This window comes from Thermobia domestica, chromosome 12 (assembly GCF_964235325.1).
Source record: "Thermobia domestica chromosome 12, izTheDome1.hap1.1, whole genome shotgun sequence".
In the NCBI taxonomy this organism is placed as follows: Eukaryota; Metazoa; Arthropoda; class Insecta; order Zygentoma; family Lepismatidae; genus Thermobia; species Thermobia domestica.
In genome coordinates, this window is record NC_137465.1 from 86,301,018 (window position 1) to 86,373,106 (window position 72,089).

Sequence of the window (72,089 nt, forward strand, 5' to 3'; positions counted from 1 at the left end):
AGATGTTGATGTGATGACAACATCAGGAGTAGTATTGCTGACGGGGCGTGTAGGTTTCGGTAGAACATGGAACTCAGCAACTGTTTCAGTGTGAAGAAAGTCTAAAAAGTTAGTTTTGTCCCTCTGTGACCGACTATGAATGTTTAGATCCGCCATGATAATGTAGTGCCGAAAGGTAGAATCGATGTATCGAAAAAAGTCGTAGTTGATTGGTTTGCCTGGTCGAAAATATATGGTAGCGAAGGTAACAGTGCGGCCTCGAAAATAAATAGTCGTGACATTATCTAAGAGCGACCAAGCTCTAATCTATAACCTTAACTTTCAAACATTTGATTTACGGTTATTTGTGATTTCACGTTTATAACAAAGACAAATGTTTTTAAAAGAGTGTACTTTAAATAAATTACTTAAATAAATATTTTTCACAAAGTTTATCCTTTTAAATTATTGTTCAAAGGCCTTTGATTTTAATAAGCCTTCTGCGAAATAAATGCAAATGAATTGCGCTGCCATCTTTGGAGCTCTTTTTAAATGCATTTATATGTTCATGTCCAATCCTTTCTACAGTGAGATCTCGGAAACTACAGGCTCTAGAAAGATGACTTTTTCACTGATCGATTGCAAATTTCATGTAGATTGTCCAGTTCTAATTGAATATTTAAAAAACATGGGCACTATTTCTTTATTACATTTTTACGGATACATTGGAAGTGTTGAAATTAAAAAAAGGTAAAGCATCATATCCTATGCGTTACACATTCCAACAGCACATAATTGTATATAGGGGTTGTATATCTCCCAGGCGTTTGTTTCAAAGCCCAATGATAATGAAAAATGAAGGATAACCATTTCTCCAGTCTAAGATGAATTTTTATTTTGGGAGTTTTGCCCCATGAACACCATATATAACTGACATTATAATTAATTAATACGTAATATAGTTGCTTATTAAACACTACAAGCAAGAAGAAAGAAAACACTGTTCATGCATGAAATTAGAAACTTCAATCGGAAGTAGGTTCAAATCTTACAAACGGTTCGAGATTACGGACGGATTTAGGGGTTGCACCGGTGCACGCGCCCCCCTCCTTCGTTGTAAATATACACTATCTACAATGAGAATCTAGGTGTGGAAATAGCAACATTTTCCGAAACTTCTCGCCATTATGTTTCCGTTTGGGGCTTAAAAGAAAGCAGAACTTTCAAAAGCAGTAGTTTCAGGGGACATTTGCCATTTTGAGATTTACTAATATTAATGCATTACTCATGTTCTGTCTGCATGAAAACACGATTACATTGACTATATGTATGATTAAAAGTGATTTTATACAAAATTAGATAATTAATTGCTGCATAATTAATTATTAATTATGTATTTTTATTACATGTCTTTCTCTGTTATCAATTGTCAGAAACATTTTTTTAAAAAGTATATGATTCTTTACACATTTCTCATTGACATAAAATAATAATACACGTAAATATCGTGACAGGTGTTAAATTATTATTAACTGAAAATGGAAAAGTGCATTGCTGATACTACTGAATTCCGTATGAAGAACAAACTTTCAGTTTTGAGCACTATTTTTGTGAAAAATACTTTATTTATTCCTATATATTGCATATCAGGCAAATCCCTACCCAGACAACACGTACGTGTACGACACATGTGCACTATCCATGCATAAGCCGTACATTTGCACATGTGCATTTGTGTGGATGATGAACACATACATAACCCGTACACGTGAATTTGCGTGGATGAAGTACACATTTACATAACCCGTGCCTAAGCCGTTACATACACATGTGCATTTGCGTGGATGAAGCACAAGTACAGAACCCGTGCTTAAAGTCGCTTTTTGCACATGTGCATTTGCATGGATGAAGTACACATTTATATAACCCGTGCTGTAGCCGTTATATAAACATGTGCATTTGTGTGGATGCAGCGCACGCACGTAACCCGTGCTTAAGCCGTTATGTACGTATGTGCATTTGCGGGGATTCAGCGCACGTACGGAACCCGTACTTCAGCCGTTATGTGTACATGTGCATTTGCATGGATGAAGTACACATTTATATAACCCGTACTGTAGCTGTTATATACACATGTGCATTTGTGTGTATGCAGCGCACGCACGTAACCCGTGCTTAAGCCGTTATGTACACATGTGCATTTGCGGGGATGCAGCGCACGTATGGAAACCGTACTTCAGCCGTTATGTGCACATGTGCATTTACATGGATCAAGCACATATTTATATAACCCGTGCTTAAGCCGTTATGTACGCATGTGCATTTGCATGGATGTAGCGCACGTACGTAACCCGTGCTTAAGCCGTTATGTGCACATGTGCATTTGCATGGATGAAGCACACATTTATATAACCCGTGCTGTAGCCGTTATGTACACATGTGCATTTGCGTGGATGCAGCGCACGTACGGAACCCGTACTTAAGCCGTTATGTGCACATGTGGATTTGCATGGATGAAGCACATATTTATATAACCCGTGCTTAAGCCGTTATGTACGCATGTGCATTTGCATGGATGCAGCGCATGTACGTAACCCATGCTTGAGCAGTGGATGTGCACATGTGCATTTGCATGGATGCAAGGCACGTACGTAACCCGTGCTTAAGCCGTTATATGCACATGTGCATTTGCATGGATGAAGCACACATTTATATAACCCGTGCTGTAGCCGTTATGTACACATGTGCTTTTGCGCGGATGCAGCGCATGTGCATAACCCATGCTTGAGCAGTGCATGTGCACATGTGCATTTGCGTGGATGAAGCACATTTAAATTACCGGTGCTTAAGCCGTTGTGTGCACATGGGTATTTGCACGGCTACTGCACGTGTGTATGAGACGTCCATAATACCGTGCAAGTGTATACTTTTACTTTCATTCTTTTACTCTCATTCTCATCAACAGAAAGTAACCTCCATTTTTGGTAGGTGTCGTTTTTCCTCCAGGCGGTGTTATAGAGACTTTTCGACGAATAACAGCTAAATGATTGTAAAAACTCCATAACGTCCACTGAGCTAGGATACAATATCAACAGGTGGCAGCATTGTACTGCTGTAACTACTGTCAGACAGCTCATAGGTTTACAAAATTATTTTCGTGACCGATTACAGTAGAATATGTTGCGTTATTTATTGCTTGGCAAACATGTCAAAGATACTACCTAAAGCTTTGCTCGTTGCAAATAATAAACTCCAAAACTAAAATTCTCACTGACAATTATTAGTTACTTGTTATATACTCTGAAGGTGATGTCTTTGCAGTTATAGATTGTGTTACTACATAAGACACCAAATATATAAACTTCTTTTTTTTTGTTGCATCTCGAATTTGCGTTTACATCACCTCTGTACTACGAGGAAATCACCTGTGCACTACATGTAAGTCATCTGGGTACTGTTTAAAATACCTCTATTTTACATGTAAATCATCTGGGTTCTTCGTGTAAATCACCTCTGTCCTACATGTAAATCACCTGTGTGTTACGTGTAAATCATTTCTGTCCTACATGTAAATCATCTGGGTACTGCGTGTAAATCATCTCTGTCCTACATGTAAATCACCTGTGTGTTACGTGTAAATCATCTCTGTCCTACATGTAAATCACCTGGGAACTGCGTGTAAACCACCTGTGTGTTACGTGTAAATCATCTCTGTCCTACATGTAAATCACCTGGTTACTACGTGTAAATCACCTGTGTGCTACATGTAAATCACCTGTGTGCTACGTGTAAATCACCGCTGTTCTACATGTAAATTACCTGTGAACTACATGTAAATCGAATACGTGCTACTTGTAAATCACCTGCGCGGTAGGTGTAAATCACTTGTGCAGGACATGTACGTTGCACATGTTCTGTGCACGTGAAGATGTTGAATAGGACCTGGCATGTATATGTGCATCACATGTACAGGCGTGCATTTATACAGATAATGCACATGTTGCATCCGTGCAATTGTACATGTACTATACGGATACTGTACGTGCATTGTGCTGTCTGGGTATATATTTGTCTTTTGATTGGTACCACAGTTTTGGATATAGACATATGCATTTCAAAGTAAGACATGAAACAATTTCGTAATATGTAAAATGCACTCTCTTGGTTTGTAAGGTGGCGCCTCCCACTTTAGGCGACTTTTTTTCGGAACTTCTTGCAGTCTGGATAAGTCTTGACAGAGTTACCAACGCACAATTTTATTCAGCTAGTGTTTTAGAAATGGAACGCAACGATGTCCTTCCAGAAGTAGGAAGAGAAATAAGCTTTCTAAGGCTATTCGTTTATCTTGGATAAAAAGGCGTTAAATAGAAGATAGCTCAAAGTGTGACACTTCTGTTTGTGTATCTTTGGAAGAAACAAGCGAAAGTTCTATGGAGGTTCCAATTGCAAGGGATGAATCAGATGATAAAGAAAGATGAGATTTATTTTACTTTCCATTCTGATTATTAATTACTTTGAACCAACATAAAATGATTCTTTTATAAAATTGTTATCATTCTATCTAAATGTATACAGGGAAAGAACATTGTAAATCCAGTTTTGTGGATTTTACTCCAAAACTATTTTTGTAGTCTGACTGAGCGTGTTCTTTACGCAAATAGCTGCTTTTAACATCCAATTTACAGAGGAATGATCAAAACTTTTTTACTACTTTGAGTAGTCCAAAACATCGTGTGCAATGCATACTTTTACGGTTGGGTGCAATCTCAAAATTGAAGAAAAAAATGTACTTGCCATGTTCTTTCCCTGTACCCTTCACATGTTTCACTAATCTTTTAGTGGACTTTTATAATATTGCTAGGTGTATTATTTTTTTAAAATACAATTTCTGAAACATTTGCGTGTTTAATTTTATACAGCGATACATATAATAATAGTATTATGCACAATGTTATATATGAAGGGCTTGGAACAATATGCCACATTAAACAAAAAGTCACTATTTTTACGATCCTTGCATATCTTACGACCTGCAGTAGTCGATTTGGCTTTAAAGAAGTGAGAGAACACTCTCTAGGTATTAATATAAAATGCTCTAATAGATTGAATAACAAAATTATTATCTAAGATTTCGGGATAACGCGTCCGAGAACGAAATAAAGTAGGGGAACGGATATTCGATTTTCTGGTAAATGGAGAACGACGTTCTCCGTATTCCCTCCAAATCGACCACTGATAACCCGTTGATCTTGACAAGTTTGCAAAAATCGAAATTTGGGTCAGTAGATATCATAAGTATTCTTGTTTAAATTACTTTTTTATGAAGCAATGGCAAATTTCACTTTTCTCTCCGATCATAAATATATATTAGTTCAGCGTCCCTTGTCAGCAGCGAGGCTACATGAAACATGGTCCTACTGGTTAACATGGAATCCGAACCACAATCGTTCTATGCTCCCCCTTCGGGACTCGAACCCAGGACCCCTTGCACAGAAGCGCACGTACTAGCCACTAGACCAGCTACATATATATACACGTTGTTCACTAACTTATACTTAAAAGTCTTTTTTTTTTTCGTGCGATTTATTTCTCTTATTTAATTTCAACAATAAATATTTTCTTTATGTATCGAAATGTTACTTTAAAAAAAAAAAAGGTCTGAAATTCAAACTTTAAATCTATACGTAATTTATTAGTGGAAAGCATTAAAAAAATCATACTTAATTTACAGATTATTCCTACTAAGTAATTTTTAGAAATACTTGGTCAACTCACACACTTGAAGGGGACTCAGCCTCCTACAACAACATTCAGTTGTTTGTTTACATCAAAGCTTCCGGCAGCATGATTTTCGCCCGCAACGTGGAGTTTTTTCGTCGTGGCTTTTGCTCCACATGATTTTCTAATCTTGGTTATTCCCCGAAAAGTCATGAAACCGAGTCTAAAATTGAACTGTTTTAATCTATCTGAATTGCAAACGAAAGAACAAAACCAGTTTCACATTTGAACTTCAAGTAAAAGTTACTTTTTTGGTTTAATTTTCGAGCGACAATAAGAGATAATATAATAGTCATAGAGAAGAAAATCTAATTCGATTTTTTAAAAAGATAAACACATTTCGTAGTCCTACATACAGGAAAAAAGTAATTTTTCACCATCTGTCCTTCAATTATTCACCCTATTCACGCTCTCGTGGATGCCATACCGTTCAACATATAAGCACCAAATTTCTATAAATTTCATTCTCATTTCTATAAATTCTTTATATTATTATTATTATTATTATTATTATTATTTTATGTCATTTCAGCTCTGACAGTGAGTCTCTACCATCTCTTGTAGTGGAGCCCGAAACAGAGATTGTTAGTCGCAATGACTTTCCAAATGGCTATCGAATTGTAAATTTGGGACACATTCTTAAGTGGTCCGTAAAGCTCCAAGAAAACAACAGAAAGATATGTGTCTTAGGAAAAATGGATTTTCATAGAGAGAGACGTTCAGGACTAGTGTCTTACCTCTATTTCAAGTGCCGCGTGTGCAAACGCGAAGTATGTCACTCTACGGAGGAGGAACAACAGTCTAAAAGATCTGTAATAAATACTGCAGCTGTTTGGGGCACTGTTTCTATTGGAAGTGGGTATTCTCATCTAGAAGAATTCCTCAGTATTATGGATATCCCATGTATGAACTTCAATCTATTCAACAAGATTGAACAAGATCTGGAACCTGTAAGTAATAATTGACAAATCCGTTTGATCTTTCCAGGAAAAAAAACTGAAAAATAGACTTTCCTACTTATCAACAATATCACAAGTGGCTAATATAATAGTTGCATTGATATAATTCTGTATAGAAGATTTTATCACAATAGAACTTGCGCGATGAAAGTAATCTTAGTTACAAGCAGGCCCGCAACCAGCCATAGAATTCTGGGGGTGCCATAAACATGTTAGGGGGGCCCAAGTCATAAAATAATTGTTACAAATATATAAATTCATGTTTTTTTGTGTTAATATAGTATATGATGCATTGAGATCTGCGATCCATGAAAAATTCAGTGAGGTCTGGCCCCTTGCCCCCTTCTAGTTGCTGACCTGGTTACAAGGGCAACGTAATAGTTTCAATTGCCAAAAATGTGGAAAATTCGAAAAACTTAAGAACATAAATCGGTGATTTCAGCTTCGATAGCGATCAAATATGACGGATTTATAATAAATTACTTTTGCTTTTGAGAAAATCTTTTTTTTTTTTTTCTTATGCACCGCGACTAAGGAAGGCTGTAATGATGAAATAAGCGATAATGGTGGAATGAAGGAAGTGGAAGGAAATTAGAGACATCTAAGGGAAACACTTACGCGGTGTTTGTCCACCATAAAGTCAACATTGGTGGGACCGAGATCAAAGCAGGGACGCCCCCCGCTATAGGTGAGCGCTCCACCACTGAACTACCGCGATCTCATAAGAAGAAATATATTGATGGGTCTCCGAAACGGCTAATTTTGAATTGTAAATAAATTAATGACAAGTAAATTCATTACTACTTCATATTGAACGGGGAAGTGTGAACGAAAGCATGAATTCGCCGCCTAACTGCGAATATTTGAGTCGTGGTGGATGGTAGAGCTTTCACCTGGTACGTGGGTTTCCTGATTTGATCCCATCTCGCGCCAAACGGACAGGTATCATTGTGTGCGTTTACTTGGGGGTTCTTTCCTCCACTTTCTTCATTCAACCATTTCATTCATTATCATCAACATCTCCTTCAGAATCGGTGCATAAATTTCATATCTAAATGCGAATGCGGGATAAATTTGGGTTAAACAAAATGGGGTCAACATGAGCAGCTGTTGAAGGGTGGGGTGTAGTGAGATTTTTGAACTCAGCATACTTTTAATTTTGCAATTTCAACTGAAAATAATGGAAAAAATATGTTATAAATCAGAGCTGTCCAAATGGCGGCCCGCCAAACCATTTTCTGCGACCCACAAAGCTCTCACGATTTACAATTGTTATTACTGATAATATTTTCATTTATATTTATTCATTCTTTTAATGTTTCCACACTTCTTTCTGAATAAGGCATCCATTTAGCGCTTCTGTACAACAAAAAGGCGCGGGCATCCACAGCAACACTGCAGTTGGTAATGTAACTACAGGGAAAATATCGTTGATGAAAGGGATGATTACTTCAATAACCAATACATCTGGTCTAGCTTCGAAAAGGAGACCCTTTCTTCCTCGAACTCTGCCTAGAAGCCATAAGGAGCGAGAAATACACCACTTCCTTTCACAAACACATAATAATAATAATAATAATAATAATAATAATTTTAATAATAATAATAATAATAATAATAATAATAATAATAATAATAATAATAATAATAATAATAATAATAATAATAATAATAATGATAATAGTTGCGGCCCTCCACCTTACTAGTAAAGACGGCTACGGCCCACAGGCTCATTATAATTGGACACCACTGTTATAAATGGTTAAATAATATATTAACAAGCAAATTTTATTACAATTAACGTACATAGTTAAACTCTACTTATTTTCAGTCGCTTACTCCATTGGAGAAAATGATAAAATAACTTTAATCACAAGGAAATTGAGCGAGCGAGACCTTGATGTGAGGAGTTCGGCGCTTAGATAATATATATATATATATATATATATATATATATATATATATATATATATATATATATATATATATAGCCAGTATATGCATCTGACCCCAGTGGTACCCCCCTTATGTCCATGACGCACCCCCCCTTAATTTTCTATCTATAGGTGTTCTTCCATGAAAAAGAATATTTTCGATTAATTTTTATACCCCTCAAACATACTTATATAGACTTTTAACCCCCCCAAATATTTCAATGACGCAGTTTGCGTCATAGCCCCCCCTTGTGAGCACCCCTGTCTGACCCACAAAACCGGGTTCCTAATGGTTAAAATACTAATCTAACCCATCTATTTGGAGACGTATCAAAGTTGAAACTTCGATTTAGGGGTTTTTGATTACGTTTTCGGAGTTTGCACCACTCTGCGACCCAAGCATAGTCTCGTTATGATCCTCAACCTTCGTAAACCGCCATATAACGAATTGTGGATCACACTCGTTTTGCTGCTCTAGTGGAATTTTCATATTGATGTTGTCAAGAATACTTTATGGTGTGTGTGATGAGATGGTTGCGCACCGGAGCCATACGGGACTTTAATCTAAATTAACGTGAAATATAAACCATTGATCTTTCACGAAATATTACCCGAATCTCCCACACAGCAAGCGAGAACGCTATTTGGCCACAAGGAAATAGTTTTAGAAACCGTTCTGCAACAAATCCTCCGGTATTTCGACTGTAATTCAGCACTCTTGCAGGGGCATAAGGTGCGGGGCCGTAGGCTAACCAAACATTGATGATTTTATGTTTATTAGATGCGAGGTCGTAGAGTGAGCATATGTGGGAGTCAATAGGTGAAGCCTCAGTCGCTATCTACATTTTATACAAAGTAAAATTCAAACTGATATTTTCTGAACGTTGCTAGTCTTTACAATACATACCAGACAAAGCATACAGAGACAAAAAATAACTATTTATCCGTATAGTTTCTGCACAATCATAGAGAAACTGAGTCACATTCTTGATGACTAGGGAAATTTATCTTGTTCGTTATTGACATCACTCAAAGCAGAAAGTAAATGGGTAATGAGATTTGTAATGAATCAAAATTAGAACAAAATAACGATATGTCATGTTATCTAAACTAATGTATATCTTTTGTAGGTGTGGACAGATTCTCTTTGGAGTCAGATGAAAAAAGCTGGAGAGGAAGAAAGAAGATTAGCGATTGGAAAGGGCCATGTAGATCCAGATGCTATACCATGGATAACTGTATACGTGGACGGAGGGTAGAGCAAAAGAAGTTATGGGCATGGATACAATGCAGCTTCTGGAGTGGTGAACAAATTGAGTGACTTATATAGGAAGGAAATAAAAACTAAACCATACAGAAGTCAAAATAAAAAAAATTAGGACAATACATAGGATTTGTAACGTAGAGTACCACTAAGGAATGATTTTTTGGAAGTGTGACAGGGAAAGAGGGGAAATGGTGTTGGAAATATTTTAATAAAATGGAAATATTACCGAATCTCGTGACGTTAGATACTTTAAATTTGATATTTGCATTTCTCATTGAAAATCATTTGACATGTTTTTAGCGTTTTGTGATGTTTAGATGGGGCGGAGAGGAGGGAAGAAAAGGAAAATGGCGGAAGGGAAAGGAAAATAGGAAGGGGAGAAAAGGAAAATCGAATGGGAGCTTCAATTCGTATCTTGCCAATATCTCGGAAACTCTGAGGGTTAGAAACATAGAATTTTTTTTAAATCGATGCGAATAAGTGACAATCGAGATATCATCTTGACTGTATATATTTTAGTTTAACGTCCTACGATTATGGACCGATACTAACAAGATGGTGATGTTTAGATGGATGATAGCTTGGAGAAAAGAATGGGGGAAGAAATGGAAGAACCACAAGAAAACTCACGCACAATGTGTTCGTCTACCACAAAACTTACGGAAAAATCACTTCATTTCTTTTGATACATCTCTATTAACGTTGTACGATTTCACTTCCCACTTAATAATTGTTTTCTTCTGTGTGCTTTCAGAGAAATTTAAAACTTCCGTATCTTGAGTTTGAATCTGTGTGTGCATTCGTAGTAGAAGTACGATGAAGATTCTAATTTCTTTCCTACTGCCCTTCATTATTGTAAGTACAGGAGACATAATTTCTATCACATACTTATATAACTACTGTTTAATACTTCTAATAGTCAAAAAGAAAATAGCCAATAGTTATGGCAAGACGAAGGAAAAGGACATTAACAGGTAAAAAGGAGGCAGTAAAGCGAAAAGAAACTTACAAGAAAAGTAAAGGTGTGCACATAGAACTTCAGACAATAGAATTAGGAAGGAACATTTATGAAATTATCCCAATGATAGGTTACGGTAATTGTTTATTTAGGTCTTTATCCCTACTGCTATTGGGGTCCGTTAAAAGTTTCATGGAAACTCGAAGGGTAGCAGTAGATACAGTTTTGAGAAATTGGGACGATTATGTACTCTTTTTAGAAGCATACAATTTTGTATCCGAAAGTGTGTCGAAGGACGCTTACAGTAGTTACATGAACCGTAATGGTGTATATGGTGGCGAAGTAGAAATTGGAGCTATTGCCGTCAAATATAATGTAACTATAAGAGTTTTCCTCAAAAATCTTCCTGAACAAAGTCCAAGAGTGTATGGGAACAATTTACAAAAATGTATAAATGTTTTATTCAGTGGACACTATGACAGGGGTCATTATGACGTGTTACATTGCTTGGAAAAATTGGAACTATTGTATGAGACTGAAAATAATAACGCGGATTCGTTGCCTACGGCCGTCACAAAGCGACGGAAGAAAACAGAACAGGAGCGTAAGAGGAGAGATAATGAAACCGAATCAAAAAGATTCGACCGCCTAAGTAAAGTGTCGCAGAAAATGAGTCAAGAGAGAGAAAAGGAGACAGATATCGAGAAAATGCAGCGACTTACAAGGCAAAAAAGAAAAATTGAAAACGAGAGTGAATTTGATAGGTGGTGTAGAATATCGAGGATAAATAATGCCAATAAAAAGAGAAGATTCAAAAGTAGAGGTAAACGCTCAAAACTTAAGACAATAACATTAGGAAGTAACATTTATGAAATTATTCCAATGATAGGTGACGGTAATTGTTTATTTAGGTCTTTATCCCTACTGCTATTGGGTTCCGTCGAAAGTTTCATGGAAATTCGAAGGGAAGCCGTAGATACAGTTTTGAGAAATTGGGACGAGTATGTACTCTTTTTAGAAGCATACAATTTTGTATCCGAAAGTGTGTCGAAGGACGCTTACAGTAGTTATATGAACCGTAATGGTGTATATGTTGGCGAAGTAGAAATTCGAGCTATTGCCGTCTTAATATAATGTAACTATAAGAGTTTTCCTCAAAAATCTTCCTGAACAAAGTCCAAGAGTGTATGAGAACAATTTACAAAAGTGTATAAATGTTTTATTCAGTGGACACTATGACAGGGGTCATTATGACGTGTTACATTGCTTGGAAAAATCGGAACTATTGTATGAGACTGAAAATAATAACGCGGATTCGTTGCCTACGGCCGTCACATAGCTACGAAAAAAAAAACAGAACAGGAGCGTAAGAGGAGAGATAATAAAACCGATTCAAAAAGACTCGACTGCGTAAGTAAAATGTCGGAGAAAATGAGTCAAAAGAGAGAAAAGGAGACAGATATCGAAAAAATGCAGCGACTTACAAGGCAAAAAATAAAAATTGAAAATGAAAGTGAATTTGATAGACGGTGTAGAATATCCAGTATCAGTAACTCAAAAAAAAAAAAAAAAAAAAAAAAAACACCCCAAATATTGTGCTGCGTATATACAATTATATATGACTGTGGTAATCTAGATAGGAAATGCAAGCACTGTCATTCTTTAAACTTCTCTGCAGAGTATCCAAAGCATATGTCTGTTTTCTCAAAATGTTGTCACAATGGAAAAGTATCACTCGATCCATTAGTTCCATATCCTGTCTATCTACAAGATTTATTAAGTGAGTGTAATCATACATGTGAATTTAGAAAAAATATTAGGTCATACAATAGTGCTTTCGCGTTTGCTTCTCTTGGTGCATCTATTGAAACGTTGACTGGTAAAGGCCCATATTGCTTTAAAATTCACGGTCAAATTTATCATAACACATTATCATTGTTCCCTGCAGAAAATAAAACCTCAAAGTATGCCCAATTATATTTTCTTGTTTCAGAACAGGCTTTGAATGAACGATTTAAAAACAATGAAGGTAAAGGTCTAGATAAGCGTATTCTGAGAAATTTGGATAAGCTCATACGGTCCGTAAATGTTTATGCTCAGTCTCTAAAAATGTTGAAAGATGTTTATGAAAGACAAAGAGAAAACATGGTAGGAAATTATCCAAAACTGACTTTGTGGATTACAGGAAACCGTGATACATTTCAAACAAGACGGTATAATGTACCAAGTGCAAATGAAGTTCCTGTAATTTTTTGTGGATATGATGGTGAACCACCTCCTAATAGAGATATTTGTATACACACAGAACCTGGGAAGCTTGAACGTATTAATCCATTGAGTGAAAATGTCGATCCTATGACATACCCTCTACTCTTTCCTCATGGAGAGAAGGGTTGGGACACAGATATAAATCATTGCGTTGGTAATAGAAATGTGACTCTGCTACAGTACTATTCCTATTGATTATCAGTTAGAGGAGGTTTTAATCAGGTGTTGTGTGCCGGAAAATTAACACAACAATATATTGTTGATGCGTATGTGAAAGTTGAAGATAACCAATTGGAGTTCATCAGAAAGAATCAGGAGAAGCTTCGTGTTGAATTATACAGTGGCTTGATGGATTACATTAGTAATGAATATAACATGAGGGGTGTACCTCCAGGACGAATTTTCATTCTACCTTCTACATTCCAAGGAAGCAAACGCTCATACCAAGCTTGATATCAGGATGCCATAGCTGCTGTGCGAAAGTTTGGAAAACCAGATCTTTTCATTACCATGACATGTAACCCATTGTGGGATGTTATTCAAAGGAACATAGATAAATTTCAAAAAGCTCATGATCGTCCTGATATGGTTGCACGAGTCTTTCACATGAAAGTTAAAGAATTATTGGATGATCTTCTGAATAAACACTTTCTTGGTACTATTATAACAATGGTAATGGTTATCAAATTTCAGAAAAGAGGACTACCACATGCACACATACTATTGACATTGGCAGATGAGGACAAACTTCATGATGGAGATGATATTGATAAAGTTGTTCGTGCAGAAATACCAGACCCTGTAAATCAACCCAGATTACATAGAATAGTAAAATCAAATATGATTCATGGACCGTGTGGTACATTGAATGAAGCACCCCCATGTATGACTAAGGGACATTGCGAATATGAGTATCCCAAACAGTTCAGTAATGACAGTGTAGTTAATGTTGATGGTTATCCATTGTATAGGAGGAGAGATGATAATAGATACATAGATATTCTAAAGAAAGATGGTTCTTTGAAATACAGAGTGGACAATAGATGGGTAGTTCCTTACAATCCTTATTTACTTCTGAAATACAATGCCATATCAACGTTGAGATTTGTTCAACAGTGAAATGTGTGTAGTATTTGTACAAATATGTATACAAGGGGTATGATTGTCGAAACGTAGAAATTACACGAGAGGGAAATAGAGTCATGGATTGGGATGAAATTAAAATGTTTCTTGACACTAGATATGTTAGTGCTCCTGAGGCTGTTTGGAGGATTTTTCAATTTAAAATGCACGATCAATCTCACCATGTCATCACGTTAGCTGTTCATCTTCCAGAAATTCAATCTGTGTATTTTCAAGCTGGCAATGAAGAAGTAACACTTGAAAGAGCCGCTCGAAGATATACTACTCTGACCGCTTTCTTTAAATTGAATGTAAGAGATGAAAATGCAAGGAAGTACTTTTATACAGAGATTCCTGAATATTCCTGAATATATCCTGAATTATACAGAACAAAGACAAAGAGGTGAAAATAGAATTGTGACTCGTATGTACACTGTGAGTCCAATGGAAAGTGAAAAATTTCACCTACGGCTTTTGCTGCTGCATGTGAAAGGACCTCGTAATTTCAATGATCTGAAGACTGTGGATGGAGTTGTTTGCGAAACATTTAAAGAAGCAGCAAGGAAACGAAATCTCTTAAAAGACGATGAAGAATTTGACAGATGTATGACAAAAGCAGTGTCGTTTAGGATGCCAAAGCAGTTACGACAATTGTTAGCATTGATATTTGTATTCTTCAATCCAGTATATCCAGAGAATTTATCTAATAAGTAAAAAAGTGAACTGTTGGAAGACTTTTTGAAAACCTATGTAGGTGAGGAAGTAGAAAATTTTGCTCTACTCGATATTCAGGACACATTGAGTTTGTATGGCAAATCATGTGCTGAATTTGGTCTAAGATGTCCACGTTCTGAAGAGTGTACTTTCAATAAATTAACGAAAATAGTGGACGAAGAGCAAAATAGATGTAGAATTGCTACATTAAATTATGAGCAGAGGCATCTTTTTGAAACCATTATGAATGCTGTGGAAAATGAATCGGAGTCAAAGCGATATATCTATATTGATGGGTTGGGAAGCAGTGGTAAATCATATTTGTTTTCCACACTCATTTCTCATTTAAGGTGTATTGGTAAATCAGTTATAGCTACTGCATGGACTGGAATTGCTGCTGCATTATTAGAAGGAGGTCGCACTGTTCATTCTACTTTCAAGTTACTAGTTCCAATTGAACCATGGTCAACGCCTGATCTGCGACTTTCGAGTCCACAAGCACAGCGAATTAAGGAAGCAGCTCTTATTATTTGGGACGAAGTAACTATAGCATCAAGGTTCGCTCTAGATGTAGTTGATAGATTTCTTAAAGATTTAATGAACTCACAAAGTCCCTTTGGTGGAAAGGTAATGATCCTTGGAGGTGATTTTCGACAATGTTTGCCTGTAGTGAATCATGGTTCGAAATTACAAATTATTGAATAGTATATTAAGAGAAGTACTTTGTGGTCTTCTTTTATATGCATGAAGTTGAATGTAAACCAGAGATTGTCCTCAGAGGAATATGCATTTTCAGAATGGCTTCTTAGGTTAGGTAATAGTGAACTCAATGAGACCACTATATTTGGAAATGAAAGTGTTAATATTCCTGAAGATTTCATTTCTCATTCTAACATTATTGATGACATTTTCGGAACTTCAATCTCGTTACAAGATTTCAAAAAATGAGATCTCGAGTGATTTTGGCAGCAACTAATGAAAATGTTGATGCTGTGAATGAACAAATTGTAAAACGAATTGAAGGACATGAATGTGTAAATTTGAACGTGGATAGTATTGAATGTGACGACCCACAGGAGCAATTAAACTATCCACTAGAATTTATCAACACTTTAACTCCACCAGGATTGCCGCCTCATCGCCTTATTCTGAAAGTAGGAACAATAGTTATGCTTCTGAGAAATTTGAATACATCTCGAGGTCTTTGCAACGGCACAAGACTAGTGATAGAAAAGTTGGAAAAAAATGTTTTATTAGCTAGAATTATTACTGGCAAAAATACAGGAGACGTAGCTATTATACCAAGAATAACACTCACATCTTCATCAGCAGATTTGCCATTTGTATTTAGCAGACATCAGTTTCCTGTGAAAATAGCCTTTGCACTTACCATAAATAAAGCACAGGGACAGACGTTAGATCGCGTGGGAATTTTGTTGGCAAGACCTGTATTCACTCATGGTCAATTATATGTAGCTTTCTCTAGATGTAAGAAGAAAGAGAATATCAGGGTCTACATTTCAAGTACAAAAAATCAAGGTTTCTTAGAAACAGGATGTTATACAAAAAATGTTGCCTACAGAGAAGTTTTGTTATAACAAAGAAATTTCCACAGTGAATGTTATTAATATCGGAGAATGAATCTCAAATTTATGTGTCAAATTTACCTTTCAAGGAACTACATGAGGAACATACCAAGGATCTTTGTCGAACACATGTATACAACACTGAGCAGAAAGTCACTGACAGATAAGTGCATTTTTGGGGAGATTGAGAGCTTCATAATAGAAATCCAGGATCAAGTCATACGAATTAAAAATTGTAAGTACACATTAACGGTCAGGACGTCTTTGCCCATGGATTGTTGTATATGACAATGTGATGTTCTTAAAACTAAATTGTATCCGAGTAATTGTGATAGCAGAAGCGCAAAACATTAGTCATTCGGGATATTTTTGTAATATTTCTATATTTTGGGTTTCATTGAGATCGCCTTATTCATCAACAACACCCGAGTTTCACATTTACCCAACTGTGAGTGATTGTTTTGTTTATTATGTGAGGAAAAGTGCATTGTATTAAATATCATAATTCTTTAAGGTAAATAAATTTTTATTAATCTTGCATTTCTTTGTTTTTGGCATCTTTGAAAACCTTTCCCAAAAGTGTGTTTGCTTCCAGTTATATGGTGTCTATAATAATGTTAATACTTTACATAAGTTTGTGAAATAAGTGTTTGATTGTTTCATAACATATTTTGGTTTTAAATCAATACTTCAATGGAAGGTCAATTTTCAAATACTGACAAAAAAATAATAATGACATAGTACATGTATGTGTTGAGAAAGGTATATGAAAGGAACAAGTATATTTGTAATGGTTCTTTGATTTGAAAAGTGATGGCAATAATAATTTTATAGTGTTATGATAAAAATCCTCTATGGGAATATTCATTTTGTAAGTCCATTCGTCCTTCACTTCTTTCTGTAAAGGGACATGTACCGGTGTTTTAGGGAATGACAAGGAGATTCATGCCGAGATGTGAATGATGCGCTGTGTAGACAGCGCAGGTTGAGGCAGTAAATAATGAAAATGTAAGGAGGAACTACTTCCATCTGCCCCTGGGCGTGAATCAACAGCTATTCCATGCTAATAGTAAAAAACCCATTTAAGAATGCAAATGGAAGTAGCAATTCGTGCAATAGATTTTAAATTGTCGATTCAAAATTTATTACGTGTTTTGAATCTGGTTTTCAAATGTTATGCTTTTTATATGTCAAACCAATGGCAGCAGAGGTGTTGACCTCACCTAATCTGTACGTAAGATGCTTGAGGGCATTTTTTGGATTGGCAAGTCCGCATGACATAAGTATTGGTGCTTACGAGACACTGCACCAAATGATAACATTCTCAAGAATACGTTCTCTTCGGCCATTGCGTTCTACCAAATGATTGCATTTTCAGCTTGGATTTGTAAAATATTACTCATAATAACAAACGTGATTTTCAGATAGTCAATTACTGAATAGAATACTGAACTACCAAACTGAACTCCACAGAAATGTATACTGAATTTACGTTTATAGCTACCCTTTTTGATTGGCCCTCAAGGTCAAATGAGTGGTAATTCAGTTCCGTGGGTATTCTTAAGCCGAGTCTATATTGCTTCGAACAGTTATGACGTAATTGTTTGAAAAAGTACATTTACAAACGATCATAATGGAAAGAATGCCTCGTAATATAACAGATTTCTGTCGCGAAACAAATCGAAATTCAATCGGTCAGAGCAACTAGTCTGTGCGAGGAAGGTTGTTGGTTTGAGCCCACTAAAAGTAAAGTTTTTACCATTATTGTTTTCTTTTTTCTTTTTTGTCATGAAGACCCAATTGTGACATCGCGATATCAAATGTATTTTTTAGGTAACTTTGTCTTAGCTAAATTTTAAATATCAGTATCCGTCCAACTTATTTCATTGAGATAATAGAGGATTAAATCTACAAACAGAACTTATAACGAAATAACGACGTATGTGTTAACTACTCCAGGTCCATATTTCTCTGGTGTTTACTTTGGTTACCTCACTCATTCTGCTCCCAACATTTCTCATGCTCATAAACGAAACTATATTGCAAACTCTTTAACTATATTACCTTAAGTGTATATTGCTTGTCCCACTATCCAAAATGTATATTTGTCTTCTTTACTATTTGTTTTTTCTTACGCATGTCCTATTTTGAACTACTCCATCCCTGAATAATTGATTTCCAAATAAAGAGCTTCAAGACAATTAGAGTCGTGGGAAGTGGGTTCGAGTCGTGTAAAAGTGAGATGTTCATTTTTAGTGGTTCACTAGTTAACAATAAATGCTTTCCAGTAAATTGTAATTGTAAATTTAAAAAATTTATAATACATTTTAACAGCGCTTACCATTAAATTCTCCTCAACCTATTTGTTTCGACAGTTTGGTAACAGGTTTCCCTATTAAATTGTTATTTATCTCTGTTTTGTCATTCTCTTACGGGATTGCCCCAAAAGTGAGAATTGCCGATAAGTGGGCATTCCTTAAAAGTGAGAATTCCCCCAAAAGTACGGACTTCTAGTAAGGTGGAATTCCCATAAATTGGTGATTCCCTCAACAAGTGGAAATTCCCAGGTGAGAATTTCCCAAATGGTAGGGACTCTCCAGGAAGTGAGGGTTCCTCAGAAAGTGCAGATTACCTAGAAACTGAGAAGGGATTCTCAGAAAGTGAAGATTTATCAAAAAGTTGGAATTCCCTAGAAAGTGAACATACTGCAAAGTGCGAGGTTCCCCAATATGTAGGAACTCCATAAGAAGTTGGAATTCCCCTAAAGTGCGGATCTCCCAGAAAGTGGAGACTCTTAGAAAGTAGGAATTCCCAGAGAGACGAGAGTCCTCAGAAAATAGGGATTTTCCGATTTTCAAATAAGTGGAATTCCCCAAAGTGATATTCTCCCAAAAAGTTTTTACGCCTCGGGAAAACGGGATTTCCCCAATAATAAAAATACGGACTCCCTAGGAAGTGTTATTCCCACAAAACAAGGACTCCCTAATAAGTGTGATTTCCCCTACAAAGTTGAAATCCCCAGAAAGTGGGGATTCCCCTTAAAGTAGTGATTCACAGAAAGTGGGGATTTTAAGAAGCGGGTATTGCCCAGGAAAATAGATTTCCCCAAAGTTGAGTTTATCCAAAAAAGTGCTTATTCACATTAAAATATGATTCCTTAAAGAACGGAATTTCCCTTAACATGGAGGTTCCCCGTAAAAATGGGATTTACCATAAAAAGGGGATTTCCGAGAATAACGAGGTTTCCCAGGAAAGCGAGATTCTTTAAGAAAGCGGCATTGCCTTAAAAAGTAAACCGGGTATTTCCCTTAGTAGGATTTCCCAGGTAAGCCTGATTTCCCCAAAACGGAATAGAAGAGAAGGGAGCGAATGGAAACGGCCGGGACGCCAGAGCGCCTCTCGTGGCAGTTAATTTGATTTATAAACTGTTTTTACGGGGAAGTTTTGCTATATTTTTAGTTATCTAACTTTGTCTTAGCTAAACTTTAAATATCAGTAACCGTACAAGAAGTTTGACTAGCTTATCAATAAGTGAACATATCAAGCACTTTCTCACTGAATTCACTGTTTCGATAACTGTACTTTTAACGTGGAGACGAGAGCGCTAACTACTCACCCACCGTGCCATTTAAACTTCCACCCAAACTAATAGTCAAATATAACAGAAACAAACAAATATAAAGAAAATATAAATAAAAATATAAACAAGAAAATATAAGCAATTTGTGTGTCTTAATGACTTACTCGAGATTTCCTTGTTTAACTCAAAAACAAGGCATATAGACGTTGCTCAATGAGGAAAATATCACGAAACGTTCTTTAAGTTGAGGCTACGCCATCGGCAGATCCATAACTTATGGAGGGCAGGGAGCACCTGCCCCCCACCCACCCAGAGAACCTCCGCGCCGTTCGTGAGGTCTCATTTTCAGACGAAATTTTCTTACTCCATATACGATAGGAACATGAAATTCCAAATGAAGCACCAAATAGGGTCTCTACATTACATTAACAAAACAGCACACAAAAAGTAAGGAGAACAAAAATGAGTCGTGGACACATTACAGTAAAAAATGCCCACTATTAGTGGCTCTAGAAATAATATTTATTGGCATGGCTATGAGATTTATCAATATTGTCTCCTTAATAATTTTGTCATGTTCGGAATGTGCCCAGGGAACTAACGGAACCGCAGACCTTCCCGTGCGGGAGGGACCGCAGGCTCATGGGCCCCCATCAAGATTAAGAGAAAATTGGAAAGAGGGGGCCCAAGAATTAGAAGAACAACTTTTCCTAGGAGGCCTAAATAAGCTTTTTAATGCTTGAGCCCTAGAAAAAAATCTGTTTCGGCTCTGGTCATCGGTTGCAGGGATTGTCCCGATTTATTTACATTTCGCCTTTACCAGAACTTCCAATTTCCAAAAAAGGAAAGACGACAAAATTATTTTCACATTCTTTAACTTGTATCAACACGTGTAGAAATAGACAATTGTATGTCTATGTTCCATAACTACTAGTTTATTTTTCTTATGTTCATATCAGGAACTTGGGGCAAATTGAGGCCACATGATCATGAGGCTGCTGATCATTAGGCGCAATCCACTAGAGATTCGAATTCCTCTGAAGAGCAAAATCTTAATTTTAATTGTCTTCTGTATTTCTGTGTTCGTGTTCCTGTAGTGTTTGGAATACGTCCAAAGGACATGAGGTGCCAGTGGCGAAGAATACTCTGGTTGGAGCGATTTGTTTAAAAAAGATTGTGAAAATGTGAAATTCTCAATTGAAGCTACCTTTGCTCAAATCCCGTCGTAGCAGTTATTGATTTTTCTGAATGGAAAGATAATGTTTATGTAATTGCTGTAATTATGACATTCCTTGATGATGATGATGATGATGATTATTATTATTATTATTATTATTATTATTATTATTATTATTATTATTACCACAGAAGGAAAGAATAAGTAACATAGTCGAAGGCATTCATAGGAACGGAAAGGATATAGTGTGTGTCAGATGTTCCTTAGGTTTACCCATGATCCCAATAATATAATTACGTTTATAGATTTACAGATAGAATTATTATTTTATGACAACAAAAAATGGAATATAATGATTTGTTAGCTGATAACAGTAGTGCATTTTGTTTCGCCCTTTTTCTAAATAGAAAGGTGAGTTGACTTCTTAAATAGGATCATTCCCGTGACTAGCGTTGTAAGTTCGATCACAATTTGCAGTTTGTGCACAGCTACGAACAATTCGTTGGAACTCATTTTTGGCCCATACTACAGCAGTAAGGACAAGTTTCCCCTTATGTTTTCATCCTTTATTGTCCACACATATTACTTGCCAGACGGTTACGAATGAAGTTGATAAGGATGACGTAATTTTATATTGTTGGGATTTCACCTGTGAAGGAGGTCGTGTCAACTCAGACCCAGAGATATTCAATATTTTTGATGCTAGTAAACGTCAGTGGTATCACTTTTGTAGATTGTAAAAATGTACTGAACAGTCACACCCGGAATCGAACTCGCGTCCCCAATATTATGAATCTAACCCTGAACCCACTAGTCTAAGACAACACTGTTGTGGGAAAAGGGAAAATGGAGCTACAGTGAATTCAGTAATTACACACTTTTACGATTCCAATGTATTAATGCTGAAATTTTCTGTTTTCAGGCATGATAAAATAGTAAAGTATTATGCAGAAAGAATAGTCCAGAGAAGTCAACTTTAAATAGACAACTCATATGTACGGAGGCGCTGGCATATGCTCTCGCCTCGGGCTCTGATGTTTCATGGGACGCATTGGACAGATACTTATATTGATTGGAATCTGGTGTTTCAGGGCACTGGCTTATTTTTTGTTAATTAATTTAACGATTCTTACTCTCTTATAATCATCAAAACCTTGAGGGTACTTCCCGTAGATATAGAAAGGTGAAATGTAGTATTCAGGCTTCGTGTAACATTCAAGTAAACAAATAAAAGGGAACAGGATGATAGAGGATGGGGGACTTGGTGTATTTCCATCCACCATGAATGATTGTGTTGTCTATTCAACAAAAGCACGTGATATCCAATCATAAAATTCATAAAATATAACATATGTATCAAGTCTCGACTTTGCAATAATAATAATAATAATAATAATAATAATAATAATAATAATAATAATAATAATAATAATAATAATAATAATAATAATAAATGAATAACAGAATTACAATATCAATTACGTAAACAATACCTTCCAATGAAGAGAAAATAATAAATGCCACACCGGGATTCGAACCCGGGTGAGTGTAATGGCATTTCTCTACTCTCACACTGTCATCATTCCTCAGACAAAGACAAGAAAATAAACTAATTGTTATGTTAGATAATCATAGCACACACTATTTCAAGACGTGTTGATATAATTCAAAGAATGTGAAAATAATCTCTATCGTCTTTTCTTCTTTGGAAACTAGAAGGTAAAGAAGAATTGTAGGGATGGGGACGAGCGAGTTCTAGCGAGTTTTCACTCAAACTAGACTCGACTCACAAAACACATCTTTGTGCTCGATTCGAGAATTCAACTTCAAACATTTCCACCAATCTGACTCCAATTTGACTCTAGTTTCGATTCGATTCGTAAAAACGAAGAAAATGGAGCCAAATGCTGTGTGTAGTTTCAAGTACTTTCTTCAAGTATCCTATGAATGATGCTACTACTACTACCACTAATATTTCTAATATTTTACTATTATTACTATTATTATTATTATTATTATTATTATTATTATTATTATTATTATTATTATTATTATTATTATTATTATTATTATTATTATTACTTTTACTATGGATCCGTATACTAAAACTTCAGGCATATTTTAATGAAAAAAGTGTTATGAAAATTTAAAAAATCCTTTGGCGAGGTTTGAACTTATGCCAAAAATTATTTTCATTACTAGAACGTTACCCTAGAACACTCGGCCTCAGGGCCGATAGTAGTTTTCCTTAACTTCCGCTATATGTAGGTCAAGACCTATTTGTATCGGCCAATAAGATGAGAGAATATCTGAAATTCTTGTAATCTCCCACACAGCAAGATCTGCGGGGTCGTTAGTTACGCCTCTGGGCCCGTTCTATACACGACAAATTCATTGAGGGGACAATATTGACAAATCTGACAATAATATACGATTATATATTATTTCTAGTGCTCCTAATAGTAGACATCTTTTTTTGCTGAAATGTGTCTACAACATTTATTGTTTTATTTACCTTTAGTGTGCTGTTCTGTTTATGTAATGTAGTGAACCTGTTTGATGCTTCACTTATAATTTCATTTTCGTATCGTATATGGAGTAAGACAACTTTGTCTTAAAATGGGAACCACTTGAACGGTGGGGAGCTTCCTTGTGGGGGGCAGTCCCCATTGCCCCCAAAAGTTTCGGCCCGTCGTCGTGGCAATAATTTTTTCTTAATTTTCAAGTATTGTTTACATGAATGATTTTGTAATTCTATTACTTCTTTAATATTATTATTATTTATATTATTATTATTTATATTATTATTATTAGTAGTAGTAGTATTATTATTACTATTGCAAAGTCGAGACTTGGCTACATATTTTATAATTATAATAATAATTTTATAATAATATTTAATAATAATAATAATAATAATAATAATAATAATAATAATAATAATAATAATAATAATAATAATAATAATAATAATAATAATAATAATCAAGGAATAACATAATTACAATACCAATTACATAAACATTATCACCCCCTTCAGAAAAATTAATAATTACCACTACTGGCTTTGAAGCCAAGTAGCTACAATGGGAGTTCCTCCTTCAACAATTTCTTTTAAACAAATCGCCCCAACCGGAGTATTGTTTGCCACTGTCACCTCATGTCCTTTGGACGTATTCCAAACAATACAGAAACACGTACACAGAAATACTGAGGACAATTGAAATTCCGACCTTGCAGTTCAGAGGAATTCGAACCGTAGTGGATTGTGTATCATGATCAGCAGCCTCATGATCATGTGGATTCAATTTGCCACAAACTCCTCAAATTAATACAAGAAAATAAACTAGTTGTTATGGAATATAAACATAGGTCTATTTCTACACGTGTTGATACAACTTAAAGAATGTGAAAATAATATCTGTTGTCCATTCTTCTTTGGAAATTAGGAGTTGAATTAAAGACGAAATGTAATGTAAGTCGGGACCATCCCTGCTACTGATGACCAGCACCGTAACTTAGATTCTTTTCTGGGGGTGGGACTTTTGGCGCGGGAGACCCGGGTTCAATTCCCGGCGGTAGCTCATGTGGCTAATCAGTAGTTTCACGTATCATATAGCCTCGCTGCTGAACGGGACGTTAAACTCAAAATCAACTCAAGCATTAATAAGCTTATTTAGGCCCCAAGAAAAAGTGGATTACTAATTATTAGGTCCCCTCTCTCCAACTTTCTCTTAATCTTATTGGCCCTCCCGTATGGCAAGATCTGCGGTTCCGTTAGTTACTCCCTGGGCCCATTAGATACATGCATCGTCGGAAATCTGTCTTCAACATTGGGAGGGGGAGACGGGTAAGACCGTTCCCATATTATATATATATATATATATTTACAGCGGTCGAAGTGAGATGGTATGCAGTGGTATGCCGTACCGCCTCTGGTTTTTCAGTAATGAGGACATACCGTCTCTGGTGTTTCAGTGATCAAGACATTTAAATAGCCGGTATGTGAGTCAAAATCATAATGAAACATACCGCCTCTGCTTTTTTTTCCAATTCGAACAATGCATATATATATGTAAGCGATGTTCAAAATATGTATGAAGCTGAAAAACAATGCTGTGAAGAATCAGGGGACAGAATTCTTTTCAGTGGCGTGTTTAGGAGGCTATCGGGGTAAAGATCCCCCTGAAATTAATTTGTTAGTTTTTAATGAAATACATTCATTGAGACTTATTTTATGAGATCAAACATAAGCTTATTTAGGCCCCAAGAAAAAGTTGATTACTAATTATTAGGTCCCCTCTCTCCAACTTTCTCTTAATCTTATTGGCCCTCCCGTATGGCAAGATCTGCGGTTCCGTTAGTTACTCCCTTGGCCCATTAGATACATGCATCGTCGGAAATCTGTCTTCAACATTGGGAGGGGGGACGGGTAAGACCGTTCCCATATTATATATATATGTGTTTTATATATATACAGCGGTCGAAGTGAGACGGTATGCAGTGGTATGCCGTACCGCCTCTGGTTTTTCAGTAATGAGGACATACCGTCTCTGGTGTTTCAGTGATCAAGACATTTAAATAGCCGGTATATGAATCAAAATCATAATGAAACATACCGCCTCTGCTTTTTTTCCAATTCGAACAATGCATATATATATATGTAAGCGATGTTCAAAATATGTATGAAGCTGAAAAACAATGCTGTGAAGAATCAGGGGACAGAATTGTTTTCAGTGGCGTATTTAGGAGGCTATCGGGGTAAAGATCCCCCTGAAATTAATTTGTTAGTTTTTAATGAAATACATTCATTGAGACTTATTTTATGAGATCAATCACTGAGATTATCATTGTTATCTCGTTCATCTTCATGGTCTTCGTCTTTGGTTGTGCATTCATACATGCAATTCCTCGACACTAACGGCATAAATTAGAGCACACAATTCCTGCTTTCTGACTACCACACCTACGATCACAGTCATTTCACCGTTACAGGCGTGGCAATTACATGGAGAGAGTTGCTTGATCATTCTTGCTGGTACAATATCTCCTAATATTGTCTATTCATATTCAGTCGCTAACGTATCGTTGAGCTATACCTTGGCTCAAAGAACGTACACTGTCAAAGAATGAACGCAAGATACCAGTTTTAACGTACACACGAAAAAGTTATGGCCTTTCGGGTTTAGTCATTGAAGATATAAGACACCTTTATGTTCTCCATGCCTAAAGTGAAGCGCACCTTCTGTACGATGTGACACGGATGATACTCATGTGGTTGAAGACACCAATATGCCCGAGTTGGAATAGATTCATGCGGCTGATGACAAGCAATAGCAGTATCTACTAAGCATCTCAAGTAGTGATTCTACCTTTCATCAACTTTCAGTAACATGCGTAGATGTTATGTACTCGGAGCTTATGTGTATCAGCAAAGAAGTGCAGGAAACAAGCAAGAAACATGAGTAGTCAAGTTCAATCAACTTTTGTACATTAAAGCATGTGACATTGTGTAGAAATCCGGGTGAATTACCGGCGGTGGTTGTTAGACTTGGGGTTTTCGACACATTAATGTCATTTATGGGAGCAGTTACATTTACAATGAAAAGTAGTGGCATTGAAGAACTTTGGTGTTGTGTCTATGCTAGTAACACCATTTCACAGATGATGTCAGCATATTCTTATGTTTGTGCCTTGTGAGCTTATTTTTTTTAAACAAAATTAGCAATTGCATTATATATATTTAATGAATTAGATCACGCTGAGGAGTTTGTACGTCAATTGTGAGATGTTTGTGTTCCTCTAATGACTAAAGACGATATCGATGCTCATATAGTTGTTCAATGGACGCCGCTGCAGAAAAAAGCCGTACCTCTAACTTATTTGCGCCGGAGTTTCAGCTAGTAGAAATAATCCGTCTTTTCATTTGTGCCGAAAGAACTGGAGACTGGAATCTCCATCTTCACTGCACACGAGAAACGCTACCACATTTCCATGCAACTGAGCATCTTTTATGTGCCAAATGCAGTTATGTACTTATTGCAGATGTAGTTGGAGTTGCAGTTGGGGGATGAAATGGATCATTAGTTCCAGCTATTTACACGAGACGGTTATTTCACTTTTCATAGGAAATATGTACTTTGGAGTGGTATATGATTGATGACGATTGAGCAGATTTTAATGAGAGTAATGAATAGCACTAATGGACTCACGCATGGGAAAGGCATGACTGAAAAGGTAATATAGGTAGGTCTATTATGCCAGCAGCATGCCACTTACGAAAATGTCTTGAAAAATGATTAAGCAAAGATAGGCACCGAATTCACACTGGTCGCTATGTGGAACTGCACCAAAGCAATGAATCGCATGATATATTACATGTAGAGAAATTCTTGCGATAATTTTGCCAGCATTCGCCATGGCCTTCATATTCGGAGCTCGTGTCCCTTAGCACGGTAATGAATTTTTCAACTTTCATAAAACTAAGGAAAAAGGATCGGCTGCTCGGGGAGGAATGTTTAAACAGATTTTTGTAAATGTATACAAAAAGATAAAGTCATCCCATTATTCGCAATGCACAATGCACTGCGCATGCGTGATCAGGTACTGGCTATAAACATTATGCTAGTCTTAAACCAAGTCAAATACATAGTGCAGTCCGAAGAAGAATTCCGACCAGTGGCGGCTAATGTTAGTGTTGCAGCGTTGCGCAACGACCAAAGTATTTCAAGAAAAAAAAATTATCATCAATAGTAGTAAAGAACAGAAAAAAATATTTTTTAATATTTGCATATGTACACTTTAAATAACATATTTTTTACTTCTGTAATTCTCCGTTCCGTTAATCCGTTTTAAAAAGCGAAAAATAATCCGTCACAGAGTCTCTAATTTACATTGTGTTGCAGCGAGCATGCAACGACCAGATTCCTTCAGCGCGGCAATTGGAGCAAATGTTAAGTCTCCTTTCCCCTATCTCAGAAGTTAAAGGGACTGGTCGTTGCAGTGCTTCTGCAACACAGCACGGTTTCCAGTGAACGAGAAGGTTTTTCACGCTAAATAAGATTTCTGAATTTTCTTTCACTAGCAATTAACAAATGGAATTTGTTTTTATGCATTCATATTTTTAAATTACGGGACCATACTGAAGCAAATCAATATAATGACAATTGAAAAAAGTGATTGCAAAATTACAAAATAAGAAAGAAAATATCTAGTAGAGAAGAAAACAAATGAAAGTAGACCCGCATTTACAAGTTAATTCTTAGCTTATATTGATAATTAAGGCTTCTTCCACAGTAATTTGTGAATCAAATATTAATAAGTCAGTATGTAGAATCGCTCCCCTCCCCCCTCTGTGGATAGTTTTTTAGTATAAACATATTTATTTTATAAAATAAGTATGTTTTATACTATTGATAATTTCCACATAAAACTGTATGATGGGGTACGCCACATTGAATTTGGGACTAGTTAGCAATGCTCAGGAGCGTAGCCATGAGGGGGTCCACCGGGTCTGGACCTCCCAAAAATTTCGAAACTTGACTAACATTTGTAGACTTTCTTAATAAAATATACTTTTTTAACACAGAAACGATTGATGTATGCTAAATATTTTACTTTGGAACCTCATCATGTACTCTTCTTTTCTTATAAAAATAATCGTTCTATCATTTTTTTTCTAAAAATATAGATGGCAGTAAGTAAGAATTACTTATCGTCTTTTCGGGTGCAGTATAGGACAGGTTCCATATTATGTAGACGTATTGGACCTCTTCTCAAATAATTTGGACTCCTCCCAGTTAACATTTCTGGGTGTAGAACTGGCAGTGCTGTTTGTTTTGATGTTCTTTGATTTTTTTGGCTTCTGTTACATGCTGATCCTTCAACTGACGGGTTTCGAGGTTTCCTTTCCAGAACATATCACATTGGTAAGCGTTGTTTCGACTCATGTGGAAGTAAATTGTGTTCATCGTGCATTGCGTAACAAGCAAGACGGATGATTTGGAATGTAGTTTTTTTTCTTTTACGCACATGTGTGTGCGTTGATGTATGAATATGTGACATTCAGAATGCATATACCAGTACCTATTTTGTATCAGCTGGTTTCGTTTTTAATTATTAGGTTTAATTTTATTGTGTGTGCTTTAATTCTGTAAATAACCTACTCATTCTGAATGAATTGTATACCATGACTTCTGTAAATAACTTACAAAAAACATTGACCAGCTTTCAACTGAGGAAAAATTTGCGATTAAGGCTTAGACAAAATAAGCAAAGGGCGATTCAGGAGAGTGTTTAAAAAATTCAAGTTTAAATTCACAGGATATCTTATGCAGTAGTGTTGTTTGCACCAGATACATTTCCTCAATTTATTTTAAATTTTTCTGGATGAACTGTGAATAAAGTGTATTCAATGTACATTTTTTTATAACACTAATCTCTGCTACGAACTCTCTTCAGTCAACACTGAAGAGGAATTCGGATCACTGTCAATGACTGAGTTTGCTAGAATGAATCGTTCGCAATAATTTAGAAAAAAAATATTTAGTAAATCTACAAAGCTTTGAAACTAATATTAACAGTACCTATGGCGTCAGCAAAAGACGAAAAGTTTTTTTTTCCACATGAGAAAGAATTGACACTTTCAAGGAATTGAATGTCCCAAGAAAGGTTATCACCATTGGTTATGCTTTCCATCGAAAAAGATCTGACAATAAGAATATCAGAGTTCAACCAGCACACATTTGCTCCAATCAAAGAGAGGAGAATGAACTTACTAATTAATTAAGGTGATTAATCGGATAAAATGTTCTGCATTTTTTTATTTTTTAAAAACAGAATTTTATTTAGTTTAACATGTCACATAGCATTTGCATCTAAAGTTATGTTGATTAGTCAATGAGTCAACTTTATATCTTCTGTCTCTTATCGTTTGTACTGCAACACCCGAAATCAGAATCCACCGGCCGCCACTGATTCCGACAATATTTTACTTACGAGCTTGCACCTTATCCACTTTCTCTCCTCACAGAAATATCAATGAGGAAAACGAAAAAGTCTGCTTTGTGTGATATATTTGAATGTCGGACAGATTCTAAAACTCAAATTGAAAACACTGTGTACGTTATAGATGGAGGTTGGCTTCTACATCATGTTGTTTGGCCACAACATGGAACATATCTTGACGTGAACAACTCATATGTATCCTATGAACTCACAAACTTTGTAACGAAAGCAACAGTTATTTATGATAAGTATTGTACTGAAAACTGTACAGAAGCCGCCGATCGGGAACGAAGTAAGGGAAACGTTCACTCAGCTTTGGTGTTATTCAAAATAAAACAGTATTATCAACTACAAAAAATAAATTTTTTGGTAATTCCAAAAATAAAGGTTGTTTCACCCGTAAGTTGATTGTTCATGTGACACAAGCTAGAATTCAAACCCAGCAAGCAAGAACTGATGCTGACGCACTTACAGCTAAAAGAGCTATAGCCAAGCACTTGTAGAAACGTCGTAGTAATTGGCGAGGATGTTGACATTTTAATTATTTTGCTTGCACAAGGTAATTGTCAATACGACATCACATTTTGAAAGGTAGGACATGAACAAGTAGTGACCACACATTTCGAAGGCTAGGACGTGGACAAGAAGTGACAAAAGAATTAAGTACTAAGAAGTTTCAAGATACATGGTCAAATGTGCGAATTGTTTTGCTCAGTTACCATGCTTTCACTGGATGCGACATGATGTGGTTTGTATAAACAGAGAAAGAAAATGCATTATAGTTATCTCAAAAACAGAAAGTTTTATGCCGATCACCTGAAGTTTCCAACCACGATAATGCTAGTGTATGGTCTCTGATTGAAGCTTCACATCATTACTATTAATTCTCTAAGATTGTCCAGCAGCAGCAACCTCATCCGATGAATTCCTGTTGGTTTTGTTCTGTTGATGTGCATCAACAACGAAAATGTAAATTGAACAAAATTAGCTAATTCTTATTGGTTTTGTAGTGCTGATCACGAATTTGAAAGTTATTTTCGAATATTAGCTCTACTTTTCGTTTTACAGGCATGTCTAATAATAATGCTTTAAAAATAAATATATTCGCTTCGTTTGGGGTAAAATGTTACACTGATCCGGCAACACTGGAGAAAATATATGAACGCTTGGTTTCATTGTGTTCCTTATCTCAGTAGTGTTCTGCTATTGTTAGAAAAGACAGGTTTAGTGCAGTTATCAGCGTTTTGGATGTGACGTTTGTGTAGTGCAGGACATAAAAATACAACTACAAGTACGCAAAAATACTGGTATTTCGAATGTATATTTTTAAATAGTTGTCGGAACTATTTCAAGTGACATTTTGAGGATTTCAATAAACAAAAATGCCGCGAAATTGTGTAAACAGTGCGGATAGCTTCTGCTACGTGTGTGGGGAAGTGACATTTTCCTCACAAAAGCAGACTATAACACCACTAATAAGAAAAGCTTATCAATATTACTTTGGTTGGAATATTGGAAACCAAGATAAATCTTGGGCACCCCACATTGTGTGTAACACTTGTGCCAGCAATCTTGGAAATTGGATTAATGGGAAGGGACGCTCAATGCCATTTGCAGTGCCTATGATTTGGAGGGAGCAAAGCGACCACATCAGAGACTGTTATTTTTGTATGGTTCCTTCCGTCAAGAAGGGAATTTCCACGAAGAAGAAGCGGGCTTTGATCTATCCTAACATTCCTTCTGCAATGCGCTCTGCTCCACATGGGGAAGGACTACCTGTTCCTGACCCACCTAAAGAATACGATCCTTTTTCTGATGATGATGAAGAAGTTGAAGCTCCTGAATCAAGTACTTCGAAGGACCCTACGTTTGTTGTAGAACCTCCATGTGAACCACATAGACTTACTCAAGAGGAACTAAGTGATCTAATCAGAGACTTGGACCTCTCGAAAAGCAAAGCCGAAATTTTAGCGTCAAGCTTAAATCAATGGACTTTATTGCAGGAAAAAGTAAATATTTCAGTGTATCGGAGTAGGGAGAAGATGTTCACTTCTTTTTTTACTATGGAAGACACACTTGTGGCATGTACAGATGTAAATGGTCTCATAAGGGACTTAAAATTAATTACGAACCTACGGAGTGGAGGCTCTTTATAGATTCGTCCAAGGTGAGTGTTAGGGTTTGTAAAGCAGTTAGTAATTTTATCGGGCAAAGTGTTAATTTTTAAAAGAGACAATTGAAGAGCGTAATTATGTTTACGTAGAATTATCGGTTGTGATGGATATGTAATGTTGATGAATTGAGTATACAGTTGTTGTAATATTGGTAATAGTTTTTGTGGAATTGTAAAGAAGTCTAGGTTCTTTAAATAAAAGGGACAGGTCTAGTATAAGAGATTAACTGTCCAGATAACAAAAATTAGTAGTGAAGAGTTTTCTTTACATGTTCCTAACAAATTGGCGCAGTCGACAAAGTAATCTACGCTTTCACATTCACTATGGCATCTTTTTCGAATTTTGAAGCTTTTGATATTGCAACAGGTCGTGTTCAGGTATATATAGAAAGGTTCGAGCAAGTATCCCTATCGTCTGCATTACCCGAGGACAGGAAAGTATCTACATATTTGTCGGTGATGGGATTACCAGCATATGAGGAGTTAAGGAGTTTATGCTCACCAAACATGCCGGCAGAAAAGTCGTTCAACGAGTTAAAGCGACTGATGTTAGAACATTATGGCCAGAAGACGCATGAAATTGCTGAAAGATATAAGTTTCATAACCTTAAGCAATTAGAATTCCAGTCAATATCTCAGTTTGTAATGGCCTTACGGAATCAAGCAAGTTATTGTAATTTTGAATCCTGTTTGGAACATTCATTGAGGGACCAATTCGTTTTTGGATTAAAGAACAATGTGGCAAGACGACAGTTGTTGGCAGCAAAATCATTTACATTTCAGCAAGCTATAGATATAGCAACTGCAGTAGAAAATACCGAAGAACAGATAGCAATTTTTAGTGCTTCAGATTTGCAGCACCAGCAGATTGGTAAAATTGACAAAAACCAAGGAAGAGGGAAGAGAAAGGACATAAATCATTCTGATAGTACATCGAGTGCTCACCGTTCACCTAGGAGCATGACTCAACGATATGGGTATTCGTCGTTGTCAGACTCCACCGAACTAGAGGAAGGAAATTATGTTAAGTGCAAAAAATGTCGAAGAACACATGTAAGAAGAGAATGTCCAGCTTACGGCAAGCGTTGCTTCCGATGTACAGGACTCCACCATTTTGCTCGTGCGTGTGTACTGCAGTCTGTTGAGAATAAGATGGAACAACTACAGATGAGAAGCTGCGAAGATAGCGATGACAAAGTTACAAAGCCCGGTGCAGATGTAGCACTATTAGACCAGGAGGATGTTAGTGATGTGTACCAAACTTTAACTATGAACACCTTGCATCAGCAAACTGAGGTGGATAATTTACAAGGAATCGTGCATGAAGCAGAAGATGATTTAGTAGATTTTAAAATGTTAGTAGGCGAATCGAAATTACTGCCCTCTAGTGGTATGAATATTGATGAAATTTGTTCTAGTAATTGTTCACAGAAGGACGGCAATGCCCTGTTAAAAATGCCTTTAGAAGAACGGAGAAAGTTAAAAAATCTCAGCTTTAAATATAGATGGTTATCTGATTCAGAAGAGGAAGAAGATAAATTTATATATGACAGAGAGAGACGCAGCAGTCATAAGGTTAGAAACCTAAGAAGAGGTCACGAGAAAAAGGAAGACAGCAAGAGGCCTACGGTTCTTCAAAGTAAAGAAACGGAGAAAGAATTGAAATTAAATATGAAACAGGAAATATTATTTTGTATGTTTTCAGAGCTTAGGTGTAAGGATAGAGAAATACAGATTCTGAGACATAAAATTATGGAACTAGAACAAAAGTTGTTGAATTTAGAGAGGAGGAAGAAGAAAAGTAAACACAGTTAAGAAATGTATTGGGTTAGGTTAGATGTTAGTTTATGGTAGTTTATCTTCTTTCTTTCTTTCTTTCTTTCTTGGCAAACCTCGGGAGGATGTTAGGGTTTGTAAAGCAGTTAGTAATTTTATCGGACAAAGTGTTAATTTTTAAAAGAGACAATTGAAGAGCGTAATTATGTTTACGTAGAATTATCGGTTGTGATGGATATGTAATGTTGATGGATTGAGTATACAGTTGTTGTAATATTGGTAATAGTTTTTGTGGAATTGTATATAGATGGAAAATATGTTGATTATTGAAGTTTGTGGATTTGTAAAGAAGTCTAGATTCTTTAAATAAAAGGGACAGGTCTAGTATAAGAGGATAACTGTCCAGATAACAAGAATTAGTAGTGAAGAGTTTTTTTTACATGTTCCTAACAGTGAGTTTAAAGGCAGTGCTTTTACATATTGGAAATGAACTTCCTTCAATTCCTGTAGGGTACGCAGTTCATATGAAGGAATCTTATGAAATCTTGAAACGTTTACTTCAAGCCATTAAATATTACGATTTTCAGCGGCTCATTTGTGGTGACCTTAAAGTAATAGCACTGTTGCTAGGTATGCAGTTAGGGTATACAAAGTATTGTTGCTTTATATGTGAATGGGACAGTAGAGATCGTGGATCTCATTACCGCAAAAGTGATTGGAGTACCAGAGAAACTTTTCAGCCGGGAGTGAAAAATGTGCAGCATGGACCACTGGTAGATCGTAACCGGATTTTGCTTCCCCCTCTACATATTAAATTAGGTCTTATGAAAAGTTTTGTTAAGAGCATGAACCAAGAGGATGAGGCTTATAAGTACCTAAGAGGACAATTCCCTCGATTAAGTTATGCCAAAGTTAAAGAAGGTGTTTTCATAGGGCCACAGATTAGGCAACTATTCAAAGATCACAAGTTCGACGAAATTCTTCAAGGTGAGGAGAAAGTTGCGTGGGAAAGCTTGAAGAGTGTTCGTTCACAGTTCTTGGGAAGACACCGAGCAACAAATTACAAACAACTGGTAGCAAAGTTGTTATTGTGCTACGAAAATCTTGGTTACAATATGTCTCTGAAACTCAACTTTCTTCATTCACATCTAGACTTCTTTCCCGAAGATTGTGGAGCAGTATGTGACGAACATGGTGAGCGTTTCCATCAAGATATTGCAGCCATGGAGAAGAGATATGAGGGAAAGTGGAGTTCTAATATATTGGCCGACTACTGTTGGACTATTGCAAGGGATGCTCCAGAGGTAACCTACAAAAGGCAAGCCAAACGAAGACGCTCAAAATAAAATAAACATAATCCTGTACAAGGGATCACTTGAAACTTTTGTCTACATTGCAGTGTATTTCTTGCACAAAAAGGTATTTGTACATATTTTTCATGTTTTGATGTTAATACTGATTTTTATTACGGAATTGTTAATGTTTAATATGACCACGGTTCTGTATCACTGTGAAACTGGTATTTGCGCAATTTTGAAAAAGGAAGTACAAGGGTATAGAAAGCTATAGGTTAGGGTACTACTTAACTCCCCAGCTTGTCACATCGCAGTGAAATAGATAAAAAAAAAGTGAAATGTAGGTTTTTACAAGGATTTTGCTTAACCCTTGTCCACATGGTTCAGTAAATATACGCTAATGCATATGCAGGGCCTCCGAGGCCCTGTATGGTATTTAAAGGGTTCTATTTGGAATTTGATGTAAATTACTACTTGCAGCCCTATGACAGCTTAATTTATTACACAATAGACTAACAATGGGCATTTTCACATGTATACAAGTTTTAAAACAACGTTTACAATTATTTTATATTTATTACAATTAGTAGAAAATACAGAAAAACACTGTAACAAAATATTTTCTTCAAATATACTTTTGTCAGTTTACTCATACACTTCATAATTTTCTAGTTTATTTTAAAATTCTAAACACACCTGTGTGACTATAATCATGAAAAGAGCAATATTTATATATATTCTGACATTCTTGTATGCGCAAATGACATCATTGTTTAGCAGTTTTGAGAAAAAAAAATGTATCTACAAAATGCATGAATTGCAAATCATATTATGTGTTCTTTGCAAATGCTTTTGCCACACTAGCAGCATACCAACGCTCTCTTTCTATGAATACTGTATGGACAAAAATCATATTATCTAATTTTTTCTCCTGCTTATTCTGTTTCAGTTCCGGATATCCTCAAAACACTAATTGTTGCTCGTGGCAAGTTGGGTATTTGTGATCTTAGAATCACCTTGTTTCTCATTAAATTTTCTACCAGTTCCTGCAAGAATAATGGACGATTGTCTTTCTTGTTTTCATAGAAATTTGGATTCTGCATCCTGAAAACAATGTGACTATTTATCTGCCACATCCATTATATTTGACCAGAGAGCAAAGGATCACCTTTTAGTTTGCTTTTTGCATGTATAGTTTCTAACGTCTTAACCCATAACATCAACTCCACATTTAGTTTTGTTGTAATATTTTATAATCAATGGCTTTCTTTTGGGGCTATTTTCATCAACTGCCTTATCATGATGCATGGTGGTTATCAACATCACTGTCTTATTTACTTTGGCACTTAGCTGACCATAGTGACATTTTGCTTGAATGCAAACATTGATGAACCTACTCAAAGAGATGAGGCTCTCATTTTAACTGGAATGTCGCGTTTGTTTCGGCTTAGTGTTCCCATAACCGTAAGTCATTGTTGTAGCATATACACTGCCAGGTCAACACTATCAAAGACATTATCCATAGTAATATTTCGTGAAGTTCCAGAAACGGTTTTGCAGAGGTGTTTTACCACATTCTTCCCAGATTTCTCTTCAACTGTTTTTTTTTTCTTTCTGTGTATACAAAACCATCAACGGCATGATGATGATTGAGAGCCGCATAACCAAAATATTTTTATTACGTACTTTTAAGATTTTCGAGGCATGTCAATATACGTGTCAATGAACCCACACCTACCTCGAAGTCGCACTACCTGTTGATCCACAGTAAGTTCTTCATACGGAACAATCACTTTTGTACAATTTCACAGAAATATTTCCTACACAAAACGAATAGGTGCCAGTACATCATTTTCAAGATGGATTTGCCTTGTACGTTTATGGTCAATCGTAAGGCTTTCTTTATGTCTTCAAACCTGTTGACAGACATAATGCCTTTTAACATTGGTTTGACTTCATAGAGATGAACAGTTCGAAGATTGGCACATCTCAGTTTTTTTCTACTCCTACTAGCAACAAAATGCCACAAAGGCATTCATTTAGTCCAGACTATCATTTTCCCACTCTTTTCTTTTCAATGTTGCAACCCTCCTTCCCTCAAGTTTTCTATAGTATAAAATTCCATTCAAGATTTCTTTTGAAATGAAACAGTCAAACGCATCTTTTGGACGTATTCTTTACACGGAATCACTAATAGCTTCATTCCCACTAGTGCTTTCAGAGCGTGATGACGTATCGAAATGTTCATCACTTACACTTACACTTACACTTCCTTGTTGAACTGTATTATTGGATTCGTCATCCTGAGATTCCTCACTATTACTGTTCGACAGTAGACTATCATCAAGACACTAATTTACAAAACGGACAAAATCATCCTCACACACTCTCTTCGTAGTTCATCTTCCACTAGCCGTAGATGTCATTTTGCGCTGAAACTAACACAAATTGCACACCAATGTAACTGGGCATTGCAAATTGCACCTAGTCACAATACAAAAGCAACAGTGGAAGATATATATTGTATCAACTCTGTTGCTGTAATTGTTCGAACAAAGGAAATAAGTTAGCGAAAAGCTCTAATAAATGGCTGATATATTATATAAACAAACTTATATACAAACGATTGATAAAAGCTTGCAGATGTACTGCAGCGCTATCTACTGGGTAAAAAATAAGCAATTATAAATAGGACTAATTGCAAATAAGTACAATAATAATAAAAAGAAGTAATACAACTAAATAACATATTTGTTTAGGACCAATTTTATTTCCAAAAGTATTTCAAATAATTCGCATACCATTATTATTTCATTGGGGCCTCCCAGGCCCTGCATATGCATTTAAGGAGTTACTAAATTAAATCAAATATTATTGTTTTCCAAATAATGCAAAAAATATTCTAAAGCTACTCATGAATGCATAAAAGAATGTTAGAAGAATACACAATGAGCAAGGCTTATTGATTGAATAGATTTGGAATAACTTTGAAAATAAAACCCCACAGGGCCTGAGAGGCCCTGCATATGCATACAAGGGTTAAATATTCTATAAATATTAATACATTTGTATGTATACAGCTACTGTTGTACAAGGGCGTTTTTTTCACAACCAGATCTAAGAAAATTCTTCTATTATCATTTCCTTTCATATTATGCTTAAATGAATGTAGAAATCGCAATTTCAAAGAATTTACATACTTTCGATCAAAATTTGTTGAACAATGTAATTCTTAGTGTTGCAAACCTATCATGATTTCTGAAAATATACCTTTTTAAATAAAAAAAGATGTTTTTTCTTCCTTTTCTAAAAGTATAGCACGATGGGCATATACGTTATTTACTTAAATTATCTGTCTTTCAAGTTTTGCAACCATATAGGATTCATGGATTTGTGATAATTAGAACGGTGGCTAGAGGAATAAACATAAAGTGACGAATTCCATAAGTTCCATGTCGTTGTCTAAAGATGGCGGATGTTTTTCAAAATTGCAGCAAGGGCTACAGTGATATTTTAGGGTACTTTTAATATGCTTTTCCTGACACATTGCCCTTCTTCGATACCAATTTTCAGCTTGTTACTAATTTGTTTCTTTCTTGGCAGAAAAATGAACTATCTCCACTGTACTACGAGAGAGAGAGAGAAAGAGAGATCTAATGGAGGCGTGATTTTGGAGCTTTGTTTAATGGACATTCATTGGTGGATGTTACTGTGAGTGACCAATAATTATTTGTGTCAACTGATAAGAAAAAATGTTAACATTATTCACCATCAGTAATGGTTTAAGAACACCTATATTTATACAATAAGCTGTAGGTCTCTTTGTGGCTTTTTTTCACCTCGAAAACTGTTACCCTATCTTCATGATAAGCATGCTAATTAGTAACCACTGTAAACGAATTAAACATATCAAGATATTTTCTCACGCTCACGCGGAACTCTGGAGGTTGTTGGTTTTAAATATTACTTTATTGTGAATCTAAACAAATTCCAAAATTTCCCGCTTTATGCTCAAGCAGAGAATAGCCCCACACAGCAAGGAGTATTTTTTCAACCAAAAGAAAATATTTTCCTTGGTTTCCAAAAGGTTTTCCTTCTCTGGAGATTTCCATGCTGGTTTCCCTAATGTATTCCGAATATTTCCGGGCGTAGCAGGATGTGCTTGGTGTGCTTCCGTATGGAGCGGGCATGTCAGCGACGGTGGATATGGACGTAACCGAGGGTAGTGTAAAAATTTTATATCCCATACAACTATGCCTTACATCTAATATAGCTTTACTTCACTCCTGTGGTTCTGCATCATCACTTTACATAATGCCTTGAGTTCATAATAGCTTCCTTACGGAGTACTATGCATTACGTATTACGTATTTCCACCTATGATAAATATTATAATAGATATAAGGTTCCGATATATAGTTACATGTAGATTGCTATTGCAAAATGAATCAACATATAAATAACATAAATAATGGTTTGCGCCTTCCATTTCAACTCAGCCAAAAAAGAAGTACCATCACCATCTCAGATATTGTTGAAACTTTTTTTTATAGGAACTAGACATGTTTTTTAAATGACCCGTATTTTTTGTTGTCGGAAAAGATTTTCCTGCCAAGTAAGGGGCCATCAAAACGGGAAGTACAATTTACGAATTTTAGAGGACGTGGAAAATGGTAAACTTCGTAGCCTCACCATTCAGCTATGGAGACAGATAGTTATAATTCTTGTTGTGACTCATGACAAAAATTATTGTCGCATGTCTATAAATATGTTGTTGTAGGAATATAATTTGATAACAAATTCGTCCGGTATTTCTTATAATGTTAGTATGTGTATAATCGGCAAAGACGTATGTGGCAAATTTCATGTCAAAAGAGCAGTAAATAAGAACAATAAAACGAAAAAAAAACTTTCTTGTCCATTTAGCAACATTTTGTTTTACTCATTCTAATTTTCGTGTTTGTAATTCTTTTCTTCTGAAATTTAATTCTTTTCTTCTGAAATTTACTACGAATATACATTTCCCGATTATACATGTAGTATCAGTATCAATAGTACCCTGCAAAATCATTATCAAATTATATTCTTACAAGAAGACAGTTATAGATATGCGACAATCATTTTGGACATGAGTGTACATAGGGATATAAATAAAATATATTCTATTATAGTTTGGTTTGCGCATGCGTATCTTTTGGTACATAAATTAACAAATGAACGTAAGTTTATCTGAAAAGTCGAAGTTTGCGTCGAGCACTTCCGGTTCAAATTTTAAAATTCTATTGGTAAGACCTACTTACCCGCTCCTCGAAAAAAAAAATTGTATTGCTTCTGTGTGCAACCGTTTTGTCGCAAAAAATTCGAGAAACCGTCAAATTTTCAAAAATAACCTTTCTCGAAATCACCATAATTTAAAATCCTGAAATGTCAAATTGTTCAACTTTACATGAATAATAAACACACCAAATAGCATTGTCGAGCAATGCTTCATGAATGAACCACCAATGCCTCCAATGAACACCAATGCCTCTTGAAGTTAGCGAAGTTATATTAACTTGAATATCACCGTTGAAACGGGAAACGGGAGAACCCCGAAAAACCCACCAGCACGGTGTTTGTTCACCACAAAGTCCACACGACGCGAGCTGGGATCGAACCAAGGACCCCAAGCACCGGAGGTGAACGGTCTACCACTGAGCCACCGCGCCTCCTGGAAACACAAAGAACACTGCAATTTCATGTAATTTATGATTTATTGATAATATTTCTGCTATCCATCACTGGTTATCATATATGTATATAACAAAAGTTTATTTTTGGAGATTTCTTAAATTTACACTTTCAATTGCAGAAGCTCGATTTTGGGGAAAGCATGAAGTTAGTCCATGGTGACCCGTTACTGCCATAAAAGCCAAAGATGACTTCGGTAAATACCAATTACCGGTCGCGCACTCTCCCACTTTTTTTTTCAGATTGTCGAATTCGGCTTTTGGCAACAAGACGAGAGCAATACCCGGAGTTGGTACTTGCACTATACTCACGAATTTTTCTGCAGGTTTAATACTGTGAATCTGTTTTTCGTTTTCCCGTGTTGCCACATTCTTATCCCCTGTCTCCCCAATACGTCGCAGAGACCCTTACCACGGCCGGTTTCACTGAAAAGCCACTGCTTTATCGGACCTGTCTGCATCTTGGACATCTGAAAGCAATTTTTAAAGTGGAATGCAGCACCATCAGAAATCACTGAAACGGTTTATTAAATTGTAGACACTTATTTTCACGTATTCGAACCTTTTCCTTTAACGTATATTTTCGCTTTTCTTCTAGTATTTTTAGAATCTTATTCATGGCTATGAGTTCGAGGGGAATCGTGTGTTTTGTCATCGCTTATTACGACAAAACTGTCAGTTGTTTCATAATAATATATCACTCCCGTAAAGAAGGAGGTTTGCTCGTTTCTCCAGTGATCACTCTGAACTTCCCTTTGCAGAATAACAGTCCAATTTAAGCGAAGTCCACATGCAGTAAAATAGAATTTGTATCTTGAAATTTTACACGATGCTTTGCGGTAGCATTTTTTTACACTTTCATTGTTTTCATTGTTTACAACTGTGACTTCAAAGTTAACGAAAGTTCGCTAACTTAAAAAGGCTGTAGTTCATTCATGAAGCATTGGTCGAGAATGCTATTTGGTGTGTTTATTATTCATGTACAGTTGAACCATCTGACAAAATTTAAGAATTTTAAATTATGATGTTTTCTAGGAAATGACGATTTTTTTAAAATTTGACGATTTCTCGAATTTTTTGCGATAAAACGGTTGCACACAGAAGCGATTTTTTTTGGGGGGGGGGGGAAAGACCTAGTTACGAACCGTGAAAACGGAATTTAAAATTCGAACCGGAAGTGCTCGAAAAAAAGCATAAACTTCGACTTTTCACATAAACTTACGTTCATTTGTTAATTTATGTACAAAAAGATACGCATGCGCAAACCAAACTATAATAACATATAGTTTATTCATATCCCTATGTGCATACCACAACAAGAATTATAACCCTACATGTCTCCATTGCTGAATTGTGAGGCTCCGAATTTGACCATTTCCCACGTTTTCTACAATTCATGAATTGTACTCCCCGTCCTTGATGGCCCATTACTTGGTGGGATTTTTTTCCGACAAAAAAAGGGTCCCTTAAAGACATGTCTAGTTCCTATAAAAAAAGTTTGAACAATATCTGAGATGGTGATGGTAGAATTTTATTTTTTATTTATTTATTTATTTTTGCCTGAATTGAAATGGAAAGCACCAGATATCTAATTTAAGTTAAAAACGATGTACGTTTCTCATTAATTTTTAGTTACTATAAAGATGTGACTTAAAATTTGTAAAATATTGTACGTATTTTAATTTTTTGCATTTTCTTTTTCTATAATAGATTATTAAAACACATGGTACAAAACAAGAAATGTTTATTAAATACTGACCTGTTCCAAGAGATCAGAAAAAATGAATACGAGCTGGTTTTGGAATAAAAATAGTGTTCTTTATGCTATGTATTGGGTAGTTCCGGAAGTGAGTATTTATTGAATGTTTTATTATTATTATTATTATTATTATTATTATTATTATTATTATTATTATTATTATTATTATTATTATTATTATTATTATTCGATATTCCCATTAAACCATATAGTTGAGACCATATTGTATTGATAGAAAATTGAGACACTATAATATTAATAAATTTTCATAGAAATAGGCACTAACTATACATTTAAATAGGAAGAATGGGTCAAATAAAATTTACTGTAGGCAGCCAATGACACCCCAAAATAAACAAACTTCTGTTCTTTATAATATATCGAACGTAAAGGAACGACATTAGTTGATTTGGCGCTTTATTGATGCATTTCGAAGGAAAAAAGAGAAGCAGGACACGAGGTAATGTTTCGAGAAGATGATCCGCCCAAGAAAAGATGAAAATTCCCGACAAGAGCTCACGTCGTGGTTCGGATTCCACGTTAATCAGTAGGTTCACGTTTTGTATAGCCTCGCTGTTCACGGGACGTTAAACTCAAAATCAACTGAACTGAAAGAAGAAAATATATTCAAGCTGATGAAAGAATTCGCCGTACAGAATTTTTAAACTGTTGACATTGCAGAATAATGCTGGATTTGGCCCATAATTCCGTCATGGAATGTTAATGTCATAGTAATTGTAACATAAGACAAAGTAAATTATTCAATAGGTATATTAGATTTCACTGTTGTTACCTTTCCAATTATCTGTGTTGCAAATACGTAGTAATAAGCAGTAATGTAGTGTTATGAATTGCTATGAAGTTATGAATATCCTTTACGTTAGAGATATTGTAAAGATAACTTCACAGAAGTTTACTTTGGAGTGTTGTAGGATGCCTACAGCAAATTTTATTTTAGCCCAATATATATTCACGCTGAAAAAAAATTTCTGCAGGTCATTGTCTCCGATTTTCCTGAAATTAGGATATATCATTCTAAAAACAAAATAATTAGACCCATTTTTTTCTGCATTATACAAAAAAAAAAAAAAAATTAGAACTAAATTAAGCATTTGTTGCAATTGAGACTTTCAGTGACTGTTTGCCATGGCATTTTAAAGAAAATGTGGATCAAATTTTACCTTTCCGAACTTCTTAATTTTAGGATGTGCAGTTATTTTTTGTGTATTAGTGATATTAATGCCTATTTTTAAGGCTTTTAGTACGTAATAATCCGGTTTCTATTTTTGCAGTACATTATAACCCATTTAAGTAGATTAACCTATTTAGATATACGGCTTTGCGTCCAAACGTCCTGCTCCGGTATCACAGGGTGGTATAGGAGCAGAGGGCTGGTGTTATTTATCATTAGCCTTTAAGATATACAGGGTTTGTCCGGGAAGTAATAGGACTGATTTTATTCCGCCATGACTGTACTTCGGAGCGTGTGCGCACCGACTGGATCCTGTAGAAGGCGTTCCTGGCTAACGAACGAGCGGCTGGTCAGTTGTCTCCGAGCACACGGTGAGTCAGGACAGGCTTTTTCGCGCGACGTGTTTCTGTGAGTGGTGCAAGCCGAATATGCAGCGTTCGTTAGAGCAGAGGTACGCGATTAAATTCTGTGTTAAACTCGGTAAATCTGCGACAGAGACGTTTGATATGATCAAGCAGGCTTGCCCAGATGATGCTATAGCAAGAAGTGGTGTGTTTTGGTGGCACAAGGCCTTTTCGGAGGGCCGGGAAGAGGTCGCCGATGAAGACCGTGCTGGAAGACCTTAGACTTCGACAAACACCGACAATGTGACTCGTGTGCGTGAAGTTTTGAACTCAGACCGTCAACTAAGTATTCGTTTAATTGCCCAGATGTTAAATTTACCAAAAACTGTGGTTCAAGAAATTGTGACGGAGCATTTGAACATGCGCAAGGTGTGCGCGAAGATTGTCCCAAAAGTGCTCACTGACGACCAGAAATTGCGGCGAGTGGAATTGTGCCAAGAAAATTTGAACATGTATGAAAGTGATCCCCAATTTTTGAATAACGTAATCACAGGTGACGAATCATGGATCTTTGAGTGTGATCCCGAGACAAAGAGGCAATCTTCCGAGTGGCACACGCCGGCGTCTCCTCGCCCAAAAAGGGAAGAATGTGCAAATCCAAAGTGAAAACGATGCTCATTGTCTTTTTTGACATCAAAGGCATCGTCCACCATGAATTTGTTCCTCCTGGACAAATCGTCAACGCCAAGTTTTACGTGGAAGTGCTCAAGAGACTCAAACGAAGGGTCAATCGGGTCCCACCAGATATCGGAGCCGACTGGAAGCTGCACCACGACAACGCCCCGGCTCACACCGCCTTTCTTGTGAACAGCTACCTGACCAAGGCCGGCATCCCAACGCTTCCGCAGCCGCCCTACAGCCCAGATGTGGCCCCCACGACTTCTTTTTGTTTCCTCGCCTGAAACGCCCGATGAAAGGCAAGCATTTTGAGACGACAGAGGGGATCCAAGCAGCTTTCACCGCGGCTCTAAAGGCTATTCCGGAGAATGACTTCCGTGTCGCTTTCAATGCTTGGAAATCGCGCTGACAGCGCTGCACCGAAACAGAAGGAGCCTATTTTGAAAGTTTTTAAAGAATTCTAACGATTGGCTCAATATTTTTTTTTAAAATCGACTCAGTCCTATTACTTTCCGGACAAATCCTGTATATATAAGTGAGCATAGTAAGAAGGACTACATATACTTCTACCTTATTAATTTGTACATGGCGCTAAATTCGGTGTACAAAAGCAGAGGGGTGATTCCTGAGAGTAAAAAAAAGTTCCAATAAACATAGGGCGAAAAGCCCATCGTTTATCATGAAAAAATGAACTTTAAAGGTTCATAGCTCCAAAACTATGGGACCTACCTTGGTCTGGTCAAGACTTCACTTAGAAACTAGTATGTTCCCTATCCAAAAATGAGTGTTTCAAAATCCTGAGGTGCTTCCACAACAATGTTTAAATAGGGAGTTTGACTACGGGCCTATGATATAAAGTACTCTCCAACTACCTCCATAAAAATTGTTGCGTGAGTACCTTAGGATTCTAAAACATGTATTTTTGGATAGAGCACATATTAGTTCCTAAGTGAAGTCTTGACCCGACTTTGGTAGGTCCCATAGTTTTGGAGCTATGGACCTTTAGAATTGATTTTTTCATGTTTTCGGCAGCCTATAACACGTGAACGATGGGCTTTTCGCCCTAAGTTTATTGGAACTTTTTTGTTTGTTTTTCTCTCTGGAAACACTCCTCTGCTTTTGTACGACGAATTTAGCGCCATACTGTAGGTATTGTTAAAAAAATGTAAATATTAAGCTAGGCTTAATCTGCACTTTTTTTAAAAAAAGTTTATATCTCTATTATTTTATGGCAGGCATGCAAATAGCGGAGTTAAGATTAGGGCACCAGAGTCCAGCGGGCAAGCTCTGTGTCGGTTTTCTACATTATTTATTTACAAATACTGAACAAAAATTCAGAATAAATTAAATCTTTTAAAAGTTTTTTTTTCTTTTTAACTTTTTAAAGTGAGTTTATCTTCTTTATCTCTTAAGTCGAAGCTGGAAATATAAACCACCTAATGATTTCTGTATATGAACTCTGTCAAACTCGTAACCCAGCTGAGTTACTTTTCTTGCTTCGTTCAGTAATACTCATGCATCTACAGTTTCCATTTTCATCCTAAGTTAAGTTTATTGTGTTCTGTAATATCATTATTTTAAGTTTGGATCATAGTTTCAATTCTATATCTACACTATAACTTTATTCAGCGTACCAAATTTGAGTGACAGTTATTAAGATATTTAGTATATAACTTCCAAAAGTATAGGAAACAATGTTTTAGTATTTTGGATAGCCTGAGGTAAGATATATATATATATATATTAAAAAAACCGCATAAAACGCTTCGTTTGACTTAACCTTGATTCTGAGATATCTTTCGTTTTTAAATTTTGCCACACATGCTACAAATAGTAATTTTACAACAATTGCTTCATTTTAGAAGTCCACTGTATTTGGACGCTATCAACCGAGATGATTTCAAGGTATGCCGCACACAGGTACTACATAGACGGTACCAAATTTGACTGTAAGTAAGGATGAATCCCAGAAAAAGGAAGAAAGTGTTGTGAGTCACCTAGCATTTCAAAGTGTCTTCCTATGTGATGAACTATCAGCCTCCCATCATTAGCACGCGGCTTGCTCAATTTGCAGATTCGACGAAAAACGTTTTATATAGAGAGAGTTTGGCATAGAGACATTTAGTATAGGAAGCCCAAAATTCATAGCGTCAACATAACACCAATTTAAAAATATAGACTGAAGATCTAATTAATTCTTATTGACTGTGATTTTTTTTATTGGCGTAGCTCGCTTCGTGTGATGTGTATGGTACTCATTTAAGCTAATTTCCGTGCATATTATGCCCAGTTTTAATTTATGGCAGTTAAATCACACTTCAGATTCTAAAGTAATGTATAATATACCTACTTCGTATCGTTAAATATATTCTTAGATGAAGGTGACAGAGAACTTTTCAAGAAATAGTTTAACTTATTTTGTGTGTGTTCAGGGGAGCGGGGACGTAAGCAAACCCATGATTCTGCTGCTTGGTTTTCGGTGATTGGTACAGTCATCTTCTAAGCTACAATACTAGGATGTGGGGAAGAGTTTGTAAGGTACAACTCTGTTCGTACTTTTCTTACGAAGTAAGTGTTTTTTTAATGTTAAATAAAGCTTGTTAAAATTGATACACTGATGAGGTGTATATACATTTCGAACTATTATAATGTACAGTATGCAATTAGTAGACTTAATATAGACTTTTTGTTTATGTATTCACATTAAATATATTGTGTACTACAAATGTATACTTAATGTAAAATTTAATAAATTATTACTGTAATTATTCTCAATAAATCTACAGGATTTTATTTTATGTATTGTATTTTAAAGGTTCATTCCTTTATTTGGCTTTCGGTTTGTTATGTAATCATAAGTAATGTAGGAGGTGGAATTTAGATCATTTTAAGGATAATTTCTCTATTATATACGATAACTCAAAGAAATAATCGATTGTATATCGCATTAAATATTTACATGATATAAAAAAAGTTATTTTCCCCATTTATCATGTATAAATCTTACCACCAGTGGGGTTCTGTAGTATAGACACTGGTTGCCCAAGTACTTCACAAGTTGCGGTATAGTCAATGCGGTCTGGTTGCTTGAGCACTGACTTCAGTAGTGGTAGAATGAATCACTATTCGGAAACAGTGAGTAGCCTGGTGGTTAATGCATCGACACGGTAAGTTGAAGTTACAGGTTCAAATCTGAGTCCAGTCTTGCATTTTCTTTCCTTTTGTAATTATGTACTTTAGCTTAATAGACCTGATTTCTTTATACTCGAGTTATTTCATCATGACTTTCAACACAAGGACGACATGAACCACTCACATGTTGATAACTGGGATGTCTTTCTTGTGCTCTGTCATTTATTCTACGCACTACAATAGCTGTTTTAGTGTTGTGTAAAACATACAACGAAGAGCACAATTAAGACACCTCGACTGTGGACATCTGAGTGGTCCACGTCGTCCTTGTGTTAAGAGTCACGGTGCAATAAAATGGTTTCATGGTGATATGATCACGTTTTATAGTGATTCTTTATAAAAATAACTCATTATATACACGTGTTTGTAAGTTTCGTACATTTTTAATACTTTTGTAAGAAACTGTACTGTAGCATTTTTTTAAGTTCCATTAAGAATACTTTTCACAAAATGCATGTGATTTGTTCCGATTGTTATTGTTCCTTCATATCATTTTTCAATGAATATTGGCATAGATATAGAATGTAGTGTGTCCGAGATAATTTAGTTTTCTCCACTTGTACTGCACAGTGCCCCCTGTGGTGTCGGCTTGTAATATTAAGGGATCCCGGGTACATGACAAAATATTTAGAAAATATTTTCTGTACATGATAGAAAATATTCAGAGAATATAAGGTAGACAAATCAAAAACATTTTCAAATTACTTTTCTTGGTGTTTTGTAGCAGTAGCAAATGTTAAGAAAATATTAAGCTAGTTTCAGATGAATTTGTGATAACAAAGAAAATATTTACGATTTATTTTTCAAAAAGCAATTGATATGTTTTTGATTTGTAATTGTATGTAGTTTCAGAACGTACTTAAAATATTTTCTAACATTTTCTGGTTTTCGCAGAGAAATATTTTAAATTCTTTCTGAATATTTTTCCGTCATTACCACCATAACAATTAGTTTGAAATACATTTCTTTCTTCAACCTATAAATTAGAATACTAGAATTTATTTCAAGAAATTTATGTGATGATAGAAGTTTCCGTGTGTTCTAAACCGGTTCCAACATACACAGACTTCTACCACCCCATCAATTTGTAAAAATGAAATCCAGATATTTTAACTTACAAGAGTTGGAAAACTGTTCAGTATGCATTTCCTTCAGTATTGAAGAAAGAAATGTATTTCAAACTGTAGGTGTTATCGTGATAATGACGAAAAAATATTCAGAAAGAATTTAAAATATTCTATGTGAAAACCAGAATTCGTTAGAAAGTATTTTAAGTACGTTCTGAAACTACATACAATAACAAATCAAAAACATATCAATTGCTATTTGAAAAATGAATCGTAAATATTTTCTTTCTTAGCACAAATTCATATCTGAAACTACACTGACTATATTTTCTAAACATTTTCTACTGTTACAAAACCCCAAGGAAAATAATTTGAAAATGTTATTGATATGTCTACCTTATATTCTCTGAATATTTTCTGTCTTGTACAGAAAATATTCTCTAAATATTTTGTCATGTACAGTAAATGTTCTCTAAATATTTTGTCATATACACAAAATATTCTCTAAATATTTTCTGTCATGCACAGAAAATGTTCAGTAAATATTTTCTGTGATGTACGGAAAATATTCACTAAATATTTTTTTGTCATGTATAGAAAATATTTTTTGGTATGAGTGGAAAATATTTTAAAATTATTATTTTACAGAACATTAATTTTTGTTAAAAATGGATTAGAAATCTTCAGAAAACATTTCAACTAAGTACCCAATACATTGTAAAAATATTTAGAAAATATTTCTTTATTTTAGACAAATGATTTTCAGTGTTTTTGGCAAATGATTTTAAAATATTCCATGCGAAACATTTAAAAAACATTCCGTTAACATTGTATAAAACGTTTCAAATACATTTTCAGTAATGTGTGGAAATGGTACAGAAAACATTTTTTGGAAAACTTTTATAACGGCGTATAAAATATTTCTACAACGTTTTTGAGTATATTGCGAAAATATTTTCAGTATTATTTGGAAAATGTTTTCAACAACATATGGAATATATTTCCTTAAAAGAAGTAGGATACATTTTCTGAAGGAAAATGATGGTACGTTTTAGAAACGTTTTGAAAATATTTCATTCCTGTGTGGGGCACTTACGTAAATACGGACCTGCGTATTATCTATGAATCCAGTCGACTAATTCCAAACTTGGTTTCTGTTGAAATCCGAATTAAAGCAAATACGAATCATGAGTTCAGCTGTATTGTTGCTGAATTTCTACTATGCCGTCTTGATCTCTATTTCTTACTACTGGCAGCAATCAATATTGTAAGATATCCATTTAGTTCTGGCTAATCCATCGATCTTCTGTACAGTGTAACTCATGTAATGAATTCTTACATAACCATCCCTAACTGTGAACAGTGACATGTACCATTCTATTCGTTCTAAGGTTGTACTGCGGATTACATCGTTTCCTTACAGGCCAATAAACAAGACGTGGACCAACAATTGCAGAGAAAAATATCTTCCTGTCAGTAAAAGTTACACGATCTTAGTTACAATGATACTGGCTTCAACAAATCCCAATCTGTCTATCTAATGGATATTTGTCAACTGCTCTTTACGTGTCTCTTGCTGCTAGGTGCAAACTCTTTGAAGACCGGTGGCGACTTTTTGAGATAATTTACCTCTTTCTCTGTACCTCTTCCGCTAAGTGAAAGCTGTGGCGCGGCTAACACCGAGTTGCTCACCAGCTTTCACTCCATGTATTCCACCAAATTGAACAAGATCGGTGAAATGCTCAGAACAAGATCGGTGAAATGCTCAAGAATATTACGACTATGATGGTCTGTTCTTTATAAAAAGTAAGTTTACCTAAAGAGAGAATTTGTGGTCTATTATCTGCTAGAAGTTTCCTTCCAGCGCATACACGTTATTTGACATTACACTGGTAAATCAAAGCAAAGTGACAAATTTCGTTGTTCTTGTGTAAGAAAATCTTATAGAAATGCTTAATTTTGGAAATATTAATATTAATTAAATTTGCTTTCACAAAATCGACACTCGTTAGACAGAAAACTAGATTGTGTATCAGGAATATTTGCATTGTTTCTGGACGCACATTTCAGAAAAAAATTGAAAATAGTATGTTAAAAGTCAACCAGAAATCTTTAGACTCGGGTATGTATAAATCTTTGTATAGTTTCCCTTAACCCTTAGCAGGAAATGTGTGTCTGTCACACACGTTATTCTTTCTTTCTATTGCATTGGCTACATTGATTCACTCAATGTATCGGTTTACTCGGTACCATTCAATTATTTAGTTCCAATGTGACGCAGTGGTTCATTGTTGGCGTTGTGGTCTGAGTGAACATTTATGGCTGATTTTAGAAAATTTACGTTGTATGACAGGCACATATTTCGTTATCGTTTATATTTTTCCGTGTTTATTGGACACATATATCCTGAAGATAGTTTTCTTTCAAAAGGTTTTTGTTGATATTTTTTACTTTGAAATAGAAGATATAAAAGCTCTTTAAATATACTATTTTGTTTTGTGCAATATACTATACTTGCAATATGAATAGACTTCAGGATAGAAAAGTAGAAAAGAAACTGCAAGTACTGTAGATCCTAATTTCACGACGAAAATTACAAAAATGTTGGAAGAAGAGGAGAATGAAGAAGAAGAGGACTTTACGTACTCTTCCTCAGACGATTCTGATTTAGAGGTAGGAGGGAAGATAAACGGGCCCTCGGATTTTCGGTTCAAAATTGATCATAACGTCTTCCTTAGGTCCCAAATAGTGTTTCCTGAAAATTTCAGACCGCGGAAACTTGAAAAAGGTGCTCAAAATTACTATAGAATTTACCATATATGGGCAGGGAAGATAAACGGGCCCTCGGATTTTCGGTTCAAAATTGATCACAACGTCTTCCTTAGGTCTCAAATAGTGTTTCCTGAAAATTTCAGACCGCGGAAACTTGAAAAAGGTGCCCAAAATTACTATAGAATTTACCATATATGGGCAGGGAAGATAAACGGGCCCTCGGATTTTCGGTTCAAAATTGATCACAACGTCTTCCTTAGGTCTCAAATAGTGTTTCCTGAAAATTTCAGACCGCGGAAACTTCAAAAAGGTGCCCAAAATTACTATAGAATTTACCATATATGGGCAGGGAAAATAAACGGACCCTCGGATTTTCGGTTCAAAATTGATCACAACGTCTTAGGTCTCAAATAGTGTTTCCTGAAAATTTCAGACCGCGGAAACTTCAAAAAGGTGCCCAAAATTACTATAGAATTTACCATATATGGGCAGGGAAGATAAACGGGCCCTCGGATTTTCGGTTCAAAATTGATCACGTCTTCCTTACGTCCCAAATAATGTTTCCTGAAAATTTCAGACCGCGGAACCTTCAAAAAGGTGCCCAAGATTAGGATAGAATTTACCATATATGGGCAAGGAAGGTAAACGGGCCCTCAGAATTTAGGTTCAAAATTGATCACGACGTTATTCTTAGGTCCTAAATAGTATCTTCAGAAAATTTCAGACCGCGGAAACTTCAAAAAGGTGCCCAAAATTACGTCAGAATTTATCATTAATGGGTTGGGTAGGTAAACGGACCCTTGGATGTTTTGTTCGAAACTAATCACAATGTTCTTCTTAGGTCTCAAATGGGGTTTCCGCGTTCTGAAATTTTCTACGAACACTATTTGGCACTTCAACAACATTTTGAGATCAAATTTGAACCCAAAAGCTGTGAGCCCTTTTCTCTAACCTGTCTATGCGAGGTTATAGAGGGTACATTGTATAGTAATTTTGGGTACCTCTTGAAATTACCGCTGTCTGAAATTTTCAGGAAACACTTTTTGGGACGTAAGGAAGATGTGCTCAATTTTGATCCCAAACACAGAGGGCTTGTTTATCTACCCTGCCCATATATCGTAAACTTTATCGTAATTTTGGTCATTTTTTGAAGTTTCCGCGGTCTAAAATTTTCAGGAAATACTACTTAGGACCTAAGGAACATGGTGTGCTCAATTTTGAATCGAAAATCCGAGGGCCCGTTTATTTACCCTATCCATGTATGGTAAATTCTATAGTTATTTTGGGCACTTTTTGAAGTTTCCGCAGGCTGAAATGTTCAGGGAATGCTTTTTGGGACCTCAAGATCACATTCTGATCAAATATCAGCCGAAAATCCGAGGGCTCGTTCATCTTCCTTGCCCATATCTGGTAAATTCTATCGTGACTTTCGGGAAGTTTTTGAAGATTCTCCGGTCTGAAATTTTCAGGGAACATTATTTGGGATCTAAGGAACACGTTGTAGTCACTTTTGAACGGATAATCCGAGGGCCCGTTTATCTCCCTTGCCAATACACGGTAAATTCTATAGTAATTTTGGGCACCTTTTTCAAGTTTCCGCGGTCTAAAGTTTTCAGGAAATACTATGAGACGTAAGGAAGGTGTTATGATCAATTTTGAACCGAAAATCCGAGGACCCGTTTATATTCTTTGCCCATATCTGGTAAATTCTGTCGTAACTTTGTTCACCTTTTTTAAGTTTTCACTGTCTTAAATTTTTAGGAAACACTATTTGAAACCTAAGGAAGATGTTGTGATCAATTTTGAACCTACCTTCTGAGGGCGCCTTTAACTTCCTTGCCCATATATGGTAAATTCTATCCTAATTTTGGGCAGCATTTTGAAGTTTCCGCGGTCTGAAGTTTTCAGGAAACACTATTTGGGACCTAAGGAAGACGTTGTGATCAATTTTGAACCGAAAATCCGAGGGCCCGTTTATCTTCCCAGCCCATATATGGTAAATTCTATAGTAATTTTGGGCACCTTTTTCAAGTTTCCGCGGTCTGAAATTTTCAGGAAACACTATTTCGGACCTAAGGAAGAAGTTGCGATTAATTTTGAACCGAAACTCCGAGGGCCCGTTTATCTTCCCTGCCTATATATGGTAAATTCTGTCGTAATTTTGGGCACCTTTCTGAAGTTTCCGCGGTCTGAAATTTTCAGGAAACACTATTTGGGACCTAAGGAAGACGTTGTGATCAATTTTGAACCGAAAATCCGAGGGCCCTTTTATCTTCCCTGCCCATATATGGTAAATTCTATGGTAATTTTGGGCACGTTTTTGAAGTTTCCGCGGTCTGAAATTTTCAGGAAACACTATTTGCGACCAAGGGAAGACGTTATGACCAATTTTGAACCGAAAATTCGAGGGCCCGTTTATCTTCCCTCCTACCCAAATGTCAATGTAAGCAGCTGTATTCAATTTTTATGTGATAACGAATGCCGTAGTTGCACAGGTAAAAACAGATTCGTTCGAAATTCAAATGAACAACCAGGAAACCGATGAGTTTTTCATCTTAAAGTAGTAGGAGGTATGCGGATGCCTGGTTTATTAACTACGTATGTAAGAATTCTGGGAGAAAATCCTTGCAAAATTGACATTTGGTCTCCTAGTCCTGGGGATGACAATACTTCTGTATGCAAGTCCGTGTATGGAGAAAATTGCTACTGAAATATATTCTTGTGTCCATAAGAAAGAGAACAATGTTGAGAGTTTGCCTTTTACCCCCACACTTTTTTGCAATGTTGGCGGGCATGGAAAATCACCTGTAATAATTTTAACACTTTGTAACTTGTTAATAAAATAAAAATTGAAACACTGTTTTACGCCTGATGAAGGAAAATAAACATAAAATGATGTTTAACTAAAATTAGTTATCATATGTGGCCGCCATGTTTAATAAGGGCGCCCTAAATGCCAGAAAATATTGATTCGTTAATGTATTTTTTGTGTTCGGCATCAAATAATATAGCATGCTACCAAGATATGGAATATTTGTTAAGTATACAAAAGCGTTTACGTTAAGAGCTTTCGAACGGTAGCAGAATCATTGTTCTATCTTTAAAAAGAACAAAAATATTCCAGTTTCTATGGAGCAAAGCACACAGGCTTGTGATCTGTCAATGGCTGTAATTGGCGCAGCACTCGAATGCTTTGAAAATTCCTTATGCATTTTTTTCATATATGTTCGTAGGTAAAGGAAATTTTTAAGGGATGTTTATTCCTTTACCACTTTTTGTATTATAAGAAAAATTATAATAATAACAATACCGCTTATTGCTTAGTTTCTTTGCTGTCCATTTACTCCCGAGCTAAAATATAACTAAAATATAATAGTATTAACTCAAAATAATGTAGGTATATGGATTTTTAAAATCCATTTTGTCTTTTGCAACACTTATGCACTTATCTACAGAACAAGCAGCACTCGATTTCTGACTTCCGACACAAAGAGGCACACGTTGCACATTTTAGGCAATTACATGATTGAATTAAATCCAGTGGAAAACATTGAAGCCTTTCGTGGGCATAATAGCTCCATTGCTCAGTTCAAATAAAACGTTTAATGTCTAAATATACCCAGCGTTATTCCAAACAGTATATTTGCATATGGGTAAGGAAAAAAGCACTTTTCAAGTGCTCAAGAGAGCTGTTGCTTGTAGGAGGGAGATCCTGATACGACACATTTTTTTCCATGTGTATACAGAAGAAGTCTGAGTTCATCAAGTGTCTTCCAAGTCGTACTTTTCTTTAATACCTGAACATCATATTCCTCATCACACTGTAAAACTTCGTGTAGTGGTTCACATGTAATTCCAAATTCTTTCAAATACGCCGTAGGGTGACAATATAAAGCTGCCTTCTTCGTACGAAATTTACTGGTGTAGTCTGTACCAGATAAGCGTAAACAGCAGGTACAACCGAAGAATATTCATGACCCAAGGACGCTGCTATATAGTGAATGGGAACTATTCTCGTATAATCTCCAATACCAGCATGAATCCATATTTCTTTGTTTTCAAGTGTTCTGAACAATGCAAAAGTGCCTACTAGTCAGTTCAGATGACACGCCTTTTGTGATTTTGAGACATTTATAGTAGAGGGTAGGTAGTCATCAGAGCAGTTTCTATTCTGGGATATTTTCTTGCGAATGGTTAAACTGCTTAGAAACTTGATACGTGCTGACAGAGAAGGAGTATGAGAGCTCCATTTGTATACTATTGAACAATTTCAGCCTCTATTTGCCGTGCTTGATTGTATAATTACCGAGAGTGGAGTTCTCTCTACTTGGAGAATATGCGAAGTTTAGAACTAACACATCCCGAAGTTTTCAACGCATTCTTGGAAGGGAAACGTGTTGTTAAAAGATTCGATCACAAGTTCACAGCAGTGGAAACTGATATGTCGTTGCAGCAGACAATCAACAGATCTCAGAAGAGTGCATCAGGAATAAAAAGGCGTACCAAACAGAAGCAGTTTGTTGCTCAGTGTGAGCTCGTATTCCATGAATTATTGGTAGTGACAAATTTCTATCGAGAAGTAACTCAATTTCAGCAAATCACATTTGCAAGTTGATCATGTTGATCATGAACTTTCAATGTGGGAACCTGAGCGTACAGATAACATCATTGCTACTATGATGAAGTTCATACTTTCAAACAAGAACCCTTTCGAACGAGTGAAAATTCTTCATAACCTGGTTAGACAGACAAATGTTGAAGTGGAGGTTAAAGAGAGAACATTTAACATAATGAAAGAAGGGCAAGATCTGTATGAAACATAGAGAACACAAAGATTTGTTGAAAAGTCAAAAAAGTATTTGTGATGGAATTCATCATGTGAAGTTCCATAACTGTGGTACGCTGCCGAGGCCGATAATTCAGAAGGAAAAGAAAATTAGAGGGACCACTACGCAGGCGTTATCTGCCAAGATAGTTCACATAGCTGAAGTTTGTTCTACGACCTTAAGTGCTTGTTTAGTTACGACTTGACTGATGTGACCAAACTAGTAGATGAACATGGACTCCTTGTTAAGAGCGAGAAAAACATTATGTTTAGAGAGCTGAAAAGAAAAAAATCAGGATATCACTCTACGGATTTTCATTTGGAAGAGGACACATGTTTCATTTTCAATGTTATGAATTGTTTGAGGAAAGTAGTCTCTAAGAATCATAAAACATTTTCTCATGTTGCTACCGCTTACTTTTCATGTATGAATGCTCCTGCTCGTGATGAATCCCTGGTCGACACGTATTTGACAGTTACCCCGCTTTTCTCCAAACCATTCTGAACCACTAAGCCGACAAACTGGTTCTGTCATAGAACTAACCAAATATCGGATGACTCCTTATTCACACACAAGTAATCTGACTCTCCTCTAGAAACAAGTTGATCCAAAATTTCATAACTAAAAGCGTTCAAATAACAGTGTTCATCCAACCCCTAAACCCATATGTTTAATGCCTTCGCCGGTTCAGAAGACGACTCGTTTGTCAACTGTAACATCATTCATAATGGCCTGCATGTGCTACTCTCAGGACTGAATTACTTTTCTATAGAAAAAACTGATTTTAGAATGGGGATTCATGTACAGCATGCAGCTCAAAACGGAAGTCGAAAAATAGTATTTGTCACTTGTGACCCTGACATAATGGTACTATGTATACAGAGTGACCGCGTGACTATGTTACAAAATGTAAGGGATGATTCCTGACACGGAGACAAGAAAAAAATTCAAATAAACTTTTGTGCAACGTACATAATTTCGGAGCTACAAGGTGCCGAATGCGTGGGAAAATGACATTCAAAGCTCTATAGCTGGACTATGGTGAATGATAGAGCTAATGCGGCATGGTCACGTTAAAGACACCGAAACAACTATTCAAAAATGCTTAGGTCGAGATTGTGCAATTTGTGCACAAGGGATTCCCCAAAGGAGCGTAGGGATTCCCGGATAATCTGTCAAGAAAGATGGGTCGAAAAGGATACGGATGAATAGCTGTCTCAATGAATCTGTAGTAAGTCGATATCTCGCACAAGCATCAAATGGCGAGCAGTTTTATACTTGCCATGTGTGGTTGCATATCGCGCACTAAATAAGAGTGGGAAACATGAAAGGCAAATGTGAATAATTTGGTACAAATGGTAAATACATGATATAACGCTGTTCTATCATTGAACAGACGCTTTTAATAAAAGGTAATAGTCATGAAACATACTAAAATGTAAAAGGATCACACTATTAAAGTCTTTCTTCCATGTATTGTTGTCATTCAAAACAAATAAACAAAACTGAGCGAAACAACCATAATGCAAAAGAGGTTGTGTCCTAAAAACAAAAGTCACAAGAATGGGAATAATGTCTTCAATCAACATTTTACAGTAGGATTGAATGCAGCCAAGAACATCATCAATTACCTGTAAACGAGACAAATCTGCAACTATCCTACAATAGGTGATGGAGATGGCGTCCCTCTACTTCAACACAGGCGTTACAGCGTCGCAGGAAGTTCTGACACTCCGCTGTAACAACCCAGGATTGTTCTTATAGTATCACAGGCAGGGAGTATTCGTGCTAATAGTTCTGCTGCGTTGTTTATAGGCGTTTCATAGACAAGTGTTTTGACATGACCCCACAAGAAAAAATCAAGTGGAGTCAAATCTAGGGAACGTGGAGGCCAATTACAAGGACCACCTCTTACAATTCATATGTCACGAAACGTTTGATTCAAATACTCTCGAGCACTAGCTGAAAAGTGGGCTAGGGTCATGTGAAAACACTTGTCTATGACGCTGAGGCGCCATCATTTTGAAACCACATCCGTTGACGAACACCGAGAGGAGCATGCTCTAACTCTGGAAGTATGTCTCGCAGGAATCTCGTATACACTGGTGAAGTTAATCGTGGTGGTAGCAAATATGGACGTATTATCTGATCACTGATAATACCTGCCCACATATTTATGTCGAATCGGTCTTGGTGGCCCCTTTCCATAATTGCATAAGGATTTTCGTCTGCCCATACATGACTATTGTGACTATTAGATATACCGTCTTTCGTAAAACAAGCTTCCGTCGGTGAAAAGCACGTAGGAAGCAAACTGCGGATCAATTACAGAGCGTTGGAGAAAACACTCATAAAACCGAACGCGATTTTAAAAGTCAGGTGGACGTAAGGCCTGAACCCTCTGCGGATGATAGGGCTGTAACTGTTGCTCGTGTACTACTTTCCAAACAGTATCTTGTGCTACTCTCCTTTCACGTGCTACTTCCCGGGTACTTACTGTTGGGTCTTGGGCGAAACGATCAAGCACTTGTTCTTCAAAGTCCGGAGTCCTTGTGGTTCTTCGTCTTCCTTGGTCGTAGTATTGAGGTTGTAAATTCCCCGTGTCTCGTAAGCTTTGAAAAGTCTGGCAAACATAATATGGGCTGGATGTCTTCTTTGTGGATACTTCAGTCGATATAACCTATCAGCTTCTCGACTGATGTCATTTGCTTGACCGTATACAAATATCATGTCCGCAAGTTCTGCTACCGAATACTCCATTTGATCTCGCATTCGAACAAGCAAAGCACAAACTGCACTAAGGAACTCGTACGCTACGAATAAACCACATGAAGAATGACCTTCCACCTTACACAACGCCATCTAGTAGGGTTGTCTTGTACTTTCCTTACCTTCGGTTGTTTTCTACGACAGAAGTAAGAACAAATGCTTGTGGTCGAACCTGCAAACTGTGGCGTACTTCAGGTGATAACACCGTCTGTGAAAACAAAATATCTTCTAAACGATAACAATATGACGACATGTTAAGCATTCTAGACAAAAACTCGGAATCAGTCCTGCAAAACAGCGGAAGCAGCGATTAACACAAACGTCCTGATAAATTGTTTTTCCTTGTTCTTTTTCAATGTTCCGGTAACGCACATTACGGTTAACGATAAGAAACGGATATTTTACTGTTGTTCTCTGGCAGTTGTCAAATTAACATAAGATGGCGGAAAAATCCCCCTCTCGTAAAAAGTATCCTCGGCTCGTATCAAATAAAATAAGATTTCTGCCTGGAAGAAAGCACCCATATCCCCCGGTTTTTCCTCTTAGTTTTACTTGCTTTCAATGACAAAACTACATGGAAGAAAGATTCCAATAGTGATCCTTTTACAACATTTTAGTACGTTTCATGACTATTACCTTTTATTAAAAGCGTCTGTTCAATGATAGGACAGCGTAATATCATGTATTTACCATTTGTACCAAATTATTCACATTTTCCTTTCATGTTTCCCACTCTTATTTAATGCGCGTTATGCAACCACACATGACACGTATAAAACTGTTTGCCATTTTGTGCTTGTGCGAGATATCGACTCAGTACAGACGCATTATTGCTAGTAGTTGGGGCAGCTATTCATCAGTATTTTTTTCGACCAATCTTTCCTGACAGATTATCCGGGAATCCCTACGCTCGTTTGGGGAATCCCTCGTGCACGAATTGCACGATCTCGACCTAAGCATTTTTGAATACAGCAGCATAGTGTCTTTAACGTGACCATGCCGCATTAGCTCTATCATTCACCATAGTCGAGCTATAGAGCTTTGAATGTCATTTTCCCATGCTTTGGGCACCTTGTAGTATGAACGTTGGACGAAAGTTTATTTGAACTTTTTTTTTGTTTCCGTGTCAGGGATCATCCCTTACATTTTGTAACATAGTCACGCGGTCACCCTGTATATGATTTTGAAAAACTTAAAAACATGGGTGCAAAGATATATGGATTCCTGCGGGTAGTGGAGATTCTACGAGAATAGTTCCCATTCCTTGGAATATAGGAGCTTCCTTTGGTCATGAATATTCTTCCGTTTACGCTTTATCTGGTACCAGATACACCAGTAAATTTGATACAAAGAAAGCTGCTTTAGGTTTAACAGTACGGCGTATTTGAAAGAATTCGGAATTACATGTAAACCACTTCACGAAGTTTTACAGTGTGATGAGGAATATCTTGTTCAGGTACGACTGCAAGACAGTTGATGAACTCTGACTTCGGCTGTATACACATGGAAAAAATGTGTCGTTTTAGGATCTCCCTCCTACAAGCAACAGCTCTCTTGAGCACTTAAAAAGAGCTTTTTTCCATACCCATATGCAAATACACTGTTTTTGGATTATCACTGGGTATATTTAGACCTTCTAACATTTGGATTTGATCTGAGCGATGGTGCTAGTGCCATACTTTCATTACCAATGATTTTCAAATTCAGCCACCATTGTATGCGGGCCGGTAGTCACCGGGGGTGGAGAATTGCAAGACATGTAAAAATAATAGAAAATGACCGATATTAGTTCAAATGCGTATTTTTCGCTTTTGCTGAGATAAATGGTGATATTCCCACAGGTATTGACTTAAAATACAGCCCCATCGGCTGTGGGCCAGAGGCGTTTTTTTTTTTTTTTTTTTTCAGAATTGAAACCAGAGGATGATAGGGGCGTTTACCGGGATATGTAAAAGTAGTAGAAAATGAAAGATGTTAGTGTCACATTCATAGTTTTCGCGGTATCGGCTTGGGACCAGAGGCGATTTTTCACAGTTCGAACCAAGGGGGTTTCAGGGGGCATTTACCGGGACATGTAAAAGTATTAGAAAATCACCAATACTTGTGTCGAATCCATATTTATCGGGCTTGCTCAGATGTATAGTGACACTACCGATAGTGTTTACGTTAAAATTCAGCCCCCATCGGCCTTCCCAATGAACACATTTACGTTGTTGGATATATATTCACACAAAATACATTATCCAATGTTAGAAATGTTTCTTAATTGCTCTTCCGTTGTTCAATTTGTTTACATTGATATTTTATCTGATCCGTGCGAAGAACGGGCATAACAGCGGGAGAAATGGTAAAGTGTTTGTCATGGACCAAATTACGATGAATTCAATTATATAGATAATTAGTATTATTATAATTGATGATTATTTAATTTTGAATTATAGTTATTTTTCAGTGGATAAAATAATAAAATTTGAAAGTTCGAAATCAATGTAAAGTAGATCAACATAAAGGGAAAAAAGTATAAAATTTTCCATATAATTAAGCGTACCGCACCAACTTAAAATTTCCATGTAATTAAGCTTACAGTACAAATTTTATGTCTCTTCTCACAACTTGATTTCCATGTGCTCTGAACGCTAAACACAAGCTTCAGTAATTATTATTAGGCTTCGGATTTTTAGATCCCAAAAATTCAAATTAGGATTTTAAAAAGTGCATTTTAGGATTTTATAGGTTTTTAAAAACACGGTTTAGGATTTTTAGCGTTATATTACTGAAAACGGAATATTACTACACTTTAAACACTTTGTTAGCTATTTCATACTTAAATGGTAAGCTTAATTTAGTAAGCTTTATGCTAACCAGTCTTCTGCGTAATAAAAATAATAAAACACTTCTTACCTTGGACTTTTTTTGATAGCTGAAATATAGTTTAACATAGTGTATGTATGGCCTGTCGTACTATAGTAGTAGTAGTAGTAGTAGTAGTAGTAGTAGTAGTATTTTTTGTCAGTTTTCTTATATTTGAAATTTTATACAACACCACCAATATCACTTCACTTTTCTAACGATATACTGAGGAACTAGAATATCCTCAAATGTATCCTCGAATGTTCAAATATTGTTTTTCCGGCACTTTTCATGTTTTCTATAGCGCGAAAAGTGGTCACTTCACTCTCTGTAATGGCACTGAACAACAAAATATTTGGCAAGATTTTCTGTTGTGAACTTTTTCCTGTCGTCTGACAAAATTCTTTTGAATACAGAAAAAACTGCGTTCCACATCACACGATGTAAGAGGCGCATATTTCATACTGGCTAATTCCTCGGGATTCCATAGCAAATTTTCTTGGACATTGTCTCCACGAAGAATTTGGCCCACTAGTTGTATCTGTGTGAAATCAGGACTGCGTTTCAAAACCGCCTCCAACTTGTTCGCAATTATTGTTCCAACTTCCCCAGGTATTTTTTTTCTCTTTCACTTCTTGAAGAATTTGAAGAGCTTGTGTTAGTGGAACAGACTTCTCCAATTCAGTGATGGCTTGAGGCAGATGAGAAAAGTTGCCTTTCATGTAACTTAGTTGTTGTACAGCAAACTGTGACTTCAGTGCTTTTTTTGCAGACGTGTTTGAAGCGGCTTCAATCTCGGCGAGCGAATCGATGACCTGAACAATGCTTTCAAAATTATCTGCATAGCACAGTGCTGCTGAGAGCCACGTTCCCCAACGGGACACAACGGACTGTGGTGGCAGTGGTGTGTTTGGAAGCATATCCTTGAAGGTAGCCACACTGTTAGGAGCTTTCAAGAAAACCTTCTTTACAGATGAAATTATGTCGTTGACGATTGACTACGTGTTTGAAAGTATTTTTCAAGTTAAAAATAACTATAAAGACTCATTTAGGACGTAATAGGTTATAAAAGCTAATTTAGGATTTTTAGGTCTTAACCCCCCAATTAGGACATTTTAGGTCCTATAAAACTAATATAGTTCTACTTATAGCAACTTGGAATGTAAAGAAAACACGAATTTTTTGCATTCACTGTACAGGAATAAAATAGGTTCGAACCTAAGAATCCGGAGCCTAATTATCATAATAGAAAGCAATGGATATATAATGCGAAGCACTGTAATTTTTTGTTCCTCAATTTGTTTCTCAAATAATATCGATCATTTTCGATCTTTTTTACAAATCAACCCATTACCAATTTCTCATAGAAAGTAGCCCCCCTCCATAAAAGATATTTAAAAAATGCTAGGACATGTTTTGTTTATTTTTGGTCCATAAATTGATTTCAAGTTTCGTGCCGAGGAGAGTTCGACAAATAGCTCCCTCGTTCAGCTTGTTTTTAACTCGTTTTGAAATCATGATCTGATTATACTGGAAAGCGAAAGCCATGACAATTGTAAGCAGCAATGTGGAATACTTTTAGTGGTGCTCACAACAGGGTTGAATTTTGTCTCGTACTTTTAGTACATCTCGAGGGATACTTCTAATGCATCTCGTTTTGTCTCGATATCAAAACTACGATAGATTTTTATAACGAGACAGTGTCAAATGCCGTGGGCACCGGCGTCGTTTGCTTGTTCCACCAACAACGAATTTTGAGACTTTAGCATCGTTTAGTGTCAGTTTCTTGCCGCTTTGAGCGCGTATTTTCATGTTTTGTGCGTCACCGGAAGTGAGTCAAAATGGGGTTCCAAGATAGGACGGAAATGACGCAAGTGACCAGTGGTTGACCGCAAGTGACGAATTCCGGTACCAATCGCTTTCTTTCGTCAAGCCAAGTTGACATATATATAATATATATATATATATATATATATATATATATATATATATATATATATATATATATATATATATATATGTTTCATGTTTGTAATGATCGGAAATACTCCACACCCGGAAACTGTATTATCCCCAATTACCCCCTAATTTCTAATGATACGATCTGTTTTCCTAATCGCTGATTTTGTCGGCAGTCGTTGTTTTTCTCGTCCATTGTTTTACCAGTGAATGTTTTGTCTGTAAATTGTATGTTTGACGGGCATAGAGGAAGGTTACCAAAGAGCATGCACTTAATATTCATCTTGAAAAAAGCTCCAACAATAATGAAGGAAAAATTATATAAATTGAATATAATTTTAATTGAAGATTAAGCTACATTGTAAGAAATGGAAAACTTTACTACTAAATGTAGATATGGAAATATACGTAAAAAAGTGAAAAAACCCTAATGCGTCCTCTTAAGAACCACTGTCCCAAAGAGTGCGTTTCGTGGTCCCTAAGAGGGCGCACTCAACACCTATTATACTTGAAACCCAAATCCCCTTTGTAAGACGAACACTTATCATGTCACCATCGTTCACAATTATTGCACTGAATCCAGTCCTCGTCAATTGGTTCTTTATACAATTCGTGACACATTGGGCTTGAAATTTGGTTGATCTTTGCTGCAGTTTTCTCTGTTGAAGTGTATGGTTCATTGAGATGATGAAAAAGTTTTCTCTTTGACTTAACATTTCCTTTAATGCGTTTGCTGTGAAAGACCTTGTGAAATGGAGCACTAGTAAAAATTTCAGATCGGCGGTTGGTACGTGCAGTTTGTCGTATATTATTTCTTTTATTTCGGAAGAGGAATGATGTATCTCGGATGAAGAGACGTGTTTGAAGTTGCGGCGTCTGTACGTGCGATGTTATCCTTTCTCTATGGTAATCGGAGCCATGTTTCGCTCAAGATAATGATTTTCATTTTGATCATTTTCTTCGTTCATTTCCTCACTATTTCGGACATCGTCGCCATACCATGAAAGGCAATAACAAGATACGATGGATTCACAATGCCTGGCGATGTTCGAGCAGAACAGAAGATCATCATCATCATCATTGTAATTTAAGAAATGCTGTAAATTGAAAATACTTCTTATAGAAGATTTACAGTTGGTGCTTGAATCGAAGACAAATAGTTGCAAATAATTATACAAGCATTAAAACATTATGTTACATTCCGCTTTCTTAAACTAACTGACTACAGAGAATAACCATATAGTCTGTGTGATCAATGCCGCTACGCACACACACTCTTAACGAAATTATCTCAAGGAGTACGCGCGCGCTCTTTGGTAACTCACTAACGCGCAGTGTTTGGGATACAGCAGTCAATTGGAGTAATATTCACCCAGGTGGCTGCACATGCAAGACCCCCGAAACTAAGCCATGATAAACAATTCTATCTACATTCATATTTTCTACCATGCAACAAAGTTACTGTAGTTAGTTATTGTATCAGAAAAAATTCTTAACTAAGAGTACTAAAATATTACATCAAGAACTCAAAAAAGTTATTTTTATCTGTATTTTCTGTTTGGTGCTATACATTAACCTCTGTTTTCTTCGTATCAACACTCACACAAAGACGCATCAAACAGCTTAGCAATAATAATTCTGTGTGTTACCACTTCAGCGTAATTGGCGCTGCGCGCTCTTAGGGCGTGCGTACTCTTTGGTAAGACTCTTCTATAGAGTTCTTTCGAGGAGGATAGAACTATAAACATAATATATTTTAAACAGAATACTGAATTTCACGGCTTTCTTCTCAGGGAAGCATTTCTTATAAGTACCTTATTTGAAATATGTAAAACAGTAACAAGTGGACAACACAATACACACACATCTTATCTTGAGTTTTAATTGCTGATTTCAATTGCAATCAACAATTACAATTAACAATTACAAGTTTCAATTGTCAATTGTAATTAACAATTAAATATTTCAATTGCACCCTTCGCGATTGACAACTAACAATAAAATGTTTCAATTACACCCTTTGCGATTGACAATTAACAATTATAAGTTTCAATTGCCTGGTGACCGATTAACAATTGACGAAAAATTAATTGCAAAATTTATGATTGAATTCAATTGCAATTGAAATTAATTGTCAATTACAAATTGAAATCAATTGCAATTAATTTTCTGAGCAATAACTTTCAATTGATTGATCAATTGCAGTTGATTTCAATTGATTTTGCCCAACACTGTCAAGTATGCGCTGTAACTTGTGTAACGTTACAGGTTATCACAAACTCTGTTTTTATATGATTGTATTAGAGCATTTGGCAACTATAAGTAAATTTACTACGAGGACAATGTCGGCATTTAGTTGAGCATGAGAATGCGTACCTGTAACCAGTTTACGCCGAATCATAGACAAGTTGCGCGTAGGATACAGGATAAGACTTACGTGTACGAGATGCAGCGATTAGCTGTCAATCACAGACGAAATGAGAAAGTACGAGATAATACTAAATCATTTCCATCACACTATACTTAATATTTATTGCCCTCCCCGCTGGTTTAGCGGCTAGTAATCGCGCCTTTGGAGTATGTGCTCTCGGCTTGCATTCTTTCTTGGAGAACATTACATGAATGACGATCGTTTGGATCCCACATTTTAAACTGTTGGTCAACGTCTCATAGAGACTCAGTTTTGAAAATGACGCTAAATTTTACAAGCAAACAAACAAGCTAATATTTCCATTTCCGAAATTTAAAAGATAATCATAATCTTAGGACATTTACGTCGTTGTATCTTATTAACGATAGGCTGGACTGTCCATATGATAGTGTAATAATGAAAGGCTGAATAGTGTATATTTTAGTACAAGTTTCATTTGAATTATTGGCCCTGTTAATGTTATCTACGAATGATATGTTTCGTAGCATAAAAATTTACTTTTATCGATTTTTATCGCATGAGGATCGCTTATGGGTATTAAAATTGACGCATGTCATAAAGCTCAATGAGACCTATCGATTGATGGATGTTTTATTTTGGACGTTTTACCATGAAGCGGCAATTGTTAACTAATAGAAATTAGCGTTACCCACAAAGTATTGCTATTATAATATGATTCTATTATTGAATCGAAAGAAGCTATATAGAATATCTTAGTATAGGTTCTTATACGTATATTTATAAGATATTGATAAGAACATTTTTTCGGTTTAAGGTAGAACTATATCATTATCCTAAAATATTGTTGAAAACCTTCCGTAGTAAGATTTTTCCACGTTTTCTCCTGTCACTTCTACCCTCTACCTTCTATATAAAGTCTAAACCTCTCAGAAATGAAAGCTAGCTAATGGGAAGTAAATATGATGATGTAGTAGGTGATGTAGTAGCAAGAGCGAGCACCTGCCATTCACAAATTTAAACGGACTACGGTGATTCTGGTTCCACTCTAAACTCCCACCAAATCAATCAACCAACCAGTGACATACGCAGAATTTCATCAGGGAATACGTTCAAGTACCCAAAGTCATATTGTTTCAATCACATTTTTGAAACATATAGTACTTGTTTAGTTTTTTTAATAGTATTTTGTTACATGAGGAGTTAAAACCAGGAAATCCACCCTTTCTGTAATCTACATATCAGTGTAAATTCCGGGTATTAATGGTAAACTTATCCCTGCCAAAACGCGTTGTTACAGACTTTATTTTGCGAAACTAAGTATTTTGACGAGATTTTCCAATTTCTCCAAAAGGTAGCTACTTTCTATTAACTGAAAAGAAAGTTTGCTATTTTACCTTTATGCTGCGCGAGGGACATTCAAAATTCTTCCTAGAGAGATTTTATTAAAACAGGTTTTCAGAATTTTGTCTTGATACATTGGGCAGTGTGACCTCTAGGTCTATAAAGGGGAAGGCAGACGGACAGAATCGGAAAGCCATTCTTAAATCATGTATACGACATGAAACGCGTAAATCGGTCGAAACTTTTGTTTCGAATTATAACCACAAGACTCTTTATTAGTATTCTTGTTCGAAAGTCAAAAACACATCCTACCTATAAACTCTCTCTTCAGGCTTTCCTAAGAAAATAGATAGACTATATTGTAGGGCTATACATGAGAACCCCTAGGAAACACACGCACACGGTTTTTGTCTGCCACACGTCCACTTAGCGAGAGTTGGGATCGAGGCAGGAACTCTACGCACCAATGATAGTACGATCCTCTTGTGTATGAGGTCACCGTATCGATCTCATTCATGGCAATTGGACTTTGGCGGACAAATACTGAGTGGATAGTCTCATGGTTCTTCCGTTTCCTCCCATTTTCTTCATTCTACCATTATCATTCACCTCATCATCACTGTTTTCACATCATCACCGTTAACCTTGGAATCATATTCATGGGACGTTATATTAAAGTGAGTTATATATTTATTTACAAAATGTGGAAAAAGATTGCTTAAGCCGGTTTTGAGAAAGTTATCCGAACAAACTTACTTTAAGAGTAAACTTAGTAAATCTACTGGAATTTCCCCAGAGAAACACTACATGGAGTTATTAATGAAATTCTGATTCATGACACAATCAGAGTCATTTTCGAAGAAACAGCGATTTCCAATTCTCAGCTATAAAATTACTTTTATACTGAGAGTAAATATTAAATTCGATGCTCCTTACTCTAGAGAAACTTATACACAATCTTAAGATTAAACTTTGGTCCGATACGTTGACCGTATAGTCTCTAAGTGTACGCACAAACATCGTGACGAAGTGACATGGAAAATAACCTTTTCAACATGTAAGAGCCCTAAAATGTGTAAATCTGTTCAATGGCGTATTTAGGGGGAGTCGCGCCCGGCTCGAGCCTCCCATTGAGTGCAGAGTTTGTTTTTAAATGTACTTGCAACGATAAGAGAAAAGCTCACGACATTGTCACCTAACGTCTCTTGTCGAAATGCAGAACAAAAGGCAGCATATCTGCAAAAGAATGGCCCATCCCTCTTCACCTCCATCCCCAAACACACACACACACACCAACAAACACTTTTAACAATCGATGTAATTGCAGTGGAACGCTTTAAAGCTCCATTCCAATCCGGCTTCTTTGTTCTTGGCACTTTTCTCCTGTGCATGTTTCTTAATTTGTAAATACATACATATATATATACATACATACCCCCACATATATATATATATAGTGTGTGTGTATAATAGTCACACTTGCTTACTTGGATTCATGTTCAATACAGAAGAGGCCTGTGTTGTATTCAGTTTTGCCAAAAAATGTTCAGCTCCCACCATTGAAAATTTCTGGGTACGCGCCTGAATCTGTTGAAATCTGTTCTTTGCCCTATAAGAAGACATTACTATCATCATTGGAAAGTTGAGAAAGACATATAGATAGTTTAAAATTAAAATAATAATAATAATACATCCCAACAGTCACGCCAGGCAGTGATTTCCGAAGTGCTTAGCCGATAATAAGAAATTGTCCCTTGATAACCATCCTCTTTATACTTGGAATCAGGGCCGGATTTACGGAGTGCACGTGCATCACCCTTCATTGTAAATAGACACTATCTAAAGTGAGAAGCTAGCAGTGAAATTAACAACATATTCTTAAAACTTCTGCTGTCACGTTTCCGTTTGAGTTTAAAAGAAAATAAAGTTTTGCAAAAATCAATAGTTTAAGTCAATTTTTGGAAGGTTCAGTGAAAAGGATTCACCGAGACTAAACACTTAGCATTTCCAGGGCAATTCCTTATTCACACCACAGATGAGTAAAGATATTTTTTTTTAAAAAAAAATCAAATTTAATTGAAATGTACTGTTAGTTATTAGTGCACCCCCTATCAGTAAATCCTGGAATGTGCGTGAACCTGGCAGAACCCATTTTCGGAAATTGAAAATAAACCGTGCACATCGTTTGTTCATCGTTTGTTCACGATTGTTCACATAAAATTATCGTTTGTTCACGATTTATAAACAATTTATACGAAAAACAAAATGGGCGGTGCCAACTTCACGCAGCAGAACCCATTTTCACAAATCGTAAATAAAACATGCAGATAGTTTGTTCATTGTTTGTTCACGGTTGTTCACATAAAATGTTCGTTTGTTCACGATTTATAAACAATTTTTACGAAAAACAAAATGGGCGGTACCAACTTCACGCAGCAGAACCCATTTTCAGAAATCGAAAATAAACCATGCAGATCGTTTGTTTATCGTTTGTTCACTATTGTTCACATAACATTTTCGTTTGTTCAGATTTATAAACAATTTATACGGAAATCAAAATGGACGGTGCCAACTTCACGTACCTAAAAATTATTGGAAATCGAAAATAAACGATGCAGATCATTTGTTCACGATAGCTCACACAAAATTTTTGATTGTTCACGATGTATAAATAGTGATGTGAGGTGGAAAATTTTCCGCGGAAAATTTTCCATTTCGAAAAATTATCCGGAAAATTTTCCGCTATATTTTTCCGGAAAATTTTCCGTTCTAAAAAAATATCAGTAATCAAGTAACAATTCCTCAGCAATCATGAAATTTATTGAATTCATGTATAGAAATGTTAAAAAGTGAAAGATCGTTTAAAGAATCTGAAAATTTTACGGCTCAGACAAATTTCAGTAGTATGTAGGAACAAGTTAAACAATTTTTCATGAATTGAAATATTTTCTGCCTTACATGGAAAAATTGAAGAGAATGAGTCGGAAAGTTTTCATCATTTTGAAGCAAAAAGTAAAACAACTTTTTTTGTGAATCGGAAAGTTTTATTGCTCTGTAGAAACAAGTAAAAGGAATTTTCATAGATCGGAAAATTTTCATCACGATGTAGAAACAAGTGGAAAACACTTTTTATAGGCCGGATAATTTTGGATATTATGTATAGTGATGTTACGTGGAAAATTTTCCACTATATTTAACTGCACATAGAGCTACAAAATTGAATTTCAGTAGAGGAAAGTTAGTCAGCAACAAATTATAATTCCAATTAGCTTTCGGGAACCGGAAAATTTTCTATTTCAAGTTGGGAAATAAAATTTTACAGTGTTTCTCTCTCTCTCGCTCGCTCTGCGAGCTTCTTCGTTGCTAAACGGATAGCATACTCGCCTTTGGCATGGAGAACCTGGCTTCGATTCCCAGCTGGAGCTCATGTAGTTCGGATTCCACGTTAATCAGTTGGCACCGTTTTATATAGTCTCGCTGCTGAAAAGGACGTTAAACTCAAAATTAACTCAATTCAACTACTCTGTGTGTGTGTGTGTTTGTGTGTGTGTGTGTGTGTATGCAAAGTGCAGAGAACATACATCGAGTTCGTAGAGTACAAATATCACATTTTGTTATTTAAAATTTCAATTTATTAAAAGTCATGA

The 72,089-nt window shown here is 36.0% G+C and overlaps 4 protein-coding genes across 4 annotated transcripts; all 4 read left to right on the top strand.

The window, feature by feature from the left end:
- Positions 1–13,653: 13,653 nt before the first annotated feature.
- LOC145666014 (uncharacterized) lies at positions 13,654–14,262 on the top strand. The gene has a single exon (XM_081733119.1). The coding sequence runs from the start codon at positions 13,654–13,656 to the stop codon at positions 14,260–14,262; it is 609 nt and encodes a 202-aa protein (XP_081589245.1).
- A 321-nt stretch (positions 14,263–14,583) lies between these two features.
- On the top strand, positions 14,584–14,979 carry LOC145666015 (uncharacterized). The gene has a single exon (XM_081733120.1). It carries the CDS (start codon positions 14,584–14,586, stop codon positions 14,977–14,979), a length of 396 nt encoding a protein of 131 aa, XP_081589246.1.
- A 243-nt stretch (positions 14,980–15,222) lies between these two features.
- Positions 15,223–15,684, top strand: LOC145666016 (ATP-dependent DNA helicase Pif1-like). Its single transcript, XM_081733121.1, has one exon. It carries the CDS (start codon positions 15,223–15,225, stop codon positions 15,682–15,684), a length of 462 nt encoding a protein of 153 aa, XP_081589247.1.
- Positions 15,685–15,923: 239 nt separating this feature from the next.
- Positions 15,924–16,577, top strand: LOC145666017 (ATP-dependent DNA helicase PIF1-like). The gene has a single exon (XM_081733122.1). It carries the CDS (start codon positions 15,924–15,926, stop codon positions 16,575–16,577), a length of 654 nt encoding a protein of 217 aa, XP_081589248.1.
- The last annotated feature ends 55,512 nt before the right edge of the window (positions 16,578–72,089 follow it).

Excerpts from the sequence above, each read along its gene's own strand:
- LOC145666016 (XM_081733121.1), top strand. The coding sequence starts at position 15,223 with ATGAATGCTGTGGAAAATGAATCGGAGTCAAAGCGATATATCTATATT.
- LOC145666017 (XM_081733122.1), top strand. The coding sequence starts at position 15,924 with ATGAGATCTCGAGTGATTTTGGCAGCAACTAATGAAAATGTTGATGCT.
- LOC145666015 (XM_081733120.1), top strand. The coding sequence starts at position 14,584 with ATGAAAATGCAAGGAAGTACTTTTATACAGAGATTCCTGAATATTCCT.
- LOC145666014 (XM_081733119.1), top strand. The coding sequence starts at position 13,654 with ATGACATGTAACCCATTGTGGGATGTTATTCAAAGGAACATAGATAAA.